At 37.7% G+C, this 72,089-nt stretch overlaps 2 protein-coding genes across 4 annotated transcripts in view; both read left to right on the top strand.

The window, feature by feature from the left end:
- The first annotated feature begins 22,160 nt into the window (after positions 1–22,160).
- On the top strand, positions 22,161–53,366 carry mlip (muscular LMNA-interacting protein). 3 transcript variants are annotated; one of them, XM_060871895.1, is made up of 12 exons: positions 22,161–22,278; positions 33,905–34,024; positions 34,716–34,835; positions 35,286–36,830; positions 37,143–37,214; positions 39,194–39,274; positions 40,045–40,128; positions 40,218–40,277; positions 40,542–40,586; positions 42,773–42,817; positions 43,420–43,542; positions 52,920–53,366. In XM_060871895.1, the coding sequence occupies exons 1-12, from the start codon at positions 22,243–22,245 to the stop codon at positions 53,106–53,108; spliced, it is 2,520 nt and encodes an 839-aa protein (XP_060727878.1). In that variant the 5' UTR covers positions 22,161–22,242; the 3' UTR covers positions 53,109–53,366. The 3 variants fall into 3 exon arrangements, with proteins under 3 accessions (XP_060727878.1, XP_060727877.1, XP_060727879.1); XM_060871894.1 differs by having other exon boundaries at positions 35,283–36,830; XM_060871896.1 differs by lacking the exon at positions 52,920–53,366 and adding an exon at positions 45,584–46,089 and having other exon boundaries at positions 35,283–36,830.
- An 8,043-nt stretch (positions 53,367–61,409) lies between these two features.
- The window catches only part of fam83b (family with sequence similarity 83 member B), a 13,093-nt gene continuing 2,413 nt past the window's right edge, over positions 61,410–72,089 (top strand). The window contains exons 1-5 of the mRNA XM_060871893.1: positions 61,410–61,565; positions 62,761–63,255; positions 66,417–66,581; positions 68,244–68,368; positions 70,100–72,089. The exon at positions 70,100–72,089 is cut by the window's right edge and continues 2,413 nt beyond it. Of these exons, the coding sequence (XP_060727876.1) occupies positions 62,815–63,255; positions 66,417–66,581; positions 68,244–68,368; positions 70,100–72,089 (2,721 nt within the window). The 5' untranslated portion in view covers positions 61,410–61,565; positions 62,761–62,814. The remainder of the gene's footprint in view (positions 61,566–62,760; positions 63,256–66,416; positions 66,582–68,243; positions 68,369–70,099) is intronic.

Below are 72,089 nucleotides of genomic sequence, written 5' to 3'. Positions count from 1 at the left end.
TTTCCTCCCCCGATTCAAAGACATGCATGGTAGGTTGATTGGCATCTCTGGAAAATTGTCCGTAGTGTGTGATTGCGTGAGTGAATGAGAGTGTGTGTGTGCCCTTCGATGGGTTGGCACTCCGTCCAGGGTGTATCCTGCCTTGATGCCCGATGACGCCTGAGACAGGCACAGGCTCCCCGTGACCCGAGGTAGTTCGGATAAGCGGTAGAAAATAAATGAATTAATATATTTAAAAGGAAAAAATAATTAATGTGTACTATTTTTACAAGCTGTCATCCTCTTATCCTCCATCTCTTTTGAATTTATATAATCCAAATGTATGCACTAGATGGCCAAATTCATGTGGACACCTGACAATCACACCTATGTCTATTTTTAACATCTCATTTCAGAATAAATCCCCTGTGATGATCAGGTGTTCAGGTGTTTGCTAGGAGTATAGCATATTGGTACTTTCATTATACACTATACAATATTTATGACCACATAGCTATACAATTCAACATGAGAAGGGAGGTGCTGCCAGAAAGATTTCATTCCTTTTCTCTGAATGACACAAAGGTTTGCAATAGATAAACTTGTTAGGATAGGTGATGCTATAATATTTTTAATTTATAAAAATTTAACTTTTATTTTTTTACTTTGATGCTTAGGGTCATTGTCTTGCTGCATCACCCATTGTCTAATAAGCTTCAGCTGGCAGATGGCCACCCTGTAAGATATGTTGATAAACTTGGGAATTCATTTTCCCATCGATGTTGGCAAGTGGTCCAGGCCCTGAGGCAGTGAATAAAGCCCATGATGTTCATGATGTTCCCTCCACCATACTTCACCACTGAGATCATAGAAATCTGTGCCCTTTTTGCACCATACATACTGCTGAGTATTCTTCCCAAAGAATTAGACTTTTGTTTCATCAGTACATAAAACATATTCCACATGCTCTCTGGCAAACTTCAAGTGGCAGTAATGATTATTCAGTAGAGCAGTGGCTTCCTCTGTGGTGTCCTGCCATAGACACCCTGCCTGTTCAAAGACTTGCATATGTAGATTCATAAACAGAGATGTTCGCCAGTTCCTTTACTCGAGGGTTCTTCTTTACCTCTTTGAGGATTCTGCATTGTGCCTTAGGAGTCACCTTAGCTGAGTGCCCACTTCTAGGAAGAGTAGCCAGAGTATTAAACTGTCTACATTTGTGTAACTGTTGACTGCTGGATGTGTAAACACTTTCAGATTGTTTTGTATCTCTTTCCAGGGTTATGGAGATCAACTTCTCTTGATTGTAAGTCTTGATTGCAAAAAAGAGAGCTCCTTTTTGCGAGAAATTTGTCATTTCTCATTTAATGCTTCTAACAAACAGCAATCTTGCAATGTTTGTATCCATTATCAATATAGTTTATATTTTATAATTTATAATACAATTTATATTTTATCAAAGTAGCTCTAAACCATACTTTCAAAATTAAATAAATTAAATAAATAAATTAGCTTTTGTTGAAGTAATTCAACTATGAAATAACTATTTGTTCACTTACTTTTTCCTCCAGCACTGAGAAATTTTATTGGGTGTGTTTAATAAAGACACAAGAACTTTGAATGGTTTGTTTGTTATCAGCTTAAGCACATTGTGTTTGTCTCTTGTTGTGAATTAGACAAGGATTGGATCACATTTTATGGCAAATTACTGCAGATAAACAGTTTATTCTGAGAGGTTCATTTTCTTTCCTCTGTATGTATGTTTTTACGTTTTATTAAGGATATAGTCAATAGTTTACAGAGAAATATTTGCACTGATCCTCTTTTACAACATTGTGCTGTTGTCCTGGCCAGTTATCTTGACTTTCGTTTCTTGAACATAAGAAATCTCTGACCTGATACATGCAACGTTTATCAATTGAATTATTGAAATGTGGCAAAGTAATTATTACTCTCTCTCTCTCTCTCTCTCTCTCTCTCTCTCTCTCTCTCTCTCTCTCTCCCTCCCTCCTATTAGGATAGCACAACTTACTTCACAGAGGTTGGTAGCTCTGTGCAGAGACTAAGGCAACCCTGTGGAAAGAAGAAGCTGCAGATTTGCCCTGAACAGTATTTTGCCGCTCAGTCTGAAGTGGACACAATCCAGTGCCACCCTGATTCAAATAGGATCATCCAGTCATCTGTGTCAGAGCAGTCATATCAGCACAAGCCATGCATGTCTCGAGTGCCCTTAAGAGTAAGGCACATGAAGAAGGTTTTGGATCGTTCATCAATATCACAAACAAATGCATGTCATTTGTCACTGTCATATCTGACAATGATTAAGTACCGTGCATTTACTTATATAAGAGCTCTCTCTCTCTCTCTCTCTCTCTCTCTCTCTCTCTCTCTCTCTCTCTCTCTCTCTCTCTCTCTCTCTCTCTCTCTCTCTCTCTCTCTCTCTCTCTCTCTCTCTCTCTCTCTCTCAGCTCCTGATCAAAGTAAGTGGCCAGAGAGATGGTTTGGGGATCAGCATTGCCGGAGGCAGGGGCTCCCTGCCGTACATCGAGAACGATGAGGTGTTTTATCTCCCTTTCTGCTTCCCTCTCTTTCTAATATTATCACAACACTATCTTGGCATTGATTACACACACAACTCTAACATATGCATATGCACATTGCATTTACCAGAACAATTTATTGGATGTAAATGTTGTTAGATAGCATTAGTCCTGTAGCCTATCCTATGAGCTTTGGCTGTGAATCAGGAAAACACCCTTGGAGGGGAAGCCAGTCCATTGCAGGGCATCATGCATTCATACTTAGAGGCAAATTAAGAGCCAGTTCACCTATAGCCATGATTACAGAGAGTGAAGATTTGGTAGCAAGAGAACCCAGAGGAAACCCAAGTAAATAGAAACAGGAAAAACATTGGAAGAACATGCAAAACACATGTAGACAATATCCTGAGACATATCTAGAGACAGACCCTAAGACTTACCATGAGACAGGCCCGGAGACTTACCTTGAGACAGACCCTGAGACCTACCTTGGGACAGACACCGAGACTTAACTTGAGACAGACCCTGAGACCTACCTTGGGACAGACCCTGAGACTTACCTTGAGACAGACCCTGAGACCTACCTTGAGACAGACCCTGAGACCTACCTTGGGACAGACCCTGAGACTTACCTTGAGACAGACCATAAGGCCTACCTTGGGACAGACACCAAGACTTAACTTGAGACAGACCCTGAGACTTACGTTGGGACAGACCTGAGATATACCTTGAGACAGACCCTGTTTAGGCTCCCTAATTGGTTCCCAAATAAAAATCACAGGACTTATACAACAAATAAAATGCTCTCAGACATTTAAGCAGTGATTTACTCCTGATTTGCCCAGTCTAACACTGATTTGTCCTCTCAACCCAAGGGGATCTTCATTTCCAGAGTGAGCAAAGGAGGGCCAGCTGAGAAGGCCGGGATTCACGTAGGAGACAGAGTATTGGAGGTGATGCCATGAAATCAGCAACAAATAAAACAGCTTGATTGAAACACTTTTACCACACAATATTTTATCACCAGTTGCAGATGGATTATATTCCACTCCTAGGACATATTTCTCTAATTTAATAAAAGCCTTGGAGACTTGTATCAGCAAGGAGCAATTCGGGTAATTAAATAAGGCTCAACTGAGCGTGCACATAATTTATATGTGCAAGGTGTTTGGATGTCAGACCATTTCAGTCCTGTGCTACATGATATCCTCCCCAGATCCTTTAGATTCTGCTCACAATTTCTTCTGCTGATTCGTTTCTCGCTTCTGCAGCATGTCCGCAGGGTCAATTGGCAGAGTTTCTTCACTCGCCAATGTCTGTTCTAATTTTGTCTTCATGCCTACAGGTCAATGGGCAGGACATGCAGGGGGTTAGCCACCATGAGGCTGTCAGCACCCTGAAGCAGGCAGGTAGCTGTATTAAAATGAAAGTGCTGCGGCAGAGACTTGAAGCCACAGAGAATCGAGCAACCGAGGACCCTGAAGACTCAAAAACAGGGCACAAGGGCTCTGAACTTAACTGCAGCTTAACAGCCAACAGAATCGAGGCTGTGGTCTGCAATGGCAAAGGCTTGGTTTGTGCAGATGTATCAAATGTCTGAATAAACTTTACATACAATCTGAAATAATAATAATAATAAAAACATTTCTCCTTTAATTTTGTCATTAGAGTGACCTTGTACAAGAGACAACACCTGAAAAAGACTGGTTTAAAAACAGCAGTCTGCGGGTTGGCCAGCACACCATGACGGTAAGGAAATCTGCACATTTGCATTTTCATGTATTTTATGAAATCCCTGCCTTAGGACTACACGTGTGCTTGCACTTTCAGATGTCCTTATTTTTGATCTTGCCTTGTGGTGTGATGTTTGCCTTGTGATCATGCCTTAATGATGTAATGTTGAGTCAATATCCATTCAATGAAATGACCGTGACATGGACAAGGCTCAGAGCGTTTAATGCTTCTGCTTGATGTCATAATCACACGTTTTAGCGTAACCACAAAAATCACCTCTGCACCTTTTCCCCTTACTTCTTCAGATACCTCGGATTATCCTGACCCATCCCTCTACCTCAGATGAAGACGTGGACGGGCTGACACTTAGTGACCTCGATGAAATCAATAATAATCCTCATAACCACATCTATTCGGACCTAAGCGGTGCTTTTTATCCACCATAAAAATAATTCAAAACACGTTGAGAGACCCAGTCACACCAATCATTGTTCCTCTTCTGTCTTCATTTAACTATTAATGACACTATGGGTCTTAGGATGAATTATTTTCTTTCCCTGGCAAGTGAGACACGGTGACGGTGTCACATTTCAATCTTATTTGCATTTAAAATACAGCAGCTTGTCCATCTTCTTATGTGGGTGTCAACGGTTAATAACTTAAAATTCAAAGCGCGTGGTTTTAAAAGCAGTACGTCTTTTTCTTAAGTAGAAAATACTGCAGTGCCTGAAGTTTATCAAGCTTGGCCGCTCTCTGCCCTATTATTCTGGCAGCGTTTGAGAGATATTTAATGTATGCAAGGATTTTAAGGCGACTTGTTTGTGCTAAAGGGAGAACTCCATGCCAACTTATTTGATAAATTCTGTTTCCCAGGCTTTTCAATTTCACTGAAAAAAAGTGGGGTTTTGTGTGATTACTTATTATTTCCAATGTTCCCATATGCCTTAAAACCATTCATATGTAAACATTTCCAGTAATATTCATTTATGGTTCACTGGTTAGGTTACTCATAGTAACCATAGACTTTAACAGCCAATTGTCCTTCTGAATCTTGCTCATTGCTCTCAGTGTGTGTTGGAAAGTCGACTTTTGTTTTTTTTCCTCATAAGCAGTTGATTTTTTGTACTTGATAGCCACCCACTCAAGTATTTACAGTATACAAGGCTATACTCATGATTCATAAGAGTGGAAACATTTATCAGCTATTGTGTCCATCTCCATATTAAAATATTCGTTTCGACATATTAAAAGATGTTTTATTGAACCAACCAAATGTATTTTTAGGTCGAGCAATGGGCTACATCCTTGTACATGTTGCATTATCCATACAGAGATCAATTCTTTTTCATATTACTGTATATTCCTAATATAATATACTAACATACTAAGTTCTGAAAACAATTCATATATTTCTCATGCTGTGTATTTAATATATATCAGGTTTATATCTATTTAAATCATATTAAGTGGATAATAAATATATAATTTCATGCAGTTAAAAGTAAATCCTTCTGAATTGTTTTCTTGACAATTGGACTTTTGGCAGATGCCCTTAATAAGGTTAAATATACACAAACAGCAAAAAGGGAAAAGTGCTAGTTTAAGTGTTTCAGGAAGAGATAGGTCTTCACCTGTCATTTAAAGACAGCCAGTGACAGTGACTCAGCTGTTCAGACATCTAGGGGAAGTTCATTCCACCACCTCGGTGCCAGAACAGAAAAGTGTTTCGCTGTATATCTACCTCTTACCCTGAGAGATTGTAGGACCAGTTGAGCATCGTTGGTAGCTCTAGACCAGTCTAACAGTGCTGGTAGCTCTTACGGCTCTTAGCTGTTACGGTTTAAGACCAAGGTATCACAGGGTAAATACACTCCTGACAATATTTGTCAGGAATTTTACAAAATCTCATAACCTTTTTAATTTGTTCAACTTCAACCAGTTCTCCATTAATTACTTACTTGCACCGTTAAACGTATCTTCTTCTAAAGCCGCATTGCCTTAACGTAACATTACAGATGTGGCATTAGAGGGTAATGTAGACCCATTTTATATATTCATTATAAAATATGTATATATTCATATATATTCATGCATCTTCATATATTCAGACATAGATTATTGAATACATTTAAACATTTATTACTGAAAAAATGTATCACTGAAAATTCATTTCGTTTATTTTCTATAGCTCTCTCATATGCCACCAAAAGGGAGCTACATATATTTTTAATACGATCCATTTAAAGGAACCACGCTTGTGTGCAATTCATAGTAATTATTCTATATGCTTATTTAAGTAAATTAACTTTTTTGATTTAAAAAAAAAAAAAAGAAATTTGCACCTGTTTTTGGTGTGTCCATGTTCAACACTCCACATTGGTGTGTAAGGAGTCGTATGAAAGTAGACAATTTAGGATAAAAGAATTTTTGGTTTGTCTTTAGCATTTTTGTTTTTAACATAGCCTACAAAGGGCAACAAAAAAAATAACAAACCTGTTTCTGCAGATGCCCAGAGTTCTTGTTCTTGTTCTTCGCCCACTAAAATTCTCTGTAAGGTTATTCAACAAGGGGAAAGCCAAAGGTCTCACATTGAAAGCTAACGGTGTCCTGATTCATTTTGTATCAGAGTTACAATCATTTGTATCAGAGATAAAATCATTCATCCATCTTTGATTGAAAAGGACCGGAACACAAGTGTACTGGTATAAAGGGTTAACCAAAGCAATGATTTCTTCTTCATGTCTTCACAGCTAATGTATAGATTAGATATGTGTTGATACTTCAGTTACACTGCATATTGCAATATGTTTTGTAACACCTACATCTCTTTTCTTTTCTATCTTTTTATCCTTTTAAACACAGGTCTACATTAATTTGGAAGAAAAGTGCATTTCAATTTCCATGAAAGTCTATTCGATGTCAAGTGTCATCTATTGGATGCTTCTTTTAAGGTGCCTGCAATTATGTGCTTTATATGGCTCAAACACCTCTCCACTTTAAAATGGTGTGCTTTTCAGATGACATCGATGACATCTGCACTTGTCTCTGTCACCTTTGTCACTTTTGCCTGATTTGCATCTGAAGGTTTCTGTAAGTTTTCTGCATGGAATCATTAGTTTGAAGATTTCCCGCTCATGGGCAATGATAGTGCAAAGTGAAAGCAGGAAGGATCTTTAATCTCTTGACAAACATAAAATATGCATCAGATTCTTTGTTTGAAATGCAATATGCATCAAACACTTGTTTAGTGTCTGAGCCGCTCACAACTATCATGAAATTTGCTACAGCTTTAGTTTAGTTTGTACTTACTTATGGTGGTAATAATATCAAGCACATGACAAGGCAATTCCCATAGAACTGACTCTTCAAAGACTATGAAGAACCAGAATTGGTAAGACTTGATTGGCTTAGCAATAGAAGATTGGGATTTAAGTCTGGGACACAAATGAAAAAGGACATCTTTGCTTCACAGACATCGAAGGCATAAACAGAGTCTGAACAGTGTTTAACACGAGGCCTGAAGACTTTCTGAAGTATTGGTTCTTATCTGGTTAAAAATTTCCTGACTGTTTCATGGCTTTGAGGTTGTTGTACAACCTTTTCAGTAATGCTTACCTATTTATGTGGGAAATTCAGAACCAGCAATGACATTATGACATATTAATCAGCAAGCACCGAAAAGAGGGTAATTTTCCTTCCATATTAGTCATCTATCAGTAATGTCAAATCCATCCATCCATCCATTTTCTGCAGCGCTTTTTTTATAAGGTGAGGGACACAGTGAATGGGGTGCCAACCCACAGCAGGGCACAATCACACACACACACACACACACACACACACACACACTCTCATTTTGACACTACAGACAGTTTTAGAGATGCCAATCAGACTACATTGCATGTCTTTGGACCCTCGCTGTGCTTCTCCTCCCTTCACTTTTTAGAAACCTCAATTTTGTAGCTAAGGATTGAGGAGGGGAGGTAACTACCAGGCTAATGCTTATTAATGATAATGAGCAGTGTATTTAATTTGTATTTAGTTGAAGGAATACAGTTTTTCCCAGATAAAATTTACTTGAAAGTGAAAGTGACGTACGGCTAAGTACGGTGACCCATACTCAGAATTCGTTCTCTTTATTTAACCCATCCAAAGTGCACACACAGCAGTGAACACACACCCGTGAACACACACACACTGTGAACACACACCCGGAGCAGTGTGCAGCCATTTATGCTGCGGCGCCCGGGGAGCAGTTGGGGAGGTTCGGTGCCTTGCTCAATGGCACCTCAGACGTGGCCAGCCCGAGACTCGAACCCACAACCTTAGGGTTAGGAGTCAAACTCTCTAACCATTAGGCCACGACTTGATAAAATGAATAATAATTAATAATAAATAATAATAAAAGCCATGGACACTATGATAGGCTCTTCATTAATAGTTATCCCCAATTTACATTTACATTTCTGGCATTTAGCATTTAGTACTTTATTTTATTATTCTTTTTTTAATACTCCAAGATGTCACAGCACCTTCATCTTTCATTGAGTTACAACTCAACTTTTTTCTCTAATACATTCTTTTTTTTCTAATACAGTTTCTTCGAATCAAAATAAAAATGAGAATATTTTAGTTGAACTAAAAGTCCTTTCATAAATTATAAATATATCTCATTAACAAAATAGTAAAAAAAAAAAAAACAACAAAAAAAAAAACACTCAAATAAAGAAACGAACAAACAAAGAAATACATAATTACTTTGTGCATGAAAATGCTAGTTGGGGATTTAAGGAAACTACCTACCTACCTATCTACTCACGACCTACCTACCTACCTACCTAAGTACGTACCTAACTAACTAACTAACTAACTAACTAACTAAATATTCCCAAAGTCACCACAACTGAATGCTTTGGTGCTGTTTTAGAAGACATTTTTTTGTGTTTTTTTATGTTTTTCGTGTTTTTTGTGTTGTCTCCAGACTTCTCCAGAACTCTAAAAATTTTGAACTAATTGAGTAAAATTCTTTGAGGGCCTACTGTATGCTCTATTAGTAATCAAACTCTAGAAATGCCCCTGGTGTGCACACATGCTGAGACCTTCCACAACGTTACAAGGTGACTGTATGATGAAGCGTTGGATGCTGAGTCCCTTGTATTACTCCACCGTTTGCACCATGGTGTGTTTGATTGCAAACAATACTGAGGAGGTGAGGATTGAGGAGGTGAAACAACAACTTCTCTCTCAATTTCAGAATAATTATGGAGCTAGTCATCGACATAGCCGCTCTGGAGTGGCTCAACAGCTTTAAATTCACCTCTGCTTCTATTACAAAAACCACCTGCTTTGAAACTTTCTGGAGCGCCTGAGGATAGCCTGGCTGTCCACTTCAATCTTCAGCCATTTTTAAAAGTGTGAAGGACTTTTAATCCACATGCTCCTCATGCTGTGTCAGAAAGTTGGGTTGCATCATGAAAGACTTATCTATCGTGCACATTCACTTTTTTCCTTTCAGTCCTCGGGTAAAAAGATCCATCAGATCCACCTCAAGACGTGTATCTTCCACCCCAATACAAAGATTTTTCAGCTCACATCCTCATTGCAAGACCTCACTTTTACAATCAATGCTACTGCAGTTCTATTATATTTTAATATCTCTGTGTACATAAATTTGCATTGTTTTTTCTACTTTTTCTCAATTTGATTTTAACAATACACACTGTCCCAATGCAGCTTTACAAAAAATCCGGATGTTAACTCGGCATTAAGGTGTTAAATTTAATCCTGATTCACACCAACTTGAGAACCTTCACCATGGGTAATCAGAGCTACTGTCCTTAGGACCCATTGGAAAGGTGTTCTTAGAAGATTGTCATTGAGAAGGAACAATGTTATACTTTGTGGAAAAGTGGGTGACTCCCAGGTAGTAGGAGCTTGTTGATGCAGCTATTAAACTACTGTGTATCTGTTTTTCTTTTTCTAACTCCATTTCTATACATAAAAACCTGTTTGAGTCTGATTTAATGGCTAATATGCAACCCAGTGCTGCTCATACTCCTTGCTAGGTTGCGGAGAATTAAAATACAATCTGTTATAATTACATTACAGGCTACTTAAGGGATTTTCTGACGACAATGTTATTTTATTTAGCTTACAGAGCGCATGGGAAATGGACAGATGTGAACAGGGATGTTCGGAAACAGGAAGCAGGAGCGATTAGTTGCAGGGAGAAATTTTGTGGACTTCAGTTGAACCTGACTTTAAATGATCCCTGATGAAAAAAAACAAAACAAAAACAGCTCCATTTTGGATTCTGAGGAGTCTGTTTCCAAAATAAAAGGAAGTCAGGAGATTTCAGTTTTGGTGCTGGGGTGGGTGAAACTTGCTTAAGGTTATTTAGGGATGTTTTATCCTATTTGATGCAGTGAAATGCACTGAAATTCAGCACGGAAATGTCAAAGAAAACAAGCAGTAGAGCAGAAACCTTGTATGCTAGACTAGAAATGCGATTACTCATGCACACGAAAAGAAGACAAACAAAATTGGATTCCATAAATTGGATTGCATGATGTGTGCTGCAACAAAACAATGTCTTAGCAAGTAATATTTGAATATGGGCAAATTTCTATTCAGCTATTTAGATTATTCAGCTTTTGCTCGTGTCATGCTTTAAATTGTCTTAGTGATATTAAGCAGAGAATTTTGATTTATTACAAAAATAAATATGCTTAAAAAGAAATATGTAAATCAGGAAGGTCAATCAAGCAAAGATTGGTTAATGTCCAAACAGAAGACAAGAATCGAAGGAAACCAACTGGCTCAGTGATATCAGAGAAAGCAATCTGGCACGAAACAAAGAATACTTGTCCACACACTCACAGATGACAATCAGTCATGATGATACACGCAAACTAGCTGTCCAAGAACATTTTATAGCACCTGGTGATTTGCATAACTTAACCGACAGTAGCTTCAGTGCCTTTGGTGATAATTTCCACTCTCGAAAAGAAACATCTTCTCAGCCCTCTGTATTCTAATGTTGCACCTCATGTGACAGCTGTAGCACCGTGACTGAGACATCGCTTTGACTTGGTGTCTGTGTTTGAGCATGAGAGCTGCTTTTCCTTCATTTTTATAGTAAATAAAGTTAAACATATTTCATTCATTCATTCATTTTCTACCGCTTATACGAACTTCTCGGGTCACCGGGAGCCTGTGCCCCCGTGATCAGGCGTCATCGGGCATCAAGGCAGGATACACCCTGGACGGAGTGCCAACCCATCGCAGGGCACACACACTGTTAAACATATTTATCAGGTAAATACTGAAACATCACTAATATTAATAGAGATAACATTATTAGCCTGTTAGGATTAGGTTTAGAATTAGACTATAACACATATGGTGATATTTTGTTCATTCAGAAAGCTGGATAAAAAGCTTGTATGAGAGAGATCAGAGTTCAAAAATGAATTTATTTATCTTTATTCTAGTCAGACACTCAGACAGTCCCGTGTGTCTCTGAGTGTTTATGTTAGATTTAAGTAAACTGTGGTTTTTTTCATTAACCCTTGGGAAGAAAAGGTGCATTGAGTTCTTTCTTATTTTTGGTATGTTTTGAGTTTTTTTTTAATTGTCCTGCTGTGACACTGGGATTCTGGGATTAATTAAGAACTCTGAGAAACTGAGTAAATGACTATATACAGCTGCTATAATGGAAGTAAGAACAGGACTTTTTGTTTTGCAGATGTTAAATGTACAGTAACTATAAATTGATATTAAAACATGTTCTGTAATTTTAAATAATACTAAATTCTAAAAGCTACACTAAATTCAGAAATGATGCTGATTTCAATTTCTCAAAAGCTCCTCTTGAGGCTATAGAGTTGATTTATAATCAAACTCTCAGCTGTCACCCATATGAGGATGAGTTCGCTTTTGAGTCTGGTTCCTCTCAAAGTTTCTTCCTCGTATCATCTGAGGGAGTTTGTCCTTTTTTATTCCTGCAAATCTGTGCACATCGTTAAAGACTTTCGATGCCTTAGTAACATACTCCTACTGTGCAGAGAATCACAGGATTTAGCGAAATTAATCACAGCTCTATTAATATTCTATGTGGATTTGTATCTGGCTTCATTCCCCTTCAAACAGGATCTCTTTGAATCCTAAAAGATATATCGAAACCTCTACTGACGGCACCAATGGCCCCAGGGAACATGATAACATTTAATATCTTTTTTAGACTTCCAGATGTACAGCATCACTTCTTACTTGTAAGAAAATGGTATTTTTCTGTTTCTTTTTTTTAAAAATTGGAATAACCATCAATAGGATCTTGGAGAGATGAAAGATCAAGCAATGTCTCTTATCATAAGCAAAAAAAAAAACGAGTCAACAAGATTTCTGGAGATATTCTAAATCAAAGAGTTTTGTGAAGTTGGAAGTATATCCATTGTTTTGGTTTTTTTAAAGCATGCTAGTTTATTAAATAAATCATTCCTTTTGATAGGATGGGTTTCAGGTTCATTTTGGCTTTAGTTAGCATTTTTTCTTCTCAGCTCAGTTCACGGATGTCTCTGTCAATAATAAGAGGACTATTGAACCATTTAATGAATATGTCAATCTTTCCTTTCTCTGCTTGAGTCCCTCAGCCATTGATGGTAATGATATTCATCATGACATTAAAATTAGATAATAATTTTCAGAACTGTGGGTTTGGTTATCCCATAAACAAATCAGTCACTTATCACTTACATTTAAAAAATACAGAGAAATTTATTAAAATTAATGCAGATTTTCTCAGACGCACCACATGACATCATCGGAACACTCATTCACCCGAAGCCTCTTGAGTCATGTGCATGGGAGGAGTTTAAAAGGAGAATCATGTGCTTGCGATTTTGCCAATTTAAGTCAGTTTTTATGCTACATGCTAATGCTAGTTGAATTGCAAATTTCAAAATCAAGCATTTTTGGCTGCAACAATCATAAAAGAATCATCAAAAGAATCATTAAAGCTTTTATTTTAACACACGTTATGTACATCACATGTACGCTATATGTATGCCATATGGAAGCATCGATGACTGAAATGTTCTACTGAGATCCTCATAGACGTTCTAATTTCAGGTCTCATCACTCGATCTATCTGCCAATCAAAGAGACACAGCAGACCTCCTACACTTGAATCTTATTATCACATTGTCCTTATATGCAAAAGTCTCAAAAATAGAGCATATAGTAAAGTAACAGTAAGACAGCGACAGAGCATAAAGACCATCATGACTTACTGTGTTTCCAGATCTTCCATCCTGATGAATAACTTTCTTCTTGTTTTTGCTGAGAGAAAACAGAGTATCAATTTATCCGTTTATGCTTCATTCCAGTCAGAGGTGAGGTGTTTCTCAATCTGGATCATGCATTCATCTTCATTAACAGAGAAGACAGAGAAGCCTGTGTGTCTCTGGGTGTTTATGTAATGGGACAAAAGATGAGCATTGATTGGACTACATCGATTGCACATAGAAAAAAAACACCACAATATTCATTGGACTGTCCTCTCTTTATTTGTTTTTTATCTGGAAGTACAGCATGTTAAACCAATTTAAATCAACATACTGTGGTTGCCATTAGACACCAGCATTTTAGTTAGATACATGACACTGCTGTGGATTAAACCACTTAGAAACCATAAAGATGACTTTGGACTGCAATTAATGTGATCAGTTCATTATGATAGCTTTAGGACTGCAATTGTCTCAAACATTGCATTGTTTTGCACTCATGTCTACATTAGTGAAACAAGACAGACTTAATGTTAGAAATAAAATTAATTTCCTGTGCACAAAACTGCATAATTTGGCCTTATGGTACATACACCATTTATCAATTGAGTTATAATCACACTCACCAGTGTCACCCAGATGAGGACGACTTCCATTTTGAGTCTGGATCATCTCAAGGTTTCTTCCTCATGTCCTCTCAGGGAGTTTTTCCTCAACCCCATCACATCTGTCTTGCTCATTAAGCATAAATTTACATTTCAAATGTATATCCTGAAATTATATCTTCCTGTAAAGCTGCTTTGTAACAGTGTCCATTGTTAAAAGCAATATACAGATATAATTTAATGTAAAAGACAAATCTACTAAGCTTACTGAACTTATAGGCAGGAGATGAAGAGAATGGTTGAGAGAAAATTCCTAAATACTGTAACTTTCTGTGGTTGTTTTGTAATTTGAGATAGCTAGGTAACTTTGTCTATCACTACAATGGCACAATGCTGCTAATAATAATAATAATAATAATAATAATAATAATAATAATAATAATAATAGGGGGGGCATGGTGGCTTAGTGGTTAGCAGGTTCGCCTCACACCTCCAGGGTCGGGGTTCGATTCCCGCCTCCACCTTGTGTGTGTGGAGTTTGCATGTTCTCCCCGTGCCTCGGGGGTTTCCTCCGGGTACTCCGGTTTCCTCCCCTGGTCCAAAGACATGCATGGTAGGTTGATTGGCATCTCTGGAAAAATTGTCCCAAGTGTGTGATTGCGTGAGTGAATGAGTGTGTGTGTGTGCCCTGCGATGGGTTGGCACTCCGTCCAGGGTGTATCCTGCCTTGATGCCCGATGACGCCTGAGATAGGCACAGGCTCCCCGTGACCCGAGGTAGTTCGGATAAGCGGTAGAAGATGAATGAATGAATGAATAATAATAATAATGCCAGTTCAATACAAAGGCTGCAACAGTCTCCCAGGAGCCTATACTGAGAAGATAAACGTTGCTGAGGATAATCTTTCAAATGCTTCCTCAAGTCAGGACCCAGCTACCTACAGTACCTGCAAAAAAAGACATGATACACTTAAAAAAAGGACAATGATGTAGACATTATGAAGATCTTCTGTGTGTCCACTGTATTAAATAGAAGAATATCCACATCATTGTCCTGATAGTTTCACCCCCGTGTTTTAACTCCATTAGTTAGTCCATGTGTCTCATGTGATTAAATAGTGGAGATTTTTCCATTTTTCATGCTCAGTTTTGTCCTCAACACTTTATTGTAGTTAGCTTCTACAGTAAGCAGCCCAGGAAATGTGCAAAGCCTCTCAAAGAATCTCTCGCTTTCAATCCACAGTCTGATGCAAGCAGAGGAGAAACTCTTTTCCCTTTGTGCAGTTTACACATGCTATCAGTTATTCATAGGCAGTGCAGCTTGATCGGGCAGCCTCAATGAGTTTGTGTTTTAATAATGTGTCAGTGTAACAGATATTAATATTCATGAGAGATGAATCTATGCTTCTAATGAAAGCCTTCCACTATATAATTCCCTTCCGTCTTTGTCTTTTTTTGTATTCTTTTTGTGTTAAATAAACGTTGTATACTTTATTTATATACTTAATTTTTTAATGTTTTAAGTCTGTTAGCAGTCTGGTATCATTATGTTATTTGTCATATAGATTAGCGGTTAAGGTGTTGGATTACTAATCAGAAGTTCATGAGTTTGGATACCAGGGCCACCCAGCTGTGACTCCTGGGCCCCTGAGCCCCTGAGCAAGGTCTATAACCTTCTATTACATATCTGTATAAATGTTGCTTTGGATAAGGCTAGATTAAGTGTATAATGTGCAATACTATTACTGTTAAAGGTCGTAGGTACAGGTTAGACAGTGTTGTAAGCAGAAATGGATAGATTCAGATAGATTTTTTGCCATATACAGTCTGTGGGGGTGCAGTCTGGGCAGAGTCTGGGCAGTTAATTTATTGGTCTTCAATGTACAGGTGATAGGACCAAAAGCACAGATTTCTGTGGTGTATTCTGTTGTTTTTTATTGCAGGTATCTTTTATCTTTTATTTTTATCTATTTTCCTGTGTATTTATTATTATTATTATTATTATTATTATTATTATTAAATAAGCCTTTATTTTGTCACATCTTCATTACAGCATAGTGAAATTCTTTCTTCACATATCCTAGCTTTGGAGGTTTGGGTTGGAGCGCAGGGTCAGCCATGATACAGTGCCCCTGGAGCAGTGAGGGTTAAGGGCCTTGCTCAAGGGCCCAACGGTTGCAGCTTGGCAGTGCTGGGGCTTGAACCCTGATCCTCCAATCAGCAACTCAGATCCTTAACCACTTGAGCCACCACTTCCTAATTATTATTATTATAATTATTATTATTATTATTATTATAATAATTATTATTATTATTATTATTATTATTATTATTATTATTATTATTATTATTGTACTCTGTTTATTTCATGAAGTGACACTAATAAACTTTCCATATCCAGTTCTGCAGTTCATCATCCAGCAACACAACAGAATTTGGATGGTTACATCAACAGTGCATCAACATTTGTCCATGAAGTATCTACGCAATGTATGGACATAGTGAGATATCCTCTAGTTAGCTGTCAGTGAAAAAAGGTGTGTTTCATTTTCAGACGGTAGGTTAAAGGTACCATTCTTTCGTGATACTTAAAGGAGAAAAGCTTCAAACTTTGCTATTATTGAAGCTGTGAACCATGTGGGAGTGCTGCAAATGCTGACATTATTAAACCCTTGAACAAAATGAAGTGTGTAAAAATTCCTCATGCCCCATGTAAAACAAATTACCTGTGTAAAAATTCTTATTTCTTCCTCATTGTTTTTCTAAATTAAAATTTTTGCCCTATGGTAATTACAAAAAGCAAACAAACAGTTTGGTTGCCTTTGTATTTATTTAACCTGAATCTTGAATGCTTGGCATAGACTTTTATAAGCTTTACACTCTACAATATTCTGCACACTTTTTCAGTTCACTTCACATAGTTCGGGGCTTTGTGACAGCAAACCAATACTTCCATTTTGTTGTCTTTGAACCATTTTTTGTAATACTGAAAGAATGCTTACACACAGCTTGATGCCACCACCCTCAACAAGAGTCAAGAGTCAAGAATCAAGAACCCTCATACTAGACCGATGATGCTGCCACCCCCGTGCTTCACAGTTAGATTGAGGTGTCTCAGGCGTCATCGGGCATCAAGGCAGGATACACCCTGGATGGAGTGCCAATCCCTCGCAGGGCACACACACACACTCATTCACTCACACACTAGGGACAATTTTTCCAGAGATGCCAATCAACCTACCATGCATGTCTTTGGACCAGGGGAGGAAACTGGAGTACCCGGAGGAAACCCCCGAGGCATGGGGAGAACACAAGGTGGAGGCAGGAATCGAACCCCGACCCTGGAAGTGTGAAGCAAACGTGCTAACCACTAAGCCACCGTGCCCCCCCATTTAGATATTATTTATTTAAATGCCTCAGCCATTTTCCTCCACACTTAGCATTGATCATTTAGGTTGATTAACTTTTTCATGACCAGAAAACAGACTCTTACCAAAGCTCTAACACCTCTAACTTATAAACGTGACTGGATAACCTTTAGCATTAAAAACCATAAGTAATTTTAATGTTTAAGTAAGTTTAATTTTAATTTAATGTTTACATGCTAAATAAATACATTAAAATGCTTTATTTAATCCATGACTAAAAATAAATCCCCATAAATGAGCAAATGAGATTTTTCACACCTCTCTCGTGACTCATCCCAAGGCTAATTTTCCTGCTGTTGTTCATTTCACTCAAGCTTTCACATTGGCAATATCATCATGTGGCATGGTTTCACTGTTACACATAGATACACACAGACTGCCTACATAAACGTTTGTATTCGAAAGTGTACGTGACCTTTTGTATTCAGCTTCAGAGGTGTTTCTACTTTCTGATTGTTTGCACATCATCCATTCTTTTTGAAGACTGAGCCCCCTAAGGGATAAACTCTAAAATTTATGCAGGGGTCTTGCATACAGTTTTTTTTTTTATATTAAATAAGTGACATGCTGGACATATCATTGGATTTTTCCAATTGGATTTTTTCCAATTCTTTACCACTCAGTAAACTGAAGATTTACTGTGAAGTCTCTACAAATTGGCCTCCAATTTTCTGAAAGCTATTTTCTGACACTTGCAAAAATTGCTATTGTGGATATTTGAAAGTTTATTTCCTTTCCATGTTGGTGAATAGGGAGTTAAGAAGGTAGAGATGTAATTTTTACATTTGGTATAAATACCTAGTGTATGTTCACAAGAATGTGATATTATTGTTATTGAGGTTCAAATGATGGCTGTTTGAGTTACATGAAGTTATTTAATTCTAAATTTTGTCAAAGAAGTGTGTGAAGATTTCTGTATTGGATGATCTGAAACTATATGTTTGTGAGCAGGCGAATGTGCACCTGTCAACTAACAACAGCTAGGAATTTCTCCATGTGCACTGGTGGAAGCTTGGATTTAAAAAGGTAGAAGAATGGCAGCATAATTTAATAAAAAGAAGTGCAAGAGGGAAGGCCGTGGGGTTTAGGCTGAGGGCTGATAATGGAGGAGGATGGGAATGGAGTGAAAATCGACATCCCAGGTGTGATGTACTAGACTAATATATAATACTGAGCAGTACATTCTATATATGAGTAAAGGAAGCTTATCTAGTATCTCTGTTTGTTTGTACCTGGATTTGTTGCCGGCACATTATTATTATTTGGTTTCCTGAATGCTGCTGGTGTGCAATTCCAATAGCCGCTACAGCTAAAATTTTCAGATAGGTTTAGGGAGTGATGTATTAATATTACTTATTTCACTTTTCTGATTATTTTGTGCCAGTCAAATGTTTTGAAGAGTTGTAGAATTTATTTTTTTTTTGGCAAACTTTACTATCTGGCTAACATTAACTGGTTATACATATACAGTTAGCCTGTTTTATTTGCTAATGCCAGGTTAGATTGGCTCCAGTAGCTGCGAACGTATAAACTTATGAGTCATCTAAGTTATGATTTATGTTACATAAAACAATTTATAATGTCGACTACAATGACTATCTTTAGGACAGTTTCCAGTATATTTAGGACAATGTTATTCCTTCAGCTTCCAATAAGGGTTATCTGCTGAAAGATGACACATCACATTAACTCACATTAACTATAGGATTCTGCACTTATTTTTGTGGCTGGATTTTGTGTTTAGAGCATTTGGAGAAACCCAGTGTTGATGGCATTAAGGACAAATATCAGTGATGTGGCATGAGGAAGTAATCTTCAGAGGATACAGACTGATTCTTGTTGGCACCAGATCATGGGATTATCACTCAGTACAGTATTCAGATGTAGATGAGGAAAGTTAAAAGTGTGTTGAAAGGAAGTTCCACAGCAGGATTATTATACAAGAGTATTCATGATTACAGTAGAATCAGACAGGTTAAGCTGGGAAAGCAGGTTTAGCTTTGGTAGTATAACTAAAAGTAAAACAGGCATGAGGGCAAGTGAGGATGCACAACATCCACCATCAAAAAACCGTAGTGATAACGTGTGTGTGTGTGTGTGTGCGTGTGTGTGTGTGTGTGTGTGTGTGTGTGTGTGCGTGTGTGTGTGTGTGTGTGCGTGCGTGCGTGCGTGTGTGTGTGTGTGTGTGTGTGCGTGTGTGTGTGTGTGTCTTTGCCCATGAACCCTTATATCCGTACCTTTATCTTTAAGAGGAAAACTACTAAACAAAAGTTTAACTAAATTTTCACTCCACCTCTGTGTGTTGTGAGACTGTTCAGTGCGTTATGTGCTTTAGGGTGATTTTAAAGCAAAGCCAAGGTCAATTTATATGCAGGGTTTTGTTTCTAGCTGTGCTTTAAGTGCCAATTTATGTGCAAAGTTAAGGTACAGGGAAGAAGCAGAGGAAAGCACAAGATAATGGCGGCTGTTTGTAAAATAGCACAGAAGGCAATGTACTTGGAACGCTCTGACAGTGTGTTTAACCATACACACTGACACACAGGCACACACATACGTGACAGATGGTAGCAGCTGCGGATGGTTCGAGGAATGAAATGGTACATGGGTCAGCTCTAGAGGGCTGCTTTCACTCTCATGGGGTGCAGGAAAGAGGTGGGGATTTGGGAGGTGGAATTTAGGAGAAGAAATTACTGCATGAGAAGTGAATAAGCACTGAGCTGGCAAGATTTGTTTGTTAGACTTTTTTATGGTTACTGAGCTGTGAGCAAGCTTAACTCAAAGTGTTCAGTTCTATGTTTACTGATTAGGTCTGGGGCTGTGTTTATAGTGCCTTCTGTTCTGTTTTTTTTTTTTTTAGAGCTTCCCGTTCGAACTATTTTTGAACCGTTCACACGGCTGATTGACTTCATCAAGCTTTCTTAACTGGGGTTACGTTTAATCAGCTTAAACAGCTGACAAAAAAAGGAGAGCTATGAAAACCACACTTTATAACATCTAAAGTGTGCTTTCTAAATATTGTGTGTGGACTATATTTTAATTGAGAGTGTTTTTTTTTTCAAGAGTTTTTTATGTCATGTTATATTTAATGACATTTCACTTTTCATCTGTTTTTAGCTGAACTGTAGCTTTGTATCAAGCCTGTCAAAATCACAGAGAAAGTGTGTAGTGTTTAGTGACAAAACACTGCATTGTCACCGCCATCCTCACTTCAATCACGATGCACAATCAATCATCAGAGAGGAAGATGTCTCCCACTGGGAAAGCTATAAAGTGACCTTTTCTCCAAACAGTCGCATTCTCGTCCACAGCATGATTCAAACTTCGACCATAAACGTTAGTGTCCTCTTTAGAAAACAAGGAACTGTGACAATTCTCTGCTAAATTTGTGTGTATACATGTGTGTGTGTATATATATATATATGTATATATATATATATATATACGTATATATATATATATATATATATATATATATATATATATATATATATATATACGTATATATATATATATATATATATATATATGTGTGTGTGTGTGTGTGTGTGTGTGTGTGTGTGTGTGTGTGTGTGTTCAGCATTAACACATTAAATACACCCCTATTTATGATACCTACTGCACCTCCGGTACATAAGACTTCCACTCATCATAGCTGTATATCCTTCTTATTCATTTATTGTAAATGTACCACTTATACACTTCTGGATTGATGCTAAGTGCGTTTCATTGACTTTGAACATCTACCATCTATCAACTGCACCATGTAAATAAAAAATAGTTCATATGAAAAATATTTTTGGCATAATTCAGCCAGTAAGAGCTTAAGATGGAACCAGGGACCTTGCAGCTGTGAGGAAGTGACACTACCTGCTGCACACACCCTGTACCAGCCTCAATATAGATCTGTAGGGTTAAGTGTGGTAGTTAAAGTATTTAGTATAAAAATATTTAGTAATATTTAGTGAAAGTTCATAATCATGCATACAATGGTGCTATTAACCAACGTTACATTATCACATGTATTTGTTTCTCCGCCGCTAGAGGAAATAGGCCCTGAAAAAACCCCAACCACACACTGTGAAATTAATGTCCCTTGTTCCTTTTAATCTTTAAAGTTATCTTTGAAAAAGCATTGCTTGCCATGTATGTTTACGACGTTGCTAACACTACGGTAGTAACCGCTTCGAACTAGGATGTGGACTTGTTTGAGAAGCGGAGTGATACACAATGAAGCGTCTCAGTGTGGCCATGAAAAGTATAAGCACAATCAATCAAAATAAACACACACAAACCCAAATACTTATTCAAAAGAGGTCATAATATAAAAGTCTTTGCTTTTAAGCTGATAATCAGCTCTACAAACAGTCATAAACAGTCAAAAATTCATTGTTTTATAATATCAACAAACCTAAAGAAACAGGACATAGAGGAAAGATCCTACAGAGAGTAAAGATCACATAAACCGGTGGCTGAGATCAGGCAGTCATTGATGTTATGCATGAGTAGAGAGCTGCGTGCCGTCTGCGGCTATTTGTGGCTTTTGTGCAGCTATAAATGGAAACCTACAGTGCGCCATAGTTATTTAGACGGCAAGGGGCTCAAGCTCATTTGCAGTCTAAAAAGTGAGGGCAATGTAGACAGAGCACCAAGTACAAACAAACGCAATCAACAGCATGACTTTGAAGCAGCCACGCGGGGCCTTAGGAAAGGTGAGTGCTCATCATGAGCAGTGACATTCTGCCTGGATGAACCAGCCTATGCCGTTGTGACACTAATCGAATTTCAGGTGGATTTATTGATTGCTTTCAATATCAGTAACCTTCGATACACTAACATGCTCTTCCACTCTTAGCCTGGGAAAGATACCTAGTTTTGTGTTGTGAACTGTGTGAGGACTGTTGCTGTATCAGTGACATACTGAGGTGTAACTCATTTTTCAGCCAATGAACGGTTCAGCGTGAAGAGAGAAGCAACCTTTATTTATTTTGCTTTAAAAAGGCCGTTTTATCTTTATCCTCACACCTGATTTCTAGACTAATCTCTAAAACTGAACATCTCAGGACGCATTTTCAAACCGACAACTTCACAATGCTTATTAGTGTAAAAAAACATTATTATCGACGTCTCACAGAATAATCGTCCAAGTGTTTTTAAACTGTATCACAGAGAACATACTTTAAATTAATAACCTTAATTGTTGTTTTAACATGCATCCTGCCTGCTGATTTTATATTAGATTTTATATCTCCTAATAGATTTTTTTTTTTGAATGCTTGTTGAATTCCTGCTTAATTTTCTGTTTCAGAAAATTTGTCCTTTTTTCTATTTTTTTTTAATTTTAAGATATTTTATGCTTTTATGTTGTATTATATTTCATGTGACAGCAACAGAAAAAAAAACACGATTTCCTTCTTCAGTCTGCATTTTATATCTTTGATTTTCTTTCTTTATGTGGGCAAACCTGATCACTACATTTTTTATAAGAATTTATTAGAAGGAAGTTTCTATTCGTCTGATCGTCGGACGTACTGTAAAATATAACAGTAATATATCAGCAAATATTCTGTTGCTGTTTTCTGAAATATCATGTCATCATTAGCTACCTGGGATGGTATTCCAAGCTAACATTTTCCAAGATGACAAATTCAAAAACAAGACAAGATTAACCAAAAGTCTTTACATTTGTGAATATTTTTTTTTTTTTTATTTTTTTTTTTTTTATACAAAAGATTAGTTTAAGATTAGATTATGATGCTGCTCACTAAAGTCAGAAAAAAACCCCAGGCCGAAATCCATCCTGCTTGTCATTACAAATTAGAAAAGAACAAAACAATTTAATGACATCTGCTTTCTCAGACGAACATGTATAGTTTGAGAGATCTGAGGCATCTCGTCTAGACGTATTTGCTTCTTAATTCCTTGCAAGATTACAAGATGATGAAGTATGTAATGAATTGCTGGTAGCCATCTGTCTGGGAAAAGTCAGAGAAACAATCGCTGCTGAGGTGTTCAGGAAATTGAGACTTGTGAAAAGCCTAGTCATTTTATTTTAGAATATAAATAAGACCCTAATATTGTTCTGTCCATCAAGTATGAATAAGCTGTGACAAGCTTCTGGCGCTCATTATTAAGAAATTCTTTTTGTACTATTCATAAGAATCTTATTAAGAACTCCACTTACTTAAACCACAGCATGCGATCGGTCAGCTTGTCCTTCAAACTGTGCGCAAGGCTTAGCATGTGGTCACATTAACTTGTAAACTCTTGGCACATAATACACACTTTCTGCAAAAGTAAATTTCAAATTTTTTCTTGCTTGTATATTAAATTGTATTGAAGATAACAATTTACATTTTTTACGTTTTTTTATATATATAATTTATCTCGGGCCATGTCGGATTTAGAGAATCTGTGCTATTCCAATAATCATGCCTTTACTTAAGTCTTGCTCAGAATTTCTCACATTACAGCCACCTCTATCTGTCTCTTTTTTTGCTACATTACATTGGGATCTTATCTTCCCACACCACATCTCCTGTTTCCTCATGATCCACATCCTTTATCTGTTCCCAGTGTTCTGTATGACACAATCTTGGGCACTCTTGTCTCTTAACGGATGGTGTCTCTCGACACTATCCTCTTCTTCCAGATGGTCTTCCGTTGCATGATGGATTTTTAGGTGAAGTACATGTTCTGTCCATTGTGAGACGTTTAGTTATTTGTGCCTGCCAGGTGTGTTAATGTGTTAATGATCATGGCTTGTGTATGTATAGTGTATAGTGTAGTTATTTGTGCCTGTCAGGTGTGTTAATGATCATGGCTTGTGTATGTATAGTGCATGCTAATTTTCTGCCTGTGAATCGTAGGGTCAAAATTGTACATAGTATATGATAATGTGGTTACTATGGTTGCAGTCGTTAGCATAATTGCAAATGGCATAATAAGCAGTATAATCATCAATTAAAGTTTTAGTGATTATTCATTTTGATTTTACTGCCTGTGAAATCAACACACTACTGTGAAAGTATGGTATCCACTTAATATTATATCTGTGTGTGGTTGATAAGAATAACCCTGGGATTAGTTCATGTTGCTTTGCCTTTGAAAATAGGTTTCAACTGTCATGTCGCTCTGTTGGTTATTTCCCCAGGTTGTTATGTGTTGTCTTTAGTACTGTAGTTAAAACTTAGCAGTGGGAGTGGGAGCCGAATGAGAATAATATCCCGCTGAACTTCAGTGAATGTCATCTGCTGGCTTTAATATGGTGGTTTTTGTGTGACAAAAACTAAAATCAGTGATAGCGGGAACTAGGCAACAAAACTGAAAGAATGCCATGTTTATGTTTCTTATTCCGTTAAACACACTATTTTAAAGAGTCGGCATCATTTCTCTGAGAAAGCTTGGCGTCTCAGGGTGATGTGGTTTCTACTGACGGCCGTTCTGCATGCAAGAGTTATGATTTACGTGTCAATTTGTTTGTTATATAATGACAGCTTTCAGCATATTGTGAGAATTCACCTTTTTCAGTTTTTATATATATATATATATATATATATATATATATATATATATATATATATATATTATATATATATAGCTCATATGTTTTTATGTGCAGATTTGTAGTTATAAAAGATCTTTGGTTGAGTCACTTATCAAGTAGGCAGCGTGTCGTGCGTGTGCTGTTCTCACGGAAAGGTCACAATGAGACAGTATACAAACGGCAGACTGAGGAAAATAGTCCTCTGCCCTGTTGTGCTGCTTGAAATGGAAGCTGAGGGAATGATACGACCCCTAATATAGACTGAGAGGGGAGCGCCAACGATATAGAGAGCTCTACTGACAAGTACAAAGTGTCTTCTGTAACTTCCATCTGCCTGTGTTTGTTTGCTTGTGACTTGTTTTGTTTCTGTGGTTACTCTGTAAATGAAAAGAATAAGAAGTCAACATAGGAGGGTTTTTTTTTTTTTTCAATCCACACTATTAAATATACCAGGAGACAGTTAGTAGTATTTACACATGAGTAATTAAAACTTTTACCTCAGGGTCTTCAGAATTTGATCCATATTATGTTAATTGCACCCATGAAAAAATGACAAGCTGTCACTAACAATAAATGTATTAGTTAAGTTCTGTGGTGTAGGCTTCAGTTAAACCTTTAGATACACGGCTCATAGTAGCGCTCCTTCAGTTTTAAACAGAAGTTACTGTATATAAGGAACAATAAGAACACATGCCAGGGCACAATCACCTGTACACACTCATTAAGGACAATTTAAAGATGCAAATCAGCCTATAACACATGGCTTTGGACTGGCGGACGAAACTGGAACGTCTAGAGGAAACCTCTAAAGCATGGGGAGAACATCCAAACTCTAAGCACACAGGTTGAAGGCACCCCAACCCCTGAGGTGTGAGGCAAACATGCTAACCACTAAGCCACCATGCCCACATTGTTGTTCTTACTGTCATCTTTAAAAGTATTTCCTTCATTAACATGGCTGTTTTACATAAAACAATCAAGTGACTACATCTATCTTAAGCCATGTCTTATTTATCTACCGTTGCATCCACTTTACCTCACTTCCACAGAACGTGAGCACTCACCGATTGCTTCGTGAGCATGAAAGTGATGTAAATGATATGCTGTTGCACTCACCGTCTCCAGAGATCTCACCTCAATTGAGAGTTTTTGAAAGTAGTCTCCTCCATCACAATAATCAAAACAGCATTTGAAGGATTATTCTTTTGGAAGAATGGTGACAGCTCTGTAATACTCTTCCATCTAAAAAAAAAGAATCTGTTGCATTGAATATTTTCTGGCCCAAGAGAGATTATGCTTGTAGAGAATGTATGTTAAGAGTTATATATTAGATCACATTGTTTTGTGTATGATTATATGTGTGTGTGTGTGTATGTGTGTGTGCTGGGGGAATTCGTTAGTTGGCTATGTATGGATCGTGTGGTATGGTACTAGGGATCAGATCTCAGTACTCTATTTACTCGAAGCTGTTTGTGTATTTTTGGTTTTGATGGAGGCAGAAATATTTCCGGTGGGTAACGCTGAAAGTATTTTTTGATTTCCAGTTCATGAGGATAGCTGCCTGTCTGCTGATTAATGCCGTTGAGGTGTTCTTTGCCATGCTGATTACTGATTTGTCACCTAACTGACAAAGTGCACGAGATAAGAGGAGTGAGAACAGGAGACTAAATTCATGTCAGAAATGTTTTATGGTTGCTTTATGGTATTTAACATGCAGTGCTTTAAGGGCATTGTGAACAGATTTCAGAAGCTGGTCTATCCCATTTTAAACCTTAAATCTTCTGACTAATTCTGGAAGTTTTCAGCAGTCTGTAGATGACAAGTGGACAGTGTACCCATCTATCCATTCTACACAGGGTTGCAGGAACCATGGAGTCTATTCCAGAGGAGTCAAGGCACAAGGTGGGGAACACCCTAGACGTGGTGCCATCCCACTGGAGGGCACAATCACACACATGCTCACTCAATATAGTCTAGAAACTGGAAACCTTGAAACTCCCCCAAAATGGGGTTGGAGTAGGAATCGAACCCCCAACCATGCAGCTGTGAGGCTCCTCAACGTGCTAACAATTAAGTCACCATAGTGTATCCATATTACCAAATATGCACCTCTATGGTTAAGTTCATAAATATGTTGTCTTTATATCTCTCAGCCCATTACCATGAGCCGTAGTTTAGTTGTAAGTAATGAGACTATTTGAGTGGCAGTCCTGATGAAGTTGTATAACACATATACTGATATATGTAGAGTTAGAATTACTTACTGACTGATTTCCATTATCTCATGCGAGATGTGCTGTTGATATTGATGGGCAAATATCAGACAAAATAATTGTCTGTGGTGATCTGCTACCATCGCAGACACACTCTCTTGTCAAGCATTGGTTATTATGCATATATGTCCTATATGCAAAAGTGGCAAATTTTGGGCTTGATATCTGATGTGAAGTTTGATGGTCACCTTAATTATATAACTGTCCAAAAATCTGTTAATATCATATCAAAAATATATATTTTTGTTTTATAAAAGGAAAACAGAGGTATACATTTGCTGTCATTTTATTATGAAAATATATATTGAGTTAGAACATCCCACCGACCTCAGTCTTTTGTGACATGGACACAAGAAGACATTGGAAACCTTCCTCTTCAGGTTCAGGTCCATGTTGGCATGATTACATGTAGGTTTATTTTATGTTCTACCCAGGATGATTTAATTCCCTAATTCCTAACCTGGGTGATGCATTTAACACAAAACGGAGATGATATACAGTGTGACTTTGAAGAGAAATCTTTTCTAAAATTGTCTTGATTAAGTTTATTTCTTATTCTGTATGACTTCATCACGCTTTTCAGAATACCAAAAAAAAAAAAAACCTTTTACTTCAAATGAAACTTCTGACATTTAAAAATGCACAAATGTATCTGCATTTTTCAGTATTCATTGACTACCTCAGGAAATAATGTGTAATTTTGCAGTGACATTCGGATCCTAGTTGTTGTTCTGTATAGGCTTATGAATCACTGAATATGTGGCCATATATTAAATTCATCAGATAACAATGAGGCACATATTGATTTCCAAAGCTACAGCAGATACAATTAAATTACTTATTAATAAAACAGACAATTTTCTTCCTGTAGGTTTTGCCCTGATTCGGAAATTTGCATTGAAGAATGAACAAAATTCCATTACCAAATAAAAAAGCACCTTGTCTTTATATTTGCTGTGGGATCCAGACAAACTGCACCAACCCTTAGTGACAAGTCATATTACCCTTAGCAATAGAAAATATTATCGTTGTGAGGTTGTGGTTATGCGTTTTGCTGTAATCTCATTTCAGTACTGACAAATGTGTTTTCTGCTTTTTTTATATGAGCCTCTAGGCTGTAACGTACTATGTTATATATAAAATATATTGGGAATGTTACTTTATTCATTATCTACCAGATGGAAAGAACTGAATTCGTTTTTGTAGTGTAATTGTCTATTTATTCTGTAATGCTGAGATGACATTCAGCATTCAGGTTCAGGTTCTTAAGACCATGGTGTATGGAGGTAATGGAGTAGTTTTAAATCAAAGTGAGTTAAAAATGCTTTTTATGAACGTCACATCCCTTCATAGCTGCTCTATACAGTACATGTCAGAGAAATAGCCTTTTCTTTGTCTTTGAATAATAGGAAAGAGAATGCTTTAATCAGGTGGTTTATGCCTCAGCAATTTTGCAATTAATAAACATTTTAAATAAATACTTTTTCTGCCACATAATCCTATAATATAATTTAAAATATATTGTATAATTTTTCCAAAGTGAATAACCCATTTTTAGATATGCTGTGAAGTAGCAACGAATCAATACAAGACAATCCACAGAAGAACAAAAAACCAAGGAAATTCAGGTGCTTTATTGTCTTGGGTCAGCTTCAAGAGCTTTCTTTTACCTTTAATGTTCCTGATGGTGACTAGGAGGACTAAAGCTCAAAAGCTGTCACACTTAAAAGTGTGTTGTGTGAGTGAAAAACTAGATTGAAAATATTTGAATAGTCTTGAAGAGTAAATAATCAAGTTAACCAGTAGCTGTCGTTTAGAAGTTTGGAGAAGTAGTCAGGCTTAGTGGTTAGCTAAGTTTGTCTTGTACATTGTGGATTATGGTTTTGATACTTGCCTCCATTGTGTGTGTGTGTGTGTGTGTTTGTGTGTGTGTGTGTGTGTGTGAAAGTGAAAGTGACGTGACATACGGCTAAGTATGGTGACGCATACACAGAATTTGTTCTCTGCATTTAACCCATGCAAAGTGCACACACAAAGCAGTGAACACACACCGTGAACACACACCCGGAGCAGTGGACAGCCATTTATGCTGCGGCGCCGGGGAGCAGTTGGGGGTTCGGTGCCTTGCTCAAGGGCACCTCAGTCGTGGCCGGCCCGAGACTCGAAACTCGAGTCAAACTCTCCAACCATTAGGCCACGACTTCCCCCATAGGAGTGTGTGTGTGTGTGTGTGTGTGTGTGTGTGTGTGTGTGTGTGTGTGAAGTTTGCATGTTCTACCCATGCTTCAAGGGTTTTCTCTGGCTATTTTACCCCAGTCCAAAGACATGTGTTGTAGGCTGATTGGCATCTCTAAATTGACTATAGTGTGTGAATGGGGTGTGTGTGAGTGGTTGTGCCCTGGGGTGGTTTGGCAAATCGTACAGGGAGTCCCTTGCCTTGTGCCCAGTCTCCCCTGGGAAAGACTCCAGGTTCCCTGCCACCCTGTGTAGGATGGGCTCTACAGAAAATGGATGGATGGTGAAGCTGCCAATTGTTAGACAAATTATCTGCCAAATCTGCCAACTTGGTTACATTCCCTGAGGTGGTTGAGAGAATGCGAAAAACTATGAAAATTCTCTCTCTCTCTCTCTCTCTCTCTCTCTCTCTCTCTCTCTATCTCATGTTTAATTTCTTCTACTGAGCCATGTGGCTTCATCAATTGTGTCAAAGATAACTAATTATAGTGGAGTGGCAGCAGTCCAATTATACTGATTCAAGGGACGATTAAATTGATATATACTTTATGTTCTCTGCTATGTCTTTCCAAATAATTTTGATTTAAAAATAAATAGTTTAATTGATAAGTAAAAATACAATGTCTTTTTTTTTCCAGCACAATCCTCATTCTCATAAATATTATGTGTGGCAGTGTTAATGTTAATGAAGTACAACAGCGAAAAATAGCTTCATTACTTTAGTTCTTTAAAAGCTATTGAAGAAAGTCCAGGAAATGTTAGGGTGTTTCGAGATTTAGCAAGTAGACAAACAAATCCTCTATTATTTACCGTTATAAAGTGATAAAAAAAAAATGTAAGTAGCATAGCCAAGCTTGTACAGTTTTAAATACTGTATATACTTACTCTTAAAGGTGAATATGAATTCAAGCTGCTAAACTATAGATTAATTATTCAATAATGACAAAACGTCAGTAGTTATTAAATTAGTCATTTTACTGTGATGACGCAAACAGCTGCAGTGTGTTTTATCTCTTTTTGAAACTCAATATTATTTGTAATTTAGCCCTGAACCTTTTACTTCTTTATATGTTTTAAAAGTTCATTTTAATATAAGATAAGCGATTAAAGAGGAGAGGCAGAAGTCCTATTATACGGAGTATTTTTCTCTAGGCAGTAAAATTGTAACTATAAATATGGTCTTATTTCCCAGAGAGACGACACTGTAAGTAGATACCAGGCAGCATTTTTTTCTCTCATGTGCTTATATTGTGTAGCACGCAGGCCTAAAGTAAATAAGTTGGATTTAGTTATTCAGTTCTTGGTGCTTTTTGCTCCACTTTAGAAGCACAAACGCTAACCTGATGGGTAAAAGTTGATCTACAGTATAGATGGTTTATTGAATGTAATTTCAAACTTCGACATTCTGACATGTTGCAAGTTATGTCATATTTTGCAGTCGCTCACGTTTCTCATTTGGGCTTGGTATTGATTTTTGGTTTTTGGCTGAAATGAGAGAACTGAAGGGCTCAGTAAACAGCCCTTGTGTGTGTGTGTGTGTGTGTGTGCTCATTCACTATAAGCCTAAGTGAGCCCTTGTTACAATTTTTTATTTATTTTTTCACTAGCCCTGTGTGCTCTTTTGAGCGTATTAATTACGGATATCATTTTTCAACATTACTTGAGGATTCTTAATATCGATCCTTAACCGTAGATTTGAGCCGAGGTACACTTTTCACTCTGAAGTTATTAAATGTCCTAATAAAACGTAGGAAATTCAAAGTTTATGAAATCACTATAACTATAATTTACCATAAGTAAATTTCTTGTCTCAGTGTAACACTGACATCATTAATACTTATACAAGGAACATGACTTCATAAAAAATACTTAAATAGTTAAATTTCATAAGTTTGGTTATTCCCAGGTTAGACTGGATGGAGTATATACCGAGATATCTACAGTCTGTCTCAAGCTGTTATGCAAAAATCATTTCAACATATCAAAAAATAATGAGCAGCAGTACGGACTAAGTGAAAACTGCAGCAGGTTCACATTATTTATATTTAGTAGGTATGTAACTGGACAAAATGTTGCTAACTGTCATTCCGTATATATATTTTTTTTACACAAAATATGCACTTTTCCACTGAGGTAATGAAATAATTGGTTATGATGGAGATGCACTGACTTCTTTAGATTGAAAAATTCAGTCATGCTAATTATGTTATGCTAATGTCCAAATGACATCCCACAGTTACTCTGGGCTTGGATTCTTTTTTTTTTTTGTTATATGATTCTCCATGGATTCGTGAAGGGATTGAAACTGATTGGAGATGCTCAAGTACTCTTGTGTCTTCTTGAAGTTATTGAGTGTCACCACACCATGCATGACTGAAGATCATCTTTTGTATTAATTTCATGTGACAAAACTACTACTTAAAAGGAAGGAACCAACTAGCTCATCACCAATTTATTCCAGCACCAAACATCACACGATTACCTCCATTGTCTGGCCCAGACTCAGGTCCATCAAAATCTGGTCAGTACTCAGTGAGTACAGTTTGGACGTCCAATTTCATTCGTGTCTGAGGTCACAAATTTGCGCAGCTCTTTAACAGATGCCAGATATCTAGATTTCAACTTTTTCCAAGGTAGATCTTGTATCTTGTGCTTTTTGCTTCAACTTTTTCCACCAGCACTTTCAGAATGGTGAAGAGATTATGATTACTTTTCATCTATAAAAATACTCCCTAAAAAAATAATAGTGTGACACACAGTGATCTATTGTTCAAGAACATATAGAACAAAAAAAAAATCAGTTCTCATATTGTGGAGACGATGTCAACAACAGTGACAACAAATCCCTGGAAAAATACAGTAACACATTTTCTATGTTGAAAATGGAAACCATATCGTTTTTACACGATGGACTGAAACGAGAAAAGAAATATATTGCACAGAAATACATCACCCCCACACAGCCTTGTTTCTGTTTGTGGAGAAATTAAGCATTAATGAGTTGGCTCAAATGATGAAAGAGTCTATTCTTCTTGTATTGTGGTTTTGATGCACATTGATCTGAAGCATCTGCTGGAGGGAAAGAATTCAAATATGTTGTGGCGTGTGGGTGATGGGTCAATAATACATTTTTCATTCTTCCCTCCCACTGCTTCCTGTTTGTAAAGGCATACAGGGAAGCTTTCTACCTATGAGTCTTTTAGGTCAGTTCTCAGCTCATTAGCATTTGGAAAAACTAATTCAGAATGTGGAGGCCACTGGTGGACCTGCAGACTTTCCCTAACTGCTCCTGTGCTAGGTTGAAAATTTAAATGCAAGCAGATTCGAACGGAAGCCATGCTTTGTTTTCTATAATGTGAAGCTTTCTGTGACTCCTACTGTAGGTACCACACAGCACTTTGAATCATTCGGTAACACTTTAATGGAATTGTCACCAATGGAATGGAATTTATGGAATTGACAATTAATGGAATTGTCCTATTACCCAGGAAGCAACCTAGCAACTGCACCTTATGTCAGTAGATGTTGATCTATAATTGAACAAGATGTTTATATTTAATCAAGAGTGCAAAGAGTTGGAAATTGTGATCACAGTGCAGACAAGCTAAACAATTTGTATGAAAATTAATAGCAGTGTCATCTTGAGACACATTCGATAGGCTGCTTAATGCCCTGGTCACTTCAAGTTGGTGATGGTGGTGTGCTGTAAAGTCGATAATATGATTTGCTATTGTATTATTCTGAAAAGTGGCAGTTATTTCACATTTTATAGCCTCTTGCTTTTTCTCTTACTCTTTAGGTGGGCCTATTGATTTTTGAGTTTGTTGACAGTGTTGTGAGAAGTGTTGTTTATTTAGACACACGTTTATTTTTTCTCCATCCAAACCTCTTCCATCGAGGAATTTTTTTGTCCGCTCAGCATTGTAATTACATGTAGTAAATGTCAAACATCAGGTTTCCTCCATTGCTTCTGTACTGAGATACATTAAGATCCATGTCCTTCTTTGAAATCGTGAAGTTGCGTAATGAAGTGTGGCTGCGGCGTCGCTTTGCAATCGCAATCCCTTGATTAGTGTTTTTCGCTGCACGTACAAGGTAAACATAGCCCAAGAATCTTATTTTGTTCAGGAGCTGGTTAAGGGAGAAACAGTGTGTTCCATTCTGTAGTACAGTTTATTTAAGTTATAGTAAGTCTGGGTGTTTTTTATCTGGTTTTCCTTTTATGTTCATTCATTTTAAATGACATCATGACTGTGTTGGTTATTTGCTCAATTTTTTTTCCAGGTCTCCGTTGTCTTTGCAGTCAAGCTCAAGTCATTTACCTTCCTGCCAGTTCTGAAAAAGCTGCCTACGGAGAACAGGGTTAAATCAGTGTTGGAGAAAGAATCAAGTAAACTTAGTGAGGTAAGCATTTGGGCCACTGAGGAAGGACCTTATCCTAGCAGACGCTTTGCTCTTGCCCCAGCTTCCTTTGTATATGTGACAAATCAAGCCTTCTTCTTTTTATGCAGGATCAATTCATGGTGGCTCTATGGAAATTATTATTATCATTTCATCACCTGTAATGTAGCTTTACTGCATCCTACTAGCTGTGCTCCGTGAAGTTACTGTGCATGCCTCTCTAAAACCTTTACAGGTGCATGGGTAATATAGTCTGCTTACTGGTGATATCTAAGAAATGAGGAAAAGTGCTTTACCAGATTAAAAATGCAGCCAGAACGATATTTTAGCCATTAGAAAGATGACCTACTGAATCCAGAAATTAGGCGGCATCTTCGTACCATAGCCTTTATTTCCTGAACCCTAAAACAAACAGGACAATTATAACATTTCAGTTGATCATGTATGTATACATAACACCATTCAACAACACACAGTTAGCGACATATCTTGGCCATAGTAGGTCTAGAGTTTTGTATTCTTTCCTGAATAGCTCTGCAGTGACTAAACTAGAAAGAAATAATTTTTCTCTGGCAATTTCAGAATTTTAACCTTCTCACTTCCACCAACAATGACATGTAATTGTCCAGCTGTTGTGATTTGTGTGACACTTCAGTTTTACACTGCTTAGAGAAACATTCTGTATGGATGGCAGGCTATAGGAGACCATGGCACCACAGAGGAAAAAACAACGGATAAAGGTACTTACAAGGCTGAGGTTGTGAACGTTAGTGACATGGAGCCACAAGTGATAACCAAGCACTATGAAACTCGGGTGAGCACAAACTCATCTTTGCTTTTTCTTTCCCCTCAAAGGATATAGAAATCCCAGAAATTGCATTTACACTGACGCCATTACAAACTGACACAAGTACACTTTCCAGCACTCAGCTAAATAAATACCATAGATTCTGAACATGAACTTTCCCAAGTGGGTAAATTTTACAGTGCAAATGCCATCTGTTAGTCACTGGGTACAATGATCTTGGACTAGTAAACATTGCATATTACTTTGCTTTATATATTTGTGAGCATTTCATCATGACATTTGTTGTGTATAAAATAAAGGATTAAACAAATGGTGAAATAATACTATAGGCAGCTATAGGTAAAATCCCATGATACTGTTTATTAGTGAAGTGATATGTGAAAAAGGAAAATAATATTCAACAAGCCATTTTAATGTTTCTAAAGTTCAATCTTTTTTCTTTTCTTTTTTTAGCAGCAGAAATCTACTACCAAGTCAGCTGTTGCCCCATTGCCTCCCCCAGCAGTGGCTGATGCTGAAATAGGATGTACAAGTCCAAAGCCTAGCGCTGGCACCCTGGTCACAGCTGATAAACACCCAGTGACTCCTCAGCAGGGGTGTCACCACCCTGGAACTGAGACCACCTCAGGGCTGTTTTTAAATAGTGAATCTCAGAGAGAGGAGGAGGTCCTGAGCCCAATGAGCTCTGTGGACCTTTTTACGTCTCCTTTCTCTTCCAAAGAGTCCATCCTCTCTGAGGGTTGGGAGCAGGATCCAGGCTGGTTTGCTCTCCAAATGCTATCTCGTAGTGCTTCCGTCTCCCCCTGTTCGTCTGTGAGGTCAGGAGCTTTCACCCCATCAGTGATGAGAATCAAGTGTCACACACTTGCCCCTGGCTCCAGCCTAATGCAGATGACACTTAACTCCTGTCAGACACTTGGCTGCAACAAACATATCACCTCGCCATGCCCCTTGTCCACCCGTGCCCGTCACAGGCCCCCACCCACACAACTGTCACTATTAACAGCCATCTTGAGAAAGGGCCGTTTGCCAGTCCTTTCTCCTGAATTGCAGAGACCCTACTCTCCTTGTTGGCCCATTAGCCCAATCAACATGACCTCCTGCCTGGCATGTTCAGCAGCTTTAGCTGTAGCTCCCATGGTGGGCTCACGAGCAAAGTCTTGTCTGTCTAAAGGCACAACTTGTACAGCGCCCAGTTGCAAATCAAGACCAAATCCCCCGGGTTTAATTGCTAAGACAGAGCCTGTGTCACTCAAGAACCAGAGCAAGGAAAGCCTCTTATCAAACGCAGTTGAAACAACAGATGCAACACCAGAAGGAAGAAGCTCTTTGACCTGGTCAAGCTATTCTTCTTTGGTGCCTCCTCCAGCACACATATGCAAACAAACCCAAAAAGGCAATCATGTATCCACAGACCCCAGCTTTTTTCTTGGTTCATCTTCCTCCAGACAAGTGCATTTTTCTTCTGAGTCCAATTTAGGCTCACAAATCCAAGGAAATAGAGACAAATCAAATGGCACCTCTCCTATTTTAAGAACCACAAAACCAATTCAGATATCATCCTCAGATTTGAAATGCATGCAGATGGCACATGAACGATCTCCTACGCCCGATCCCAAGCCCATTCAGCAGTCTCAAGACAACTGGGCTTTAACAGTCCCAAAGTACACAGATGTCAACCCAGGTTCTCATTTGCGAAACAACAGGAAAATTTTCCATGAACTAGAAAGAATTCATTCACTATCGCCAGTTTTTCAACATTCCCCTTCCCCAAGGGTTGGTGGCCTAACCCATCTCTCCAACACACCTTCTGTTTCACCAGTCCTTCCCTCATCAAGGCCTGGCTCCTGTACTTCTACATCAGACCGCAACACATTGTCTTCATCTCCAGCAATTCCCTATCATCACCTTTCCCCTTCTCCCTCTTACTCTCTCCGTTCCTCACCTACTCCATCCCATAGGGAAAGCAGTCCCGATCCCATAGACAAGGATAGCAAAAAGGTAAGTAGATTTCTCACACCTGCTTCTCTGTTGCATACTATTTGTATACGTTACCAAGCAGAGAGGCATTCATACTATGATAGGCATCCGTCTTGAAGAAGACCCCACACATTACTAAGAAACATGATATTCACCAACAGGAAAGAAGATTTATATATCCTTGTAAATAGGCAAGCTTGAATGCATGTCTATTTAGTAGATATTTTATTCGATTAAGACTTAAATCAATTCCTTCGAATGGTGTAGGTGCCGGATTTCCCTTTTAATTTATTTCCTGTTTCTATTTATTTCCTAATTATTCCCTTCTAACAGCCCTACAAAATCAAGTCCACCTACAAGGCTCTTGCTGCTATTCCAACCAATAAACTCCTTCTGGAACAGCAGGTGAGATACTTCACTGAGAGTCTATTGTTAAATTGTAGTCTTTGTTAAAACGGATGACAGACTGCATAATTACTGTGCAGTTCTAACCTTTTACTGATCTCATCAGTATTTCCACTGTTATTTTTGCTATTTATGTACGTCTTTGGATTGTTCAGTCTGATTACAATTGTGGATTCAATCAATTACCTATTAGGTAAATGTAACATAAATAAGTACTCTTTAAAAAAAGCAAAAAAAAAAAATCAAAATATTGATTAAAACACTATTATAATACAATCTAAACTCCTTAGAGACTCAAAGAAATGTTGAAACCTTGCATAAGAGTAAATAGAGTAAGAGCAAAGATTTTCTTTATTGTTAGACATCTGTAAGTCCTGAAAGGTTTCGGTGGCTGGTAGGTAAGTCTTTAGACAAGTCAAGTCAAGTCAAGAAGCTTTTATTGTCATTTCAACCATATATAGCTGTTGCAGTACACAGTGAAATGAGACAACGTTTCTCCAGGATCATGGTGCTACATACAGTAAAACAAAGACAGGGCTAAGGACTTACAGTAAGTAGTCTTAGCCACATAAAGTGCAACTGTGCAACCTGGTGCAAACAGTGCAGGCCAAGACAAACAAGACAGACAAGACAGTGCAGGACAAAAGACAATGCAGGACAAAAAGTTACAAGACAATACAAAAAGTACAATATACAAAAGACAATAAACAGTAAACAGAAACAGCGCCGACCAGTGTGAATACTGTATGTAAATACTGAATGTTCAAACAATATTTCATAAGGCAAGCATAAGGCATGTCAGTTACAGTTAACTGTGTCAAAATAGTTTAGTCACATTTTACAGTTGACATTAGTGTTTATAAGGATTGTTTGTTAATGATTATTAAATGTACGCTGCATATAAATTGTTCAAAATCAAGTAAAAGATGCAAGATCGAGGATGAGCAATCAGATAATATATTATATAGCAAAATCGAATGGTCTCTAATTAGTAGTTTAATGAAACATATGGATTATAACAGTATAATCCAACAATCCCAGTATAATAAAACAATCCCAGTATAATTTGCGGAAACTGACAAATCACTTAAGCTCTAAGGACAATATAAAGACACTGTCCTTAGAGCTTAAGTGATCTGTCAGTTTCTGCAAATTATACTGGGATTGTGTGTCAGTCTACAAGTGCTGAAAGACAATTGAGACTGGCGTGCTCCTCTGAGACGGCAAGATAGTTTTCATCTGGTTGAGGAGTTTTTTCTAGAATCTGTCTAGAAGTGGGTGATGAAGAGCAACATCTGAAGGGATGCTGTCTCACAAGCTGACTGTATTCTGCAAGCACTAAGTGGCAGAGACTAACAGGCATTTTCTTTAATCTGATTTTTTTCAAAAGTGTTTAGCTAGGTCTCAGCACGCAACACTCAGCACTGTGTACTTGTATTACAACAGGTTTATTAAACATTTAGATTTCGATATCTGAATGAATGATCCAAACTACACGATAGTGACAGCCTAATTATCATCGTTCAGCATCTTCTACCGCTTATCCGAACTACCTCGGGTCACGTCGTTCAGCATCGTTTTTAAAAATATATAATAAACACCAGTGGGAATGTGGCGATTCTGTAGGGAGCCACGGTAATGACCCTTTAAAAGGCTTCATTCACATTGTAAACATTTCTGAAATAGACAGTTCACAGCTTAAATGATGTATCCAGAGCAACACGGGCAGGGGGATACAGGGCTGGTGTGAAATTTAATAGTGTAGGTTTTATTTTTAAAGCTGTAGCAGAATAATATAAGACATCGATGTCATACACCAAGACGTTAAAATAAAAACTCACACAAATGATCTGAAATGTAAAATGGTTTAGATACAACCATTTACTGATAAAATGCTACTGTGGACTATAATGTAGTATGCACAAATGCGTGGTACAAAATCCAGGCACAGTCTTAATGTTTATTTTTTACATTTGAAGGCAATTGATGATGAGGTCCAAAAGAACATTGATCTTCTGGACCCCAGTGATAGTTTTGCATGGGAGGACCCTCATTCTCAGGTACAGCAGAAACAAACTGGGTAACATTTTACAATAACAGTAAATACAATAACACAAATGCACACTAATACCTGAATGAATATTTGCTTAATTAGGTGTTAAGACATGTATTAATCATGAACTACTGAAGAGCTAATTTTAACTAACCTTAATCCATGTTTGTTAGTTTATTTATTAACTAAAATGCAGGGCTAACTAAATCAAACATGCTCTAAGACTAAAATAACCAGAAAAAAAATCATACAGAATATTAGTTTAATTGTTAATAAATAATAGCATCTAATAAATGAATAAATATTAACGTCTTTATTTCATGTGTGGGTAAAGTATCAGAGCCTTGGGTCCTAGTGCCCCAATGTTTTTGTACCAGTACTGCAATGGGATCTGAAGAGAAACAGCAAAAAATGGATTGAGATGCAGTCATCAGTGTGTGTTATTATGTATCAGTGCGTCTTTCTACATTCGATAGTCGGTATAAATCACGAAAATAATCCAGCTCCATCCTGTGATGTTTCTGTAGGCGGCTGCATATGACAATTTAAAGAGATTGGACTGCATGGATCCATTATACTTCTGTCCTTAAAGATAGCTTATTATTTATTATTTATTAATAAACTATAAACTTTATTAGTACATGCCTTAACTCATCATTAAGTGACTTTTAATTCAGAAATTAGTGCAGGATTATTCATGAACTGTTACTTCAATTCAAATCCTTGATTCCTGGATGTTAGAACGATCAGACACTGAGCCGTATTTCTCTTGTCCAGATGTGTAGCCCTGCCCAGCTCCGACAGCAGTCCAGAGAGCTGTATCAAGTGATTGATGAAGTATTAAAAGACTCAACCCGAGCAGTAAGTTCATCTTTATCTGTTTACGCTGTAACTGTATCTAACTAAACTTTGAACTATTTAGTGATAAAAGTTCGTACATTTTCTTTCAGGAAGCATCAAGCCCTGCTAGCAAACTCACCACACACTGTGCGGCATCTGAGACAACACGGGTGTGTAATTAAACACGGCTTTGCAGCCATTCACATTTATACGCAGCACTTAGCATTCTTATAAAGAATAATTAACTCCCAGGTCTGAAATAAACTGATAAACAGTCTCAAAAAAAGCAAATGATGATAAAATCTATCGGTTATAAACGTTAACCATTTGAGAAATATAGCAGTTGCACTACAAACGAATGGGTACAACATACCAATAAGACCTTAAATTAAAATATAATCTTACAATATTCATATTTCCTGTTTTGCCCACAGACACTTTCACCATCACCAAGATCTTTTGGACGAGAAACAAAATACGTAAGTTAGAAATATGCTTTAGAAGTATTACATTCCTCACATTAAAAAGTGACGTAAATCGTGAAAGCACGTGGTGGCCTGGTGGTTGAGGTGTTGGACTAGTGATCAGGCGGTTGTGAGTTTGAATCCACCAGGATGAGATTAAATAAATGTAAGTCTCTCTGGATAACGGCGCCTGCCATGTGCTGAAAATGAAACGTAGTTGTACATACAGTAATACCAGGATACCTGCTTGGGGCAGTGACTTTGACCAGGATACATTGTTCAGCAAAGTCACAGTGTCTCTGTATAACCAGATGAGTCCCACTACAATCCATGGTGCCATTCAGATGAACATAGCACAAAATGTTTAGCAGGTTTTTTATAGTCAAAGATCAATTGAAAGGTTCCAACAGGTTTAAGTGGACAATTGATCTATTTGAAGACAACGCTGCAAAGGTTTTATGCTCAACAGTGAGATCAGAAGTGAAAATCGAACCCATATTTGAGCCACAAGTGGACTTTTCATGCTATATTTTTTTAAACCTTGCTTTTAACCCCGCCTAGAGGAATGTTTTACACTTGTCATTTAAAAGAACGTTAAGCACAGCTTTTACCCGGGGTTATGAAGCCCAGTGATTTTGCAGTGTGAACGAGGCAGTGTTAATATGTTACGTCTATATGCACAGCGAACCTTGGGTAAAGTATGAACAGTGTAAAACATGTCTAGTGAAACAAGATTACCCAAGATTCCCTTAACCCTGTAAGGTGTTTAGAACTATTCAAAGTGTGAAAAGCAGGACTCGGCTACCTCTTTAATGAATTGTGAGTGTAAATGATCAGAGAAAATTCTATATCATAAATCCCACCCTTACTAAACAACTGGTGTTTGATGTGTCATTATGGGGCATCCGCTAGGGCACAGTTCTGCCTTCCCAGTCATAGGAGCCATCCAGCTTTAAATAAATTAACAGCTTATAAGATTTATATTTAAAGCATGTGCTTCTCGGTTGCAGGACTTTTATTTTTTTTATAAGTCTTTTCCATGTAGATCATTTCCATGCCAACTTTTTTGTCATCACATTGCTTTACTCTAGATGTTAATTTGTTCCTATTTTGGGAAACACAAAACAATCAACAGGTAAAATAAAGAATACTACAGTAGCATATAGTAGAGTATTGTACAGTGTGTGTATAAGCTCCAGGATCCCAGGTTTGTGGTTATTAGATATACATTTTGTAATGTTTACACATTCCTGCCTAGTCTGATTTCCTTCAATCTCATGAAACTCTGCACCATGCACACACTCATTCACAGCTTTTATCACAGCCAATCAAAGTAGTCGCAAAGTGATGAACCGGTGTCCCATCTGGGGTGTATCATAAGCCCAACTTAGATTCGGTGTCCTGGTATATATAAGGTTCCGCGGATACATCATGACCTTGTCCAGGATGAAGTCTTTACTGAAGATGATGATGAAGAAACTCTAAATGAAGAATAACTAGTGGCATAGAAACTGTACTGCAGGTTTTCTTACTAGACCTTGTCATTAAAGACCGATTATAAGAAGGCTGATTGTTCCTGAATGGTTCACCCGATACGGACAAGCGAACAAATCCTGATTTCACATCCTGTTCATTAGGAAATAAGTGTTTTAATTTACAAGGAACAAGTAGACAAAATCCCACCAGAGCACCTGCAGCATCTTGATGGCGATTGTAATTCCCAGCAGGAGCACATCTGAATGAAATAAGAAATGTGACAGATTGTTTGACCACCACTGAGACAAGTAAATTTAAAAATGGAAAAAAGTAGATATGCATGAGTCGGGCTAATTAAAGCCAGTAAAGGAGAGGCTTGCATAGCTAACATTTTACACACACTGATGCTCTATCAAGAGTAATTCTTTTTGGTCTAAAGCAAACAGAGGTTTCAGCCAGTTCAGGAAGGTGTGTGTGTGTGTTTGGAGTTGAGGGGGTGAAGGGTGGTGGGTTGTTGCAGTGTGGGCTTGGGAGGTATTTGGTAAAGAATTTTACCATAAATACCTCCGATATTACCATTATGACCGTTTATCTTCCATACAGATGAATTCATCTCTTTTTTAATTTTTTTAAGTCTATATTGCACACCAAAGTTACTGTACAGTATATTACAACCAAATAAACAAACCCTCAACTAAATATACTGTATGTCCTGACTCTCCTAGGCTAATTTTCATCACCAACCTCCTGCCCCTGCTGAGAAAACGCTGGTAGGTCTTTCTTTGAAATGCAGCCTGATTTTTTTTAAGAGATGTAAGTAATGTTAGACTCGTTTAATCAACACACAGTGAAGAACTTTTTCTGTAAATACAAAGGAGCCACTCCGGAAAATAAGCAGTGAACCGAGCTGATAAGGGAGCTCCTGGAAAACAGTGAGAATGAACAGAGTGAAGAATTGTATTGTATTGCATCATAGCTGATCCTTTAAGGCATTTTCAGTTATTCAAATATCGCACATGAAAACTGAGAATCTGTCATGAACAAAACAAATCTAAACTTGGAAAGGCTTTGATGTTGGATGTCATGTAACTGAAAGACAAACAGTATAATTGATTGTTACAACATGATCATCAAAAATGGTAGACTGCAAAAAGGATTTGCACAGCAGTAAAAACTGGGATAATAATAATAATAATAATAATAATAATAATAATAATAATAATAATAATAATAAAAATAATAAAAATAATAATAACAATAATAATAATAATAATAATAATAATAATAATAATAATAATAATAATAATAATAATAATAATAATAATAAAGAATAGAAAAAGTCTTTACAGTAAAATGTTGTTTATTATTCCAGACAAAGCCTGGGGTTATAAGACCAGCCGTGGTTATGTCAAGATTAGATGAAGACAAAGAGAAAAGTTGTTTTTTAAATTATTATCAGAGACCTCAAGATTTCTCCACAGACCACCAGGACAAGGTAAGACTTCAACATTCGACGCTTTTTTTTTAGTGGATTTTATTCCTGTTTTGTTATGTACATGTTCAGCATTATGTCTCTTTGTCATAACAAACTCCACAGAGATGGTTAATGGCTCATAAGAAAGTAATAGACAATCAGGGCTTTGGGGAATTTATACTGAAATAAGAAATAATTTATACTTTGTTGTAAGTATTTCTCTTTTGTCCTAGCCCACTAAGAACAATATATTCATAGAAAAAAAACACTTTTTGATATAATAAATGTTTATATTTTCAAAATAAATGGTGAACATCATACTGTACCTGTTTCTACTCTCTGAGATGCCCCAAGTGCTTTTTGAAGATGTTCTTTTTGAACCACTAAAATTTTAGGTAAGCTTATCTGAGCAGGTCATAACAAAGCCAATAGTGTCCTGGTGAAGTTTAGATTAGATTAACGAGCATAAAATAATTAATTTGTTCATATGAAAACCTCATATAAGTCGATTTCCAGTTAAAGGTGGGGTCTCTGTTGATTGAAAGCCAATGTTAACATATAAAATCACCAAAACAAACACGCCCCTAACCCAAATGGGTCCCACCCCTGTATTGATAGCTCCGCCCACACATACATACGCAACCCAGGCAACTAATGGAAAGAAATGTGTCTTTATCATAACTGAAGGGAAGAACAATACGATTGCAGATAAACAAACAAGAAAAAATGACACACAAGCATAATCATGCAAAGGACGGCATATTTTAGTTCTGTGTAACAAAGTAAAACCAACGTTACTCACCTATTGAGAAGGAAAAAAGTGCCTCGGTGTCTTAAGTAAAGTTTGCCACATATTCACAGATTGGAGTTTCCCGAGTCAATGACTCCTGAGCTAAACGCTGTTACTACACAAAACATGGTTGTAGCTGCGTCTCTACATTACTACGATAGAAAAGAGGTGTTATTTGTGTAGTAACAGCGTTTAGCTCAGGAGTTATTGACTCGGGAAACTCCAATCTGTGAATATGAGGCCAACTTCCCGCTCCTTCAGTTCTCTCCAGCGCTGGAAAGCTGATCCTATATTAACACGGGTCCTGCTTCTTGCCTTATTGTAAGCCTTTCTTCGCTTTCTTTCTTTGTTTTTATCCTCCATGTCAATGTTAAAACCACTAATGTCACTCATGCGCACTGAACACTCTCTCCGCCCATATTGACAAGACACGCCCCTTTCTGCTCATTGGCTACACGTTTGTTTTGTTTTTTGTTTTGTTTGTTGTCCCGACTCAGTTTTCTGAAGCATTTCTCAAACAACGGAGACCCCACCTTTAATAGAGTGTAACGTGTTTAGCCTAAATTTACTTCAAGTTTAGTTCAAATAGAAAAACCTTAAATGAACTTTCATCTCAGACTAAATCATCTAATTTCTTTTTTTTTTTTTTTTTTTTTATAAAAAGGTTTGTTTATATATTTTTACATTTTTACATAAATAATCTTTTAAATGAAAACCGATATTTAAGAGATATTGTGTTTTTTCCAGTGTCTTTTTGGGTTGTTTCCTTTAGATGTTTTTTTTTCATAGGCTGGGGTGTGTGTTGTGGTGCATGTGTATATGTTGGGCTGTGTGTGCGTGTGTGTTGGGCTGCGTGTGTGTGTGTTAGGCTTCTTGTGTGTGTGCTTAGGTTTGCGCGTGTGCGTGTTGGTGCATGCGTGTGCGTGTTGGTGCATGCGTGTGCGTGTTGGTGCATGCGTGTGCGTGTTGGTGCATGCGTGTGCGTGTTGGTGCATGCGTGTGCGTGTTGGTGCATGCGTGTGCGTGTTGGTGCATGCATGAGCTGAGTGGAAACACAAGCGCTACATTTTAATTACTAAGTCACTAAATAATGCTTGTTACTGTTATTATGTAACTTTACAACAAATTGCACAGCTATCGTCATTTTTTATTAATTAATCAACATAAACCCAATAGGTTTTCATACAAATTCAAACACATGTGACATGAGTAATGTGATTTGATTTCATTTGACTTGGCTGGTGATTGATGAACCTTTCCTCTGGCACTCAGCGGAGCCCACGTGGCCTGTCTGATTTCCTGGACAGTCTCAGGAGCTCTACAACCTGGCCACAGGCAGACGGCAGCTAGAGTGCATGAAGTCTGAAAGTCAATCTTATTCTCAGCTTCTCAGCATCATTTGTCTTTTCATTCCCATGTGGAGTCTTGTATTTTTTACAACCTCTAAAATAATACTATTTCCTAAAATGGCATAATTTGAATAAATTATTGGTAAAATGGCATAATCTCTAAAATATGGTCCAAAATCTACTTCACTATTAAAGAGACCCTGATGATAGTAGAAGAAGAAGAAGAAGAAGAAGAAGAAGAAGGAGAAGGATCAGTGTTTAGTGGTTTGAAGCATGTTGGGCCACCAATAGCTCAGCACAATCTAAACTTCTTCACCTTTAAATGAATTATGGTATGTTGGAAAAATGCTACGTTTTCCTCTAAGGGTCAGCTTGGTTTTTCAGGGATTAAAATGTCATGTAATGCCAAAGTAAGAAGAAAATAATTGTGTTAGAATGGTCAGTTACAGTAGAAAGGTCTTGCTTCTGTTCAATTCAGCACCAAAGGCTCATCCATTCCAGCCAGTATCACACATATATAACACACACCTCAACCTCAGCCCATGACTTCCTGGAACACTCAAACCTTTTATCTATTGAACCCTTCTCTCAGCTAGAAGCTCACAACACAGAGAATATGTGATAACAGACAACCTTTATGATCCCTGCAGTGTATGTGGACTGCTGTTGAACGAATCCTATTAGTAAGAACTCTGCTGGTTATACTGTATCTGGATACAGCCGTCCTTCTCATGCTCTAAAACCTCTGTGATCTGCCTCCCTGGAACAGCACAGACTTGTTCTGGGGGAGATATCACGTCTTGTTATAATTCGGATTGGTCTTAAATCATTCAGCAGTCCAAGTTTTAAAGAGTTAAAGTTCTTTAATCTGTAATTGTTTTGTCCTGAAATGAAATTGTCACTCTGTTAAATCAGGCAATTTAAAACCAGTCAACATGTTATACTAAAAATTTCCCCCAATAAATGTAATAACGATCTGTAACAGGAGCCACGCAGGGGCATCGGTGTAACGTGGCCAAACCACCACTGTGTGCTTCTTTCCTCAGAGGCTCTCCCAGATTGAGCAAACAAGCAATCCTGCAATCAGAGGCATCTAATTTCAGCCCCCTGTACCTACAGTCTGTTGAAAACATAATTCCTTTTCCTTTTTAAAAGCATTACGTTGGAAGTTTTATGTATTTTGTATGCTTATATGACCTAATGATAATAGCATATTTTGATAATATGATCATATTTAATTAATTTATGTTTGTTCAATAGCAAACAAATCAACAATCTGGCAATGCGTATAATTAAATAGACAGGGGATCAATACACAACCAAACAGTGCAGAAAACAAACAAGATCCAAAAGCACAATGCAGGATGGAAGGCTCAGAGATGCATACTGTAATATGGATTGGCAGAATATTAAAATGGTAGAGTGTGTCATTACTGGATGAAAAAAAAAGTTCTGTGAAAGTGAAAGTGAGCATAACAAAGTCCAGACGTCAGATTAGCAGTTGATCCGGTTGTGACATTTACACATTTTTTTTTTAGTGTTACAATTTTTTCTTCAAAAATGACATGGGTCATACATCAACTACGATCAGCCCCCCCAACAAATCCCCTCTACAGTACATTAGGCAAGATGCTCAGAATGTAATAAACATGTAAAAGTACATTTTTTGTTTTCTACGCTTCTCATTATTATTAATAACTTTATTTTTGCACAATATTGATTCGTTCACTGACGGGTGTCTATAGATAGATATAATACTTTATATAGATTGTGAAATTTTAACATGATCAAACACTCACGTAAGAACCATAATTAAAACGACATGCCCTGGAACAGAGAGGTCCGATCATATCATATCATATTAGCTGGTGTGAGTGCAGGTTTTTATTCCAATCAAGCAGCAGACACACCTGACTGCACCTGTTTATTCAGCTGATCTTGGCTTTCAGTACACTCAGGTGTGGCTTGGTTGGAATGAAGACCTGCACCAACCTGGGCACATGTGGTTTCATGTGTAAGATTGGACATCCCTTTCTCGCTCCACTGCATCACACTGCATCCAATGGAAATCCTAATGCCAGAGGTACTTATACTCTCAGTCAATCTTTACACTTTCTTTTCACCTGCCTTCTTATATCTAGCCTTTATTTCTGCCATGTGTCAGAATTGTGTCTCTCCTGCTTGTATATCTGCACGTCAGAACCTTTGTTCTGCTTACAGTGAGACAGTTGAAACCGGTTTGGTTCTTTCCATTTTGATGGAATTTCTTTCTTTTTTCATGGCTTTTGCACAAGAAGAAAAACACTTTTGAGTATTAATAAAAAAAGAAAAAAAAAAAACTATTATTTTATATTTATTAAATTATTATAACCGCTGTGGCTGACCTAATATGTTCCTGTACAAAACGTTTATAATGGCAAAAAAATAAATAAATAAAATGACACAATTAAACGACATATTTTGAAAATTATTTTCAAAAGCTAATAAGGTCAGGGATCGACCATCTGAGAAAAACGAGTGGATTTAAAGAAGCTGTTTACTGCTTTTATGGAAACTGGTCTTTCTCTTAGTGCTATGATATTGGAGTAAATATTTGGAGAAGGAAAATTGCGCCCCTGTGAAAGCAGTCCATTTAGGGCCTTCTTGCATTGCCTAGAAAAATATAGAAAGCCTATGCATACATTCAAATAAATAAATAGTTTGGTAACACTAGACTGTGAGCTCATAATGCACTTTGCGTTATGTTGTACTGTGATGCAAGAATACACAGCAGTCTGAAAATACACTCTGTTGTTTGGATGTAGCACGTGTTAGGCTTCACGCTGATAGGAGAGAGCTGATTAGCATGTGGAAATTGACACTAAATGGAAAAATCTACGGAAGCGTATTGCATTCACTTGAGGAAAAAAAATCTACTCTGTTTTTCTGAATTAACAAGTTAATTATCTCAGAATTATGAGATCATTTTTCATGAATAAAAAGTTTTTTGTTCTGTTTTTCTGAATTAACGAGTTAATTATCTCAAAATTATGAGAAATTTTTTTGAAAAACAATTTTTTCACTGTTTTTATGAATTAATGAGTTCATTATCTCAGAATTATGAGATCATTTTTCATAAAAAAAAAAATTAATTGTTCTGTTTTTCTGAATTAATGAGATCCCTCAAAATCCTGCCAGGAGCTCTATTTTAGGTGGATTGCATGGAAGTAAACATGTCCCGCCTTTCAAGTTTAATCCGGTTTTATTTTACTGTGGGTTTGAGACATTTGGAGATACTGCTGTGTTTAAGTAATATAAATGGTATTGTTATTAGTGCGTCAACTTTGCGCAGACACCTCAAGACTTTGCGCCTGTTCAGACGAAAAGAACATTCTGATCTGCTTGACGTTGCTGTGTTTCTCCAGGATCAGTTGAACCGATATGGTATGCTTCACGGATATACTGTAAGATGATGCACCTGAAATGCATTCAGGCTGGCTATGTGGTGACACAAGAGACAATCATGCAATTGTTGAAAATACTGGATCCCCATGGAGTGCAACTGAGGCGCCGGAATCGTCTTCGGCAACGTTTGTATCATAATCCAGGCCCGAACTTTTTATGGCATGTTGATTCATATGATAAACTCAAACCATATGGGATCTGCATCAATGGTGCAATCGACGGGTTTTCACGAATGGTGATACGGCTACCGTGAAGCACACCATATCGGTTCAACTGATCCTGGAGAAACACAGCAACGTCAAGCAGATCAGAATGTTCTTTTCGTCTGAACAGGCGCAAAGTCTTGAGATGTCTGCGCAAAGTTGACGCACTAATAACAATACCAGTTATATTACTTAAAGACTTGAAAAACAAGTTACAAGTTACAAGTTGTGGTTCAAGTTACATTACTTGAAAAACAGAACAAGTATTTATTTTTTTTTTTTTTTATGAAAAATGATCTCATAATTCTGAGCTAATAAACTCATTAATTCATAAAAACAGAGTAAAAAAATGATTTTCAAAAAAAAATTATCTCATAATTTTGAGATAATTAAGTCGTTAATTCAGAAAAACAGAGCAAAAAACTTTTTATTCATGAAAAATTATCTCATAATTCTGAGATAATTAACTCGTTAGAGTAGATTTTTTTTCCTCAAGTGAATGCAATACGCTTCCATAAAAATCTGCCGTCGACTTTAAATTAGCAGATGCAGAATTTTAAGGCAAAAAGATGACGTTTGTTTTGTAAACCCATGTTTTGTTGTTCTTCAGAATTTTTCCCAATCCCGAATAGGATATACATACCTATGATGTCTCAAGGCTACGGTGATTCGACACGCGTCAGTAATACAAGCTTGTACCATGGCTTTCTAAGTGGCGAGATTTTAAAGGCTGTCCTCAGCCAGGAAACAGCAAGTGTTTTGACATATTAATCACTGTGTTTATTTCCATAGACGTTTTGCACAAACTGTGAGCAGTAAGTCATAACAGTGCCTAATTATTGTTCTCCACGTTGAAAAGATGACTGTAAATACGTCTCTTTTCAGCCAGATGGACGTGCATTCTGTCAGCGTGTCATTTTAAATCTACTCTACAAACTTCGAGCCATTCTTTCCCTTGGAAATTTTTAGGACTGTCAGTAGAGGGTTCGAAAAAGAAAAAGAGTTATGATGCTAAAATGTCCTTCCAGTTTGGATCTGATATCATTGCCATTAAAATGTAAATCAGCAGAGAGAGATGGAGGGTTTATGATTGATGAATTTTTTTACCCTCTTCTCATCATCGGCAATTATAACGCTATTAAAATTGCCATGGATGTTAAATGAACACTAAAACATTTGGCATTTTAGCAAATCGAATGCATTACTTTGCCACGTTTGCTTCTGTTCAGGACGTTTGAGCCAAACCTAAAAAAAAGAAAAAAAAAGTCTTATTTATAGAACTATGGGAATTGACATTTTCAGCGGATTTTCCTATAACCTGTTCCTGTTTCTGTAATGTGATGTGTTGCTCTTGTGTAAAAAGCCTTAGCCAATGTAACTAGATAAATATACAATCTTAAAGCCTTGCCCGAGCCTTTTTTCTTCACTAAGACTTATTCATTTGGATTGTTGCCCTGAGCATAAAGACTGAGTAGAAAGCCAGACTTTGTGAAGGCTTTGATCCTCAATTTATTCCACCGAGGACGTTTTTGGATTTCTTGAAAGGCGAAGCATCAGAAGATATTCCACAGTACAGATTATATAATATATAATACTGCACCAAATCTTAGGGACTTAAGGACTTATTCACTGACCCTGTTATTAAAACACTGGGCTTTTAGATTTTAAATGGAAAGTGATCTTATGACATGCTAGTAGTAACTAATAAACTGTTAAATGCTGTTCATTTATTCCTTCGTCTTTCCTCGAAGGAACATGGCAGATTAAACAGTCCTGTTATTGATCCAGCAGAGCACTAGGTTTAGTGTGATTGAGGAATGGCTGAGTCATGAGGGTTTGACTGAATGACAGAATGGACTGAATGGTTATTTCTCCTCTGGAATGTACACAATACAGATATGGCTCAGTATACAGTAAGAGATTATAATTGCAATCCAATTTTTACAATAAATAAATAAATGTAGAAATAAAATTAGAGCAGCACGTCGGTGTAGCAGGTAATGTTAGCAGGTAATAAACTTTACACAGGAATCTGGATTTAATCTTGAGCTCAGGTTATTATCTGTGTCGAACGTTTTACTGTATTTGTGTACATTTCCACTGAGTTCTCGCTCCTGTTTCCTCCCACATTCCATAATTAAGCTGGATAGACTACTCTTAACTTCCCCAAGGTGTATATTTGTGTGACTGTGTGTCTGTGTCTGTCTGTCTGTCCCTACAGTATGTGTCCGTCTGTATCTGTGTCTGTCTGTGTGTCTGTCTTTCTGTGTCCTGGTCTGTGTCTGTCTGTCTGTTTCCGTGTCTGTCTGTGTGTCCGTGTCTGTCTGTGTGTCCCTGTCTGTCTGTGTGTCCCTGTCTGTCTGTGTGTCCGTGTCTGTGTGTCCGTGTCTGTCTGTGTGTCCGTGTCTGTCTGTGTGTCCCTGTCTGTCTGTGTGTCCCTGTCTGTCTGTGTGTCCGTGTCTGTCTGTGTGTCCGTGTCTGTCTGTGTGTCCGTGTCTGTCTGTGTGTCCGTGTCCGTGGTATCGTGTAAAGGATTTGGTTATAGTGTTCCCAGGATATGCTTCGGGAACCACCATGACCCAGAGCTGGACAAAACAAGTCAAAGGAATGAAAGATTATTTTCTGTTCTGCATACTCATTGTGTTTCATTTCACCAGAGGTTAATTACCATTTTCATATAATTATATTCCATTAGCACTAATTAATTACCAGTATGGTCTATTTGTGTCCTCACATCACTCTCTGTGCTCTAATATGTGCTTAATTGGAATTCTGATCAACCACAGCTGACCTAGACTGCTTAGCATATGTATTGGATACTCAAGGGGTGTGTGTGTGTGTGTGTGTGTGTGTGTGTGTGTGATTGACATACATTCCCTTATTGAGTGTCAAGCCCAAGTGAGGCTGTCTGTTCACTGATTGCCATTTTTCTATCCTCTTCTTCTCATGAACCTCTCACTGTTCCTCTCTCTCTCGCCCCCCTCCCCCTCCCTATCTCTCTCTCTCTCTCTCTCTCTCTCTCTCTCTCTCTCTCTCTCTCTCTCTCTCTCGCTCCCCTCCCTCTCTATACAGACACAGGTGTCATAAACCTTCCTCTTAAGTCATATTTAGTCTATTTCTACTTACATATGCTTATTGATCCCTAATTAACAGGAATTATTTGGGTTGTGTTGTTTCATTAGTTTAACATTTTAACTATAAATGTTATCAGTATGGGTTTAAATAGTCATTTGAATTATGCTTATGATCATTCTCCTAAATGAGAACTTGACCACGACTATAAGAGTATAAGCTCTTTACTGCACTCTTTACTGCACTCTTTACTGCACTCTTTACTGCACTCTTTTTAGACGGCTGACTGAGATTGACACTTTTGTAAAAGAAAAGTCCTTCATTCAAACAACAGCGCCGTAGTGCAACTCTGAATTAACATTTATCTCCTACCTTTTCAAGAACCAATCAATCAAGAGTGGCGCTTCAGTAATTGCTTACTGACCAACAGAGCGCCATCAGTAGGTTTTCTTAAGAGATCGAAACACTGCAGTCATCGTGTCTGCATTCTGAAATGCTGATTGTCAACATTTCATCAATAACAAAGACTTTGCTTTGCAGCATGCCAGCAGTACGTTGTCTATGAAGGATGAGATACGTGGAAGAAGAGATTTGGAAGGAGGCAGGGATTCCTCTGAGGAACCCGAGAAGTGTGTGTCAAGCTCAACGACTTTGATGAATCAGGCCAGGGAACACAGCACTCCGTCACCGAGAAACACATCTCTGTATAACGTGTATACTCCCATTTAAGTGTTCACACACAACAAGTGAGTCGGAGATAGAAAGAGAAAAGTGACCTCCTAAATCACAAATCACACAGTGAAACCGAATCAGATGACAGAAGACTTACTACCAAGTCTATAATGGTACGCTTTCCTTTCACTGTTACTTGGAAATGTGTTGTGATGTGATGTAATCTTCCTGTTAATAAAGCGTATGAGAAATGCATGTCATTTTTTTAAAAGCTGTAATACTGCAATACATTTATTAAAGGAGTTCAAGAACAAATCTGCTTTTCGTACCGTTTTCCTTTCTTCTCCCTTTTTCTTTTTGCTACAGTTTGATTTCTGTTACCTGTCTTCTTTTTACTGTTTTCTACAGCCTGCCTATGGTCCACAAATCCTCATACACCTTTTAGCGAGGATGGATTGATTTCGAGAGCTTTGTTGGTGTATTCGGAGCTGGTAGAGAGCAAAAAATAAAAATAAAAAAATGCACCGTTTAATGGAAGCACCGAGCACCAATTTGAAGGTCTGTGTTATTGTGTAAAGCAACTTGGGCAATTATAGAAAAACATGCTACATAATATATACATAACTGTATGTGTTTTATAAATCCTTACTTTTCAGCATTATTTCATGGTATGTATTTATATATATACAGTATTTGTGTTAAATTAATTTCCAATGTGGGGGCACGGTGGCTTAGTGGTTAGCATGTTTGCCTCACATCTCCAGGGTTGGGGGTTCGATTCCCGCCTCCGCCTTGTGTGTGTGGAGTTTGCATGTTCTCCCCGTGCCTCGGGGTTTCCTCCGGGTACTCCGGTTTCCTCCCCCGGTCCAAAGACATGCATGGTAGGTTGATTGGCATCTCTGGAAAATTGTCCGTAGTGTGTGATTGCGTGAGTGTGAGAGAGTGTGTGTGTGTGTGCCCTGCGATGGGTTGGCACTCCGTCCAGGGTTTATCCTGCCTTGATGCCCGATGACGCCTGAGATAGGCACAGGCTCCCCGTGACCCGAGGTAGTTCGGATAAGCGGTAGAAAATGAGTGAGTGAGTGAGTAATTTCCAGTACATCTAAGATTTTGAACTATCTTTATTATACTGTACTTAAGAAATTCTTTGCATACACAAGAAATTTCTCCTTATTCTAGCGTTCTTCTTTTTCGAGTGTATATTCGGCTTATATCTGTAGTTGAGCACCGTCTACATCATCTTGTTTTACCCTAGTGTGTATCGTGTCTTTCCAATGTCATTACATCTGTTTGGTACCGTGAAGCAGCCTAATAAGCTCACTCACACTGGCTCTTATTTTTGTTTTGTTTTTCCACTCGGATTCCTGTCACGACCGACTGATCTCCGAAAGTAAAGCCGACAGGTTCTGTGTTAGCCGCTTTGTTTTCAAATAGCACGACGTCTCACTTTGATAGAGTTAGTGGTTCGTATTGCTTTGATATGAAAGACAAACAAAATTCAGGTCCATCAGTTTTCCAGTTGCGAACACCATGGACCCAATTACTCTGATATTTGTAACACATGAGGATTTAGAGATTTCAGACTCAGGGGATTCTGTACCTGGGAGAACCCCACTAATTACTCATTTATATCCAAAGCTAACCGACTTTGACAGGCTTAGGTTAATTAAATGGTCTGGCTTGAGGATCCCATTCCCGTAAGCCGTATAAAATCACAACCGAAAACCGAGCATCTGTGCTCTATTTTTTCCTTCTGTGGCTCTTTGCATTCATCTGCTTGCTGGCCAAATTCAGCTTTAATCTATGAGTCAACAGTCTTGTATTTAAATTCTGAGGATATTGTGGTGCTTGTGACCATCTATCACACTACTGGATGGTTTGTGGTACACACTGTGGCCTTGTTGAACCAGTTTTAGTACCGTTATTTGTGTTCATTATCAATTTTAGTCATCAGACATCACATAATTAGTAGATAAATAGATAAATAGAGTCCATTTGTGTGTAATTAAGGTGTCATGTATACACATGTTTATTGGATTGCCCCAGAGTGTGTACCTCAATAAAAATCTTTATTTATTTATTGTACTTATTTAGAAAGGTCAACATTATGTATGGTTGACTGCGGTAAGGCACCAAGCGTTGGTCCTTATGGTCGGATTATGTATCTTCAATCAGTTTAAAGCTACACTACATTCACCTTCCTATGGAAAAGATACACACCTTGAGGAAACCACAGCACTGACAAAGAAATGTGGTTTAATTATCTTCATCTCCATTAAATCTTCATTCTGCTCACAGATGCATTAAAATAATGAAATATAATCTAAGAGATTAATGGAAACATCTTTCAGTTTAGTTCATTTTCATTCATAATCCTCTGCAATATCCTCCTTCTGGTTCACGGTGATCAGTGTCTCAACCAAATATAGAAGCATGAAGGCCAAAGAGCTAGAAAAACAAGTCCAGGAAGTTCTAACGAAGTATCAGTCAAGGTTTGGGTGAAACATGCGATATTTTAATTAGTGGTTTTGTTCGATGTAGTGGTTTCTTAGCAACAGTGGTGAATAGTTATGCAATCACAACTTTTTTTTTTATTTTCTTTCTTTCTATTTTCTTTCTCATTTCAATATGATGAGTTATTTTGTGTAGATTCATGACATATAATCCATTTCAGTGCATTTCAGTTCCAGGTTGTAAAACTAACAAAAAAAAAAAGGTTTATAAGCTACTGTATATCATCACTAATATATTAACTGTTGTAAATGTCAGCTTTATTTGGTTAGGAGAAAGTGAACAGTTTGCACACCGTAATGCCTCACTGCCTTCCTCAGTTATATTACTGTAGTTAAAGTGTTTTTGCCATTTCTTTGGAATCAGCTAATATGACAGCTGCTATGTAGACTACTATGTTTTCTCTTATATTTGCAATATTGTGTTAAGCGTTTCATTATTCATCAAGCTTTTTTTTTTCCATACGAAGAGATAAGTGAGCGAGAGGAATGGTGAGTTCTTATTAGAAACAGAAAGGCCTGGGCTAATTACGTCTCCTTAGTAGAACTGTAGCTTTTTTGTTTAACGAAGCACATCCGTGATAAAAGCAGGCAAATCAAAGCTCACAAAACAGCTCTTAAAAGAGGATGGTGGTGGTGGGAGGAAGTGTTGGGTGCACACAGCTAGAAGTGGACTGCGTGACAACCTCAGAGATGGATCATTAAAACCCAGTGTGGACTTTTGCAATAGAGAGACGGAAATGAAGGCAAGGATGACACTGGAACATTTCTAAACTGTCATTATTTCCTTGGAGCACAAATCAACTTAGCAGAAATATTTAACATGAACAGGAATATTATATTCACACAAAGTGCCTGAGAAGGTGTGCAGGAAGGTGTGCAGAACAGATATACGTTACACTTCCCTTCAAAAGACAAACAGTAACAAAGTCCCTTTTATTGATCATCCTTTAAATCACTTAAATCACTGACCAACTGGCTCATCTTATCTTTTATTAGGTCCATTCTGTTTTATTCATATAGTACTTTTAACAATAGAGCCTGTAAACAAACAGCTTTACAAACTCTTAGAGTAAACAAACCAAATGTGAAAGGAAAACAAACCAAATGTGAAAGGAAAATCCACCATGAGGAACAATCCTGGAAAGAAACCAGGCTTTCTGGTTGACACCTGATAGTAGGATTATAAGTAATTACTCTTCTGCATTTACATAGCCAAACAGTACTGAGTGTACAGTATACTGTATGTGATTACGGTGTTCAGGGTCAGGGTGCATTTATATATTATATACTACAGACCAAAACGTATGCAAGTTGTATCAATTACAGAAATTGGCAAAACAAAACATGTCTGTTTATATGATTTCAGCCACAAATGTTCATATATTTAACACGTGATATTTCAGGCTTTTACTAGAATTCTGTTTTCACTTTGTCATTACGTGGTACTTAGTGTAGATTTTCTATATTATTACTAATGTGCCGGACAAAACTTCGGCCATGTGACATGTGACATATCAAAACACTCAGCACAATGAGGGGAACTGCCTCACGTGTATTCTGGTCACGTCACATGACGTCACGTGACGTCACATGAAAATCTAAATTTAGCACAACATGGACATGTGACATATCAAAACACTCAGCACGATGAGGGGAACTTGCCACGTGCAAGCACCATTCACATTTTCTTCAGGAAATGTACATTCTAGTTAATAATACTATTTTCATTTCAGTTTCTATAGCACTTTTTACCTTCAACTTTACAGAAATTGTATTTTTAGATTCCTACTGAGGAAGCCAGAAGCAACAAGCAACACTGGTAAATAAACATGTCCTGAGATGGCACGAGGAAAAAACATTCCCCCTCCTCTTATTAACATGTCGACTTTCCCTTACACATGGAAATGTAGATTCATAAAATTACAGGAGTGCAGCTAAAAGGAACAGCTCTCAAATCTTTTGCTAGAAAGCTTAAATACCTTAATGTCTTACAAAGGTATTTCATTGGTGAGTTGTATTTCTTTATCTTTGAATGATGAAAAGAATCATATTAGTGATTCTGCATTTTAATGATATTTTCACAGCATGACACAGCTTGTCTGAATAACCCTCTGCATGCTGTAATAACCCTAGTGCGTGCTGTAATTCCTATTTTGACCACTAGGTGCAATTCTAACACTTTGTCGTGAAATTGGACTGTCATTGTGCAATCCTAATATTTTGACATCTAATTTAACATCAGTTTTTGTACGTCAAATAGTTTCAATTATTGGTCACTCAAATGTGGTAATTGAATTTCACTCAAATTAAAAATGTATGTAGTTGAGGTTGACTTCCATTTGTTAAACGGCTGCTACGTATGTTAAAGCTCTGCACGGTGGACAAGCCACCGCTGATTTATTAGCTTCTGAAATCTATGTTGCCTTATTCCTTCCCCACCTCCAAGGGATCATCTTATAAGCATCACCCGACCTAACAGAGTAATGGATGGCACTTAAGATGGCATTAAGTATTTCCCTAGGGATAGGAAAATGGCAAGTCAATGAAAGGCTGTTAAAATTACTTACAAGGGGAAGAGAAACTTAAAAGTGATGTCCATTACAATACTGATAAATAGGAGTCCTGGGAAATGGTGCATGGGTGTGTTTATGTTTATGAGCTTTCAGTATCTACTTAAATTATTGATTGCATAAGGAATTCAGGCAGGGAAGTCAGACATGAGGAAAGTTCCAGATGAAGAAGCAAAAGGAAGACAGTAAGAGTAGACCATTAGGATCAATCATGTTGGGAGCTTAAGAGAAGCCACAGCGAGAGAAGTGTGTCAGAATCTGGCATTGGTATCGCATCAGGCAGCAGGAGCACACATATAGCATGACAGATAGAAAGAATAGATTATATGATAAAGGTTTTTGAGCTATTGGCTAAGAGAACATGCAGGGATCCTACAGGGCTAACTATGACAGCAGAACACAGTCATCAGGTGATCAAGTGTTGATTGCTGAAACGTTTTTGATTACGGAACGATGACTGATTTGACAAAATGAAATAATGTAAAGAAAAATGCAATCTTTCTCTTTTATCTAAATGGTACTAAATCAGTATCCTACAGAATGTCTAAACAAGTAAAAATGGTCGGTTTGTGCCTTGTGACAGACATCGCAAAGTTGGTGATGTCAGTAGGTGGCTTGCTTGATGCAGTTACTACAGTACAAGCAAGATGTTTTCAACCTAAGGTGGTATGTTCTTAGTTTTTCTTTGTCACATCTATATGTAGATCTCAAACAGAAAATGAAAACTGTAAGTCTGAGCTGTTGTCTCATATTCATCTTTTGAAATCAAAACCCAAATGTCTTCAATGTATAAGAAAAATGAAAGATTTGACCTTGGTGCTCCAATACTTTTGGAGCGGACTGTATGTGCAGCCAAATCTGAAGACCGATTTTAAAGTCAAAGTTGATGCCGCCACCACCACCACAAAGTCTGATCATTCAACAACTATTCTTAAAGTTTCTTTCAAACATGATCGAAGCTATTAGTATACAAAAAAAACTTGTCCTTGCTTTGACCTTGAATTAAAAAATCTATTCTGCTCATCTGCTGGCATTGCACACACTCACTGATGTATAGACAAAAAATGTTGTATGAAATTTGTATGAAAAACAAGAAGCTGTTAAAGAAAAAGAGCTATTAACTTTAGACATTTGACCTTGAGTTGTGACTTGAAAGAATTTGAAAATCAAATCAGTTCACCTAAAAATATACAACTACATTCAGCGGTGGAGGCATAAATAATGGGAAAATACCCAAACATATATAATCATACCTTAATGAAAGTATTAGGAGAATATGACTATATTCATATTTTAGCCTAAACACATTTCCAGGGCTGTAGTAGTTCAATAATAGTGGTGTAGCTCAACATCAATTGAATGCAGTTCTCATTATCTTTGGAGCAGCAGATGGTTATGATAACCTGTACAAAATACTTTTCTTGGAATCTTGTACGTCATCGTCTGATGCCCAGCAGTAGTTTGTATTTGGCCTTGCGAAAGAAATACAAAAAGTCAAAGTACCTGCCCAAACAAGCTTACGGGTAACACAAGATAGCCTGCATAGAGTCCTAGTAAGTGATGACTACATGAACAATGTGATTCTCACATGACTCACAAACACTGTAACTCGCTCAAGGGAAAGAAACCAGTTGTGGGAGCTAAAGTGTCACAATATACTTTCAAATAGACTTTAAAAACTTTACACCCACCTGAGTAATGTCTGCTTTCAGACAATACAGTCCACATTCTCACTGCACAGAAAGAAAAAGTCAAATATAAAATGAACAAACCTTGAAGTAATGTGTGCATTATCTCTTGCACAATTTCTCACCCATTTGTTGAGGGGGATTACCGAATCTACTTTTAAACACTAATGTTTTACACAAAAACGGAATGACTAAGAGAAGGACGGAGAAGCGTGTTCGGAACCCATATCTCTCTCCTGTTACATCTTCACCACTATGGCTTGCACATTAGAGATAAATATAAATGAAATATAATGTCTATTGTTAAAAGAATCGAATTGAATCGAAACACAACAGCTTCAAACTGCCTCATTTGTAAAGTAATCATTATTTAAGCAGCAAAGTGTAATACATTCATGTTATTGTCATTATGTTATTATAAGCAAGGAAGGATGTGTAACCTGAAGCAAATTTGATCTGAATCCTCCTTTATAATTCGAAATATAACCTGAAATTTTTTTCCATCTTTTCTACGGATATTTAATTAACATTGCAGCTTATAAAACAGTTGAAATATCTGATACAAACTAGCTGTTCAATGATAGTATAATGTCTACATGGACTTTTGTAGTGCAGCTCAATGTCTTGTGCTTTACCTCATAATAACAGCCCTATGTTGTGTTTTGTCTACACTGCAAACACATTCTCGTCATGTCACAACCTGCCACATACATGTCACATTCACTTACTGTACAACCTACCAAAGAGTTTTTTTGTTGTTTAAACAAAGTAACTTTACACTTTTGCCTCTTATGAATTGTGACATGATGTGAAAAAAAGTTCTTATAAGGTTATGGATAATACACCAGTAACAATATATACTTTTTAAGGATTTCATAGATTTTCATAATTTCTGCAACCAATGGAATAATTTTGAACGTCAGGACCGTTTAATATCTGTTTTGCTTCCTGTTACTCTTTGTTTTGTTTCCTGTCTACTTCCTGGTTTACCTTGCTCCTGTCTGATACCCATTTGCACCGGTGTTAATGTTCAACCTTTAGATTATTCAATGTTTGTCTTCTTGAGAAATGACGTTTATTTTAACGGTTGTTTATCAAAATGTTGAATGTTCCTCAGCATTACTTGAAGTTTTTTTTTTTTAAATTCATTCAAATTTTTTTTTTCAATATTCAGTTTGTACTCAAACAAAATCTAACACAATACATACAAAGCTCCCAGTATTTGCCCCTACTTCATACACATCCATCTGTTCATCCAGTACAAAGAAAATAAACATCTAAAACAAGATGCAGCATGCCACTGCATATCATAACGACAAAGTTCAGAGTGTTTAGTCAGAAAAATAGCAAAAAAATGTATATAAGTGGAGCAGAAGAATCATCTACTAGTATCTAAGTGAACTCTGGTCTGTTTTTCATGCAAAGGCGGAGGCAAGTTATGGGGGGGGGGGGGGGGTATAAAGAAGGAACGAGACACAGAGGTGTGGCTAAGAGTGGCTCAAACAGCTCTGTTGCCTGTGGCCAGGGAGAAGGTTACAGTTTTACGAATCCCCACCCATTTTTGTTCTCAGCACTTTTCAAGTTGTGACACCTCCAGTTCATTTTTTTCTCTGCAGTCACTCGCAGGCGGTAAAGATTCCTGCTTACTTTACCTACTTCTAATGTCTATTAGTACTGGATTTGAACTGGATAGAAATGCATTACCTGCAACTCTAAAGGATTTTCCTGTGACTGACAGTTCAAGTAAGTTATAAGTTTGGGTACACAAATGGCACGTGGGTATCTTACTGTAAATACTTAATGCATTTAACCATCCTGCCAATAACATACATTTAACAAGGAATCTATGGACTATGTATGTTTTATGAGCTAACTATTACCATTAGCTGTAACACTGTTCAAGCAAGTTATAAAGAAATAACTTTGCTGTCAGAATATACAATTATTTCAGTCTTCCTTACATAAGTCCATTTAGCCGCTATTCTTGCGGAGCCAGTTATGAACTTATGAAAATCTTCTAAAAAAAATTGTTTTGTACAGGTGCATTGTTTACCCGCAATTATCAGGCTTTGCACGTTAACAGGCGCGCTCACAATTCATCTAAAGCTGAAGAAATTGATGTCATTATCTTTTCAAGTATCTTTACCTAGCACAAATGTGTGTTAAGTGGTTTATACTATGAGACTATGGTAGCTATTTATTTAGTTTGTAAGTTTACTCCATTGTTTTACAAATTTCCTATGTTGTTAATAGAAATTAAATGATATCAAAATTTGTAAATTCATCTTTGCAATGACTTCTTGACGTGGACCAAGTCAAAGATGGGGACGCTGAGTAAATCTTTTTCATTTTCTAATGCAGTGCAGAAACAGTGGGTAATAATTCAAAAACTGTGGGGGCTGAACAGCTGGGCTAGCGATTAGCGTCTAATCAGGGGTAGCGTTCTTTACATAGTTTGCACAGACTAAGTAGCAGTGTCTACTCAGGTAGCTTATGGTTTGTACAGCATTTAGTTCAGGGGAGTGTATTACTAGGTTGCTACTGTTGCTCGTTAACTGCAGAACTGTTTTTTAATCTTTTGTATTCAGAGCCGTATTCCATGAAACACCTTTACTGGAACCTGGCTGAGCAAGTTTTCCGTGTATGCTGTGGCCATGAGGCAATACCAGTGAACCATATCTTTAACAGTTGTTGTTTATTTTTCCTTTGTATTTTTTTTTTTTAAATGCTCACCATCCCATTAATTTTCAAGATGATGAAGGTATAGGACAATATAGATGTTTCATTTGTTGAAACATGATGGAAATTAGAACATGAATAATGGGGCACTTTGAACTAAAACCACAGAATTGTGATGTGGTTTTAATTGAAAAGATTATCTTTCTTTCTGTCTAAACAAAAAAATAAATAAATGAAACCAAATGCTCTCTGTCACCAGGTATCAGCTGCTGTTCTACCGTTTTGAGGAGAGCTGATCCAAGGCCCAGGCATAATGGAATCCAATCTATCTTTGCTCTCATCCTTGAAAGAGGACTTCAGCCCTGAGGATTACATCCTGCCACATTATAAGGAAGCTTATCGGTTAGCTATTGACGTTCTGGTCAGTGGTGGCAAACAAGTATATCAGGAATTCCTCCATGCTGAGAAAATCGCAAGCTTCCTTTCTGAGGAAGAAATTGACTTCATAACTCAGAATACAGAACAACTAGCTGTCAGTGAGGACGAAGAGGATGTTGACAGCACCAGGGACAACTCCACAGGGACATACTGGCCCACAGATTCTGATGCTCCTCCCCCAGACCTGGATCTCGGTTGGCCAGAGGTCATGCATAACAGATTCCAGACCAACATAAACATCCTTTACCATCCACCCAGGTTAAACAGTCCCACCATCAAGGAATCACTGAGGAGACATATCCAAGATGCCAGACAGGTAATGGAGGCATGAGGTAGAAGTGCACTCTGCTTGCCCAAACAAGTGTCTTTGTGTTTACTGGCATTTCATTTTAGATGTGTATCAACAGCGATTCGTGACCATAAATTCTGTTGGGGCAGGACGTTGTTAAATACCAACACAGCCACAGATAAAAAAAAAAAGGTCTATGTATTATGAATTTTCAGATTGACCAGTTAAACATGATGTTATTCATTTCCTTGACCTATTTTGAGCAGTTTTAGATGGATTTTTATTAATGGCAATGTTGCTGTTTCAGCAAAACATTTCATCCTACACAAATACACATCAAAAACAACTTAAAAGACCTCAAACCACCCCAAAGAAAATTCTGTGGGGCATAGTGACTTAATGGTTAATACATTTGCCTTGAATCGCTGGAATGGGGGGGTTTGGTTCCTGCCTCCACCCTGTGGAGTTTTCATTTCCTCCGTGTGGTTTGGTTATTTTGTCCCCCAGTCCAAAGACATGTGCTGTAGGCTTTGCTATCTCTAAATTGTCCGTAGTCTGTGAATGGCTGTGTAACTGTGTACGACTGTGCCTGCAGTGGCACACAGGTCTCGGGTGTCCAGGTTCCAGGTTTCATGCAGCCCTGTATAGTGGGAGAGTCCAATGAAAGGATAAACCTGCTTTCCCTGTTTGCAGAAATGTATTAGAATGAATAGTAATTATTTGTTATAAATCATGGCATCTGTTGCTGCTCCTTAAACGGAAATATTCATAGACAAAACATGGGGCAGTGTCCCAGTTTTCAACCACTGAGATATCTAAATGGAGCTAAATAGTGAGATGTAAAAAAATAGACAAATGTATTGTCTACATGCCTATATTCAAATCTTTAAATTAACAGAGATTTTTAGGAAAACAATGTCAAGAAATTTTCAAAAATATAAGGATGACGGCTGTAGCACGTATGTCCCAGGCGTTAGCAAAGATATAAAGAGTAAAGTGTTCACAAAATAGGGTCAAATGCATAATGAATCTTTTGGGTCCTGAACTGTTTGACCTGCAAGAAATCAATTAAGCTGACAAGACATCAATGGCATGTTTACTCTTGCTCTGGGAAAACATTTTACCTCATTTTATCTCCTGGAGTAACTACATTGTTAGCCCCATGTTTGGAAATCGGGTTGTTAGCTAATATCATGCATTTGCCACACATGCTGCTAACCAAATAGCAGCATATGTTTTTGCAGTGTCCTACCGACTGACTGCACGGCATGTTGCATTGTTAAACAACCCCGAAGGTCCCTGTTTGCTTTGTGAGTGAAGAGTCAACACACAACCCTCACTGTGGAAATTTTATTTATAAGCGTTAACCTCTGAATTAACTCTAAATCATGCTATTATTAAAAGGAAGTGATCAATCAGTAGGAGCCAGACAGTGTATGTGAATTAAAAAGCAGTGAGAGTTGCAAACAGATTTCACTTAAAGTTTACTAAACATATTCAGCAAAGAAGAAGAAGAAAGTAAATGAAGCGTTGAATAGTTCATCCGATCCACACCCTTTCTTAAGCTATCTGGGTGTGGCTGGAAGAACCCTGCTTGACAACATATACATACAGATTTTTTTTTTGGGCAGTGCTACCAGGGTGTGAGTTGTGAGCTTTGTTTATTTATTATTATTATTTTTTTTTAATAGAGCTAAGTTTGTCTCACGGCACTTAATGATAAAAGATTAGAAGTTCGTTTGTGTAGTGAGTGGACTTCACTGGCAATTCAAGGGAATTTCAGTGGAGGATGAATCAGATATGCTGATAAAGAAATGTGCTTTTACTTTGAGGGAAAGTCTATTTACCAAAGTTATGTGCTGATTGTATCCTTGCACTTAATAACTTTTTAATGGCTGACATAATGAAGTTCCCACTTTACAGCTCGCAAACATGACAACCTATCAGTATGTCAGTGTGTTTCCAGGATCCAGGTTTTTTGGGACAGAGTGCATTCTGTCACGATTGACAGAATTTTCAGTGGTCATTACGAAGAGTCAGACATCCATCCACATTCACCCGATTGTCACTAACAAGGAAATTGCATAGAGTGAAATAGATACATGTGGTTGTTTGGCACTCGAAGATTCAGAAAGATCAGCAAAGATCAAGACATAAAAAATATATAAAGTTTAAGGTTACGGTTCAGGTTAACATCCTTAAATTTTCTGACAACTTGATGCATATGAAATTCCTATGACCTTCTCATGAGATAAGGTTGAGATACTGTATCATGGATTCTGGGCTACTGTGGAAATAAGATGGAACTGCACTGAGGATTTGAAAAACGATGAAATGGGTAACATACTGAGCATCATGAGTGATTTCCTGAGAATAAAATATTACAGGAAAGGTGGTGTTTTAGATATATTACATGTAACATCCCAAGGAACAACCATTCTGCCTTATTGCTTTTGAACTGGAACTAAGAATTGTAGGCAAATTAACACCAGTGAAAATGTTTCTGTTTTTTGCCAGACAAGAAAGTCTTGGTAGTCTGTTGTAATAAACAAATAACTCTTGTGATGTTTTTTGGAAACCGATTACCAGGTTTTGTATTCTTCATATACTGTGCATACTAGGGACTATTTGAATTTAAAGCAATTAAATCAAGGTACTGTACTTTGCTGTCATTTTGCCTTTACTTCATTGCACATGCAAACACTTTCACATTAAATCTGTGTGTTCTGTATCCTGTGGCACCCAGCAGTGCTAATTTTATGTAGGAGTGAAAATGACTCTTAATTACTAATTTATATAGTTTGATTATGCAATTTCTAGTACTTTCCATGACCTTGATAATGGAAACATGTGAAATACCACAGGGTGTGGTGCTGTAAGGCTTTTGTGCTAAAGCTTCATCAACTCATCAACTTCTACTTGTTGAAGCTTGAATGGAGTGATGCTGGAATTGCGGTAAGATGCAAGGTCTGATGAAAAGTTATTACCTTAATCTACCCAACCTTCTTCACCACGACCATGCTGGCTATCATGAAAAAATAACTTGCAAAAGTATTCACTCCCACCCTGCATTACAACCTGGAATTAAAATCGATTTTTATTTGGATTTTAGTTCATGGTCGAAACAGAATAGTCCGAATTGTTGGAGTGGAATGAAAATGAATGCTATCTGTTTTGTTCTAACACAGGTCATTGCAATCGCCATGGATGTGTTTACCGATGTAGACATTTTTAAAGAGGTAGTCGACGCGTCAATCCGAGGCATTCCTGTGTACATCCTTTTGGATCACAGCCATTTGAAAAGCTTTCTCAATATGACGGCAAATCTTGACATTCAAATTCAAAAACTCAGGGTGAGTAAACTTTCACATTACATTCAGTTATATTTATATTTCTGCTATTTAATACATAGTTCATGTGAAATTTTTTATTCAATGGTCTCAACCATAATTTTTCATTTCTTTGACACAGAACTTCATACACTTTCTCATTAATAATATATATATGTGTGTGCTTGTCCTTGTTCCTTTCAAGGCTTGTCTTAGATAAGATTCACAGAATGCCAGATTTTCTTTCAAACAAGAACAAAAGTAACATCACATTACTGTTTCTTTTTTAAGTGGTAGATAAAAAAATCCTTTCCTCTCTAGTTGGATGATCAGAAGCTAGCAGCGGAATGATGGATTTTTTTTTAGAAATGACACTCCAGTAGCTTAAAATAGTTGCGCCTTGTGCATTGCCTTGTGGTAATTGTAATAGTTACTAGTGGAATGAAGTAAAGTTGACTTATCTACCATGTCTGTTAAACAACTTCCAATTTCATTGGCTGTTTTTGGATGATAGGTTTGAAATCCTCCTCTATGGCTCTTCTCATGTTTGTCATTTGAATATATAATTCATGAGCAATATATAATCCTTAGCTCTGGAAGAGTCTTCCGGGATTATATGTTCTTTATACGCTTGTCCATGATGTAATGTCAGTAAAACTCTGTTGGGTTATTTTATATCACCCTCTATATGATCCACAACCAATTTGAACCAGATGTTAACCACAGTTCCTCTCAGTCGTGTTCAGAACAATATATCCTGTTCTAATCTTTTTACCTCTACCGATTATGCGTTGTCTTTTCTTATGCTCATGCTGATCATTATTCATTCATTCATTTTCTACCGCTTATCCGAACTACCTCTGGGGCACAGGGAGAACATGCAAACTCCACACACACAAGGCGGAGGCGGGAATCGAACCCCCAACCCTGGAGGTGTGAGGCGAACGTGCTAACCACTAAGCCACCGTGCCCCCGCTGATCATTAGAATAGAGAAAAATATCTCTTGTCCCTAGCCACAAACTCAGAACCATCAGAACCCTCCACAAACTGACACAACTGGATAAAATTGCACATCTGTGTGACAAGATATCTATGCTCATAATTGTGAATAAATTTGCAGAGACTTTGCCAAAGCATTCAACAGCTTCTCTCTCTCTGAACCATGTTATTAGGAACACCTGCACATTCAACAGCCTGTCAAGTGTCTGAAGCACAATGCATAAATTTGCAGAATCTACACAGCTGAAAATTGGAAAATACCAGAAACTTCCAAACTTCAACTGCCTCAAAGTATAACAAGTTGTGTATTCTGAGATGCTTTTCTGCTCACCAAGGTTATAAAGAGTTAAATGTTTTAGTCAACTCAACCCAGTCTGGCTATTATCCTCTCAACACCAAGTCATTTTTTTTTGTTGTTTACTGGATGTTTTTTGTTTTTCACACCACACTGTGCCGTGTAACCTTTAGAACCCTACAGTAAATCACAGAAGATCTGCAGTCCTGGCATACTCAAATCAGCCCATATGACACTAACTACTGTACCATGCCAAGGGCAAAGTCACTGAGATCACATTTTTCTGTTCTCACCTATTCTGTTGTTTGTTGTGAAAATGAACAGAAGCTCTTGACCTGTATCTGCGAGTGTAAATTCTTGAATCTTTAAAGAAAACTTGTCTTGTCTGCAGAACATGAGGGTGCGCACAGTGCAAGGTCAGGAGTATGTTTGCAAATCAGGAGCTAAATTCCGTGGAGCCATGGGACAGAAATTTCTCCTAGTTGACTGCCAAACAGTATTTTTTGGATCATACAGGTAAGTTAGTAAAAGGCATCAAGGCATACATAATTAATAAGGCTTAAAAATGTAAAACACACTTAAAAATAATGAATAAATCCTGAAGTTACATTGTACTGTAAATGAGACAAACAACCCCTGAGGTTATTGTTTGGAGACTCAATATATATTTGAATATATAAAATAGCTTAGCATTATCTCCTGGAATGTGTGTCATTTCTGTGGCCTTGCGTTCCATACCCCATGGCTTTGCATTTTTGACTGTCATATTGCACATGTACGTGAAGGAAATCCTAAAACTATTTCACAAGAAAAACTTAGGAAAGACTGCATTCTCATTTCCGTATAACGCTTTAGTTTGAATAGCAACAGACTGTAGCAAATACTAAAATAGTACTTTGTATAGCTTGTGTGTATCGTGCAAATAATTGATTGATCATCATGAAGCGATTTTTGGAGGGAAATAAAAAAATAATGTGTGAAATATTATGTATTTCCTGTATTACCCCTACATTCATTCTCCAGTGTATTCATTTGTTATCACTATGTGCATTGCTAGATCATTAAGCTAGCTATACCTACACTTCACAATAGTATGGGCTTAGCAAGCATGCTTGCATTTTTATAATCAATATGCATACCAGGGCTGCCAACTCACGACTCACGCAATTGACCCAACTCTCACGCTCTCACGCCACATCGCCATATTCTCACGCAGACTCGTGCAGCAGTGAGGAAAAAAAAACGTGCCGCATGATCTCACAAAGCAACGTGCAGAGAGACCAGACAGACAGTGTAGTGAGTTTTTTGTGACAATTATGAGGGACATACACGATTTATTCCCATAAACTGTGTAGTCAGCCGTTCTCCCTCCCATCTGCACCGTGTGATTCATGAACGCAGGCAGGTCAGCGAGTTACATGGCACTCCGTGTCTCCGTCCAGTTTAGGCTAGTAACTAATAGGCCTGTGTGTTATATAATTTATATAGAATTAAGTTAGCATTAGCAGAGTTGTTTGTTTTGCAGCACTGAGCAGTTATTTTACATAACTTTATCGTAAAAAACAGTACAAAAGCATTTCCAGATGACAAATATCTGTACATGCCTAGTAGTTAATGTTAATTATTGTTTTCTAAGAACAGAATGTCAAGTCAACGACATCCCATATTAAAATGATTTTATTTATATCAATCACAACTCCTCAATCATGTCCAGATATCTGACTGGTGGTGGTGTCAGTATGGATAAATTAGAATTTTCAGTTATAGGATGTTATCTAAAGTGTCAGGGACAGGCAAGAAAAGAACGCTTGTATCAATGTGGGCAGCTTATCAAGAGCTCCAAGAAGTTCTGTGACCCTGAGAAGCAGCAGGAAAAGACACTATTTCTATTTCTGTAAAATGTTTAAATGTAAACTAAATGAAAATTAAATGTAATGTAAATCTCCCAAGAAATTCTGTACAGATACCAAATACTTTGACAATCAATATATACTTAATACACTTCTGCTAATGCAAGGATTTTGTGTTTGTATTTTTTTGCACGCCAAGCCACGCCCCTCCATAAGCCACTCCCCCATAACCAAAGCCCTGCCCCAAATCTCACGATAAGCTGAACTCAAAAGTTGGCAGCCCTGTGCATACATACAGTACTTTCTTAGCTTGTCATTTCATTTATACTTTCTATCAAAATTTTCTACCGTATTTAATTAATTCATTTGTTAAATGTTCTTACACTGTCCTTCACAGTCTCATGTGGTCCTGTGAAAAGATCCACCTGAATATGGTTCAAGTCATAACAGGAGAGTTAGTGGAGTCTTACGACGAGGAGTTCCGGACTCTTTACGCCCGCTCCAATATTCCAGTCGAGTTCCAGTTTCAGGACATCTTGTCAGATCGATGGATGAATGGCAAAACTGAGAATTACCTTGGTCGTCCCATCCGAGCTTTTGAAAGAAAGGATCACTTGAGGCACACACTTGACTCTGTATATCGCCAAACCTGTGAGAGACAAGCAGGCATTAGGGGCGTACGGGAAGAGCTTCCCATCCCTCACCATAGTAGATTTCTTCAAGATGCACTGGAGTTCAACAAGCGGCACAGCTATGCAGGGGAACCCCGAGAGCCCGCACATATCATTCAGCAGTCCAGGTATGGCAGCAGTAACTGGAATGTGGCTGAAGACATCAGGGGCTATGGAGGAAACCATCCTACTCTTATGGAGAACCCCTATGGAAGCACAAGATTAAACTTCCTTAACAGGACAGCTAACTATCGCCAGTCCTACCATGGTCATGATAAACAGGTGCATTCGATACAGCAGACCATGCCAAGTTTGGCAAGTACCTCCAAGTCATTTCTGCGCACATGGAGGATAGAATCCTACCTCAAAAACTGTGACGCACCCATTGGAGAACCATATGAATATCTTGACCAATACGAGATGGACAACAAACCTGTTCCTGTGATGCCTTCTCGTCTTAGGTCATCCCTGGTATTCAGGTCCATTATCCCAGAGGATTCAGAACCCAACAATTACACAAATGATTCCATATCATCAGTACTCCGTGAGGATCAATTTGGAATACAGCCAGGTTCACAGTACTATTCAACACAATGGAACCAAGCAGATTTACGGGACAATCGAGCCCAACCTGATGAATTTATGTTAAAGAGACGGAGTATACAGGTCCCAGAGCACTCTGGAAAAAACTTTGGCTTTGGCTCAGGACGAGAGATACTATATGCTAGCCTTGGCAGAGCTAAAAATCGATTTAATGTTAAAGAGCCTGAGCTCCCACAAGACAATTTGTACAAAAGGCACAGTGTAGCAGACCCTCGGCATAATACATACAATAATAGTAATAATAAAGAACCTTCCAGCCATCTGTATGCACACCTGTCGAGAAATGAAACAGACAAAGGTCCGGTTCTTGAGAACTCAATAAGTGGAGGATATACCCAAAACCTCAATGAGGACCAGAGATCCCTCTCACATTATGATGTCAAAACAGCTGAAAGCAACAATGTGCAACACTCTATGTGGCAAGAACCTCCCTTAAGGACCGTATCAGCAACAGGTCTAGAAGTGGAGGATATCAACCAGAACAAACCAAGCGTAATATCACCCTTTAAAAAGGGTACCAAGAAAATCAAATCCCTTCTAAACATTCCAGAGAAGCGGGACAGCTCGCCAAAAAGGAAGAACAATTCAAGCCTTAAAGTATGTGGCAGCACTGACACCATTCTTTCTGATGACACAGAGAAACGACAGAGCCCTACAACCATTTCTATGAAGTCCAGTGACAGCAGCATGTTGAAAAGGACAAATGGGAGGATCTCTGGAACACAGTACAATGCTGCCTTGACCGGAGAATCATCTGCTCCTCGTTTTAGTACAGACGAGCTCCAGGGTGATGGGTCTGTAAAAGCGGCAGATCGGCTGTATTCCAACAGTCAGGAGAATAAAAGAAATTTGGTACAGACCACCGCCACAAGTCGGTGGCCACAAGAGCAAGTTCGAGTGAATAGGGTGTACAGTCGTTTTGAGCCTCTTTGCTCCTTTGAGAGTAAAAATACCTCTTCAGGACAGGGCACCACTATGTCCATAAATAAATCAGACAGAAACAGAAGCTCTTTCCTTACAAGAGGAACAACAAGCAGTGATCAGAGCAACCATATAACTCAACATACACATGGTCATGAAAATAAATTTGGACGCTTCATACAGAGGGTTGGA

The sequence above is a fragment of the Tachysurus vachellii genome, chromosome 6 (genome assembly GCF_030014155.1).
Source record: "Tachysurus vachellii isolate PV-2020 chromosome 6, HZAU_Pvac_v1, whole genome shotgun sequence".
Classification (NCBI taxonomy): domain Eukaryota; kingdom Metazoa; phylum Chordata; class Actinopteri; order Siluriformes; family Bagridae; genus Tachysurus; species Tachysurus vachellii.
Note: the sequence above shows the minus strand (reverse complement) of the source record. Positions and strands in the feature narration are given on the sequence as shown.

Excerpts from the sequence above, each read along its gene's own strand:
- mlip (XM_060871894.1), top strand. The coding sequence starts at position 22,243 with ATGACTTTGAAGCAGCCACGCGGGGCCTTAGGAAAG. Across the intron at positions 34,836-35,282 it reads CCAAGCACTATGAAACTCGG|CAGCAGAAATCTACTACCAA; the intron begins GTGAGCACAAAC and ends TTCTTTTTTTAG. Across the intron at positions 42,818-43,419 it reads CCCCTGCTGAGAAAACGCTG|ACAAAGCCTGGGGTTATAAG; the intron begins GTAGGTCTTTCT and ends TTATTATTCCAG.